The 59,964-nt window shown below is 39.3% G+C and overlaps 1 protein-coding gene and 1 non-coding gene across 3 annotated transcripts; both read right to left on the bottom strand.

Annotated features, from left to right (window-relative positions):
- Positions 1–5,319: 5,319 nt before the first annotated feature.
- On the bottom strand, positions 5,320–56,114 carry IPO7 (importin 7). Of its 2 annotated transcripts, none has more exons than XM_060767093.2 (25): positions 55,816–56,114; positions 36,818–36,899; positions 34,062–34,215; positions 33,542–33,700; positions 31,888–32,044; positions 30,831–30,920; positions 30,292–30,386; positions 30,108–30,192; positions 29,090–29,224; positions 27,972–28,071; positions 26,654–26,730; positions 25,311–25,427; positions 24,030–24,119; positions 22,880–23,045; positions 21,545–21,705; positions 19,950–20,078; positions 17,498–17,564; positions 16,941–17,066; positions 16,706–16,803; positions 14,622–14,717; positions 13,231–13,451; positions 12,825–13,030; positions 11,816–12,019; positions 9,667–9,783; positions 5,320–7,701 (listed from the first exon to the last, which is right to left on the bottom strand). In XM_060767093.2, exons 1-25 carry the CDS (start codon positions 55,897–55,899, stop codon positions 7,604–7,606), a joined length of 3,114 nt encoding a protein of 1,037 aa, XP_060623076.1. In that variant the 5' UTR covers positions 55,900–56,114; the 3' UTR covers positions 5,320–7,603. The 2 variants fall into 2 exon arrangements, with proteins under 2 accessions (XP_060623076.1, XP_060623073.1); XM_060767090.2 differs by having other exon boundaries at positions 11,816–12,022; positions 55,816–56,113.
- LOC132762256 (small nucleolar RNA SNORA23) lies at positions 15,795–15,975 on the bottom strand. Its single transcript, XR_009630142.2, has one exon. It is a non-coding gene; the product is annotated as a small nucleolar RNA SNORA23 (small nucleolar RNA).
- Positions 56,115–59,964: the final 3,850 nt, after the last annotated feature.

Below are 59,964 nucleotides of genomic sequence, written 5' to 3'. Positions count from 1 at the left end.
GAAAAGTCTATTTAAAAATATGTCTCCCTCAGTCATGTATTAATATGTGAGGGGAAGTCATAGGAGGGAGCAAACTTGTTTTCTTCTGCCCTGGAGACTAGGACACAGAACAATGACTTCAAACTACAGGAAAGGAGATTCCACCTGAACATTAGGAAGAATTTCCGGACACTGAGAGCTGTTCAGCAGTGGAACTCTCTGACCTGGAGAGTGGTGGAGGCTCCATCTTTGGAGACTTTTAAGCAGAGGCTGGTTGGCCATCTGACAGATGCCTTGAATGCGATTTTCCTACTTCTTGGCCGAATGGGGTTGGACTGGATGGCCCACACAGTCTCTTGCAACTCTATGATTCTATGAGTTGTAGAACTATTTGATGGAAGGCTAAAGAACATGTAAAACTACAACTCCCATGACTGTGTAGCATTGAGCCATGGCAGTTAAAAGTGGTGTCAAACTGCATTAATTGTATAGATGCACTCTTGACTTTAGATGCCAAGAGCAGCATCCCCATTCTACCTAGCTAGTCCTTAATTAAAAAGAAAACGTGTGCTTATGTACATAGTTTTAAGTATATTTTGTTCTTTGACTGTTCATTAGTCCTTGAGTGTATCATTTACTATATGGGTTGATTTTCCTCATCTCGTGTGCAGATTTTTTTATGGGAAGAATTTATTATATTATACCAGACATCCAATAAAGAAAGCACTTGTAGAGGACGTTGGCATTCTTTCATTTTAAATATATTATTCAAAGTGAGTTTCCAGCTAACTTACGGTACTTTTTTTTATTAAGCAAGTGCAATAATTTCTTTTTCTCCCCAAGTTATTCAAATTGTAAATAATTCTGAAGGAATGAAGTCTTCCTATTTTATAAAAATTGCAGCCAATATACAATCGCATGTTCTATGTTCTATTTTTTTAATTGCTGTGGTTAGTTTAACACCCAAGTTTTGCCAAGTTTTGTGGAGGATAAAAATAACTTGGACATATATACATAATTGCATATAACAACAACACTTTTTATTAGGAGGTAGTTAAGTAACTATTCACTACAGGCAGCAACCAGCCAGGCTTTGAAGCAGCAAGGCCATTAAATGCTAATCAAGGTGGCCAATTGCAACGTTCATACCTACCTCAACAGACGAGTTCTTTCTCCCACCCTGGACATTCCACAGATATATAAACCTCACTTGCCTAGTTTCCAACAGACCTCACAACCTCTGAGAAGGCCTGCCATAGATGTGGGCAAAATGGTTCTGGAACATGGCCATACAGCCTGGAAAACTCACCCAGTAATAAGACTTTATTTATACCCTGCCACCATCTCCCATAGGTACTTGCGGCAGCTTACAAAATAGCACACAAAGATGCCATACATAAAATACATAATAAATAAACATGAAAACAAAACATTACATAAACCAGGTATATAGATTGGACCTCTATTAAAGTAGGATCAGTTAAAAGATCCAAGTAATCAATATAGCAGCCCAACTGAACGTACAGAATGTAAATATAAAGTGCTAAGTGATGAGCAATCAGTTCTAGTTACTGTCTAAATATTATCAAATGCCTGCTGGAAAAACCCAAGTTTTTAACTGTCCTACAGTGTTATAGTGTAGGGCAGGGGTCCTCAAACTAAGGCCCGAGGGCCGGATACAACCCTCCAAGGTCATTCACCCAGCCCTCGTTCAGGCTCAACCTAAATCTGAAATGACTTGAAAGCACACAATAACAATCCCATCTCATCATTTCCACTGAAATACTAATACGTTTATATTTGTTAAAATTGTTCATTTAAATATTCTATTGTTTTTAAGGGGTTTTTTTGCACTACAAATAAGATATGTGCAGTGTGCAAAGGAATTCATTCAAGATTTTTTCCCCAAATTATCATCTGGCCCTCCAACAGTTTGAGGGACGGTGACCTGGCCCTCGGGTTAAAAAGTTTGGGGACTCCTGGTGTAGGGGCTTGTCTAAGTTCATTGGGGAGGGTGTTCCAGAGCTGGGGGGCCACCACCGAGAAGGCCCTTGAAAAGGGGTCCTGGAAACACTTATAACAAAGTGTCAAAAGTAAGTGAAAATGTTTTTCAGCAGTGAAATTGGCTTTTAGGCAAATTTTGGCAGTGGGCAGGGAGGTCCAAATATATTGTTAACATTAGTATCAAGAAGATATCTCACTTTCCTATAATGTTATAACCTATTCCTGATATAATCTACAAACTTTAGGTTTGATTACAAATTGAATGTTTCCTATTGTTTTCCTTCATTTTGGAAATGAAACCAATTATTAAAGCACATGAAATGTCTTTTAAGATTATTGCACTTCTGGAATTCCTAGGGAATATATTTTTAACATACAAATGATTATCCAGCTAAGAATAGCTACTTAACTACCTCCTAATAAGCAGAGTGATTAATATACAGTGATTCTTTGACTTACAAGTGATCCAACTTCTGGGTTTTTTGAGATATAAGCTGTCACTCTACTGCTTTTTTGCTTTGATATCTGAGCCGAGATCTAAGTTATGAACTATCATGATAGTACACCACCCACCATCTTGGGAGCAGCCCTGAGAGAGCTTGAATCTTTGTCATGAAGCATGAGGCACACAGTAGAACTTGGATCTTTGTGGTTGCAAGTAGCACTCTGAAGGCAGACATTGAGCTGTGTCTTAAGCCCCAATTACACTCATCGAGTGCAGTTTGAAACTCCAGCTTGTATTTGGCAGCGTGTTGCTTTTCACTCTTCAATTTTTGTAACCGATTTCTATTTTAGAAAGGAAGGTAATGAAAGCACAAGCCTAGAATTTCATTGTGGAATTAATGCACTTTGATACCACTTTATCAATTACTTTGGAATCATGAGTGCTGTAAGTTTTACAAGGGCTTTTTTCCTTCTCTGCTAGAGAGGTCTGGTATCTCACCAAACAACAAACTCCAGGATTCTGAAATCAATGACCTAAGTTGAGTTGCTAGTCTTAATGAAATAGACCTGTTAAATCAGTGTAAACAATGAAGCCGACATTTAATTGATCTGCTTTAGATAAGGCTCATAATTGGACTGAAGCAAAACAAATGCTTCATTTAGAGTCCCTGTACTAAATAGCTATTAATGGCAGAGAGTGTAACATCTTTCCCACATTTCCCGTTTCTGCCTCAAGAAAGGTTAAGTGGCTATATCTTCCTATTGGATTCTCGTGAGATTAAAATTCTGCAGTATTGTTTCCATAAGCAAATGGCATCACTGGAATGGCAGACTCACATCCTTGGGTGTTTGTCATTGTAAGGAGCATTTGTTTGTTCTGTATCTGATAATTCAGCCTTTACCATCACAATCTAATAATTTTATTCCCATCATTGCATTACAACATATCCGTAATGCAGTCCTGACTGGTCTGATTTGGCATTATTTCCCAGCCTGCCTTTGGGATTCTTTCAAACCCATCATCCCCTCCCCTTTTGCACATGGATGTGTCATTGTAACTTTAGGGAGCAGCACTCTGATTTATCAGTCTTTGCTACCTGTTCATTTGATATTTTAAAAATAATGATAAACATTACACCCACACAAAGGTAATTTTTAATTGTTCACGCTTTAAAATCACAACTGCATACACTAGGAATAATTTTGTTGAGAGCATTATTAGTAGTTTGAGTACTGGATTATACCTGGTCAGCCATGAGCACCCAGTGGGTGACTGGGCAAATCACTCTCAGCTTGCAAAGGCAAAACAAATCTTGCCAAGAAAACCCTGTAAAAGGTGTCTTCGGATCCTCACAAGTTAGAAACAAATTGAAGGCACACAGCAGCAATTATGTTGGTCTTAAATTTGCAAAAGCCACTTGTTTCTGAAGATACAAAACCAGGATATGTTATATATAAAATTACTGTGACAGCTGAAGGGAATACATCATGGATAGGGTATACGTAAATTTCCAGATATTGGGCAACACAGTACTGGGATGCAAAACGACCAATTGCAACTCAACATTCAAGAGGCTGAGTTTCTCTGTCCCTTAATGTGTTTTCTTTCTTATAAGGCTCAGCTTTAATCAACTAAGTAAGAAAATACCTGAATATGATTGAGTTTGGAAGAGTATATCCACTGAATCAATGCAATGTAGGTGTATTTGTATTTTCAGGTTCCTGTTGAATAGGTCTCTTCTAATTTTGATTGAAGCACTGTAGCTGTTTTGGACTTCCAGCAGTGCCAATAGATCTGGAAAGTAAAGTCCAAAATACCTGAGTGGTCTGAGACAGAAAACTACTCATTGCTATAGGTAGTAAATACACCTGTTTATGTACTGATTCAGTTCCAATTTCATATATCAGCACACAACTGCCCATCCTTTTTAAAAGGTCATTCAGAACAAAACACTGCCACACTTATTCTTAGATTATCTTTAGCCCTATAGAGGAAGTTATATTGTAAAAATGAAATCAAACCTCGCACTGAGATACTTAGAAGTAGTGCTCTAACCCAGGTATCACTCCTGAGAGATGGCCATTCAGCCTGTTTGAGGAGCTCCAGACAAAGAGTCCACCACTCTGAGGCAGTCCATTCCAGTATTAGACTTGCTTTACTACTAAGCTGCAGAATCGCCTTCTCCTGTATACTCCACCTTGGACACTTAGATCCTCTTACTCCAACCAGCCAGAACCTGACCACGTAATGACCAAATGAGCTGCCAGAATTTAAGACACAATTAAAGACTCTCTCTCTTCTGGCAGGCCTACCAAGTCAACTTTAAACTATGAATTTTAAATTTTTACATTTTATTAGTACTGGTGTTTTAATATTTTTATGGTCCTTCGTTTTTAATCTACGTAAGTATGTTGCACCCTGCCTTGAGCCAGAGAGAGAGCCATGTAACATATAATATCATCATAATCACTTTTACTACTACTACTACTACTATAGTTGTCTCCACAAAATGTGTTTCTACAATATGCTAGATAGCTATGCCAGCAGGAAAAAACAAAAATTCCCAAAAATACCTATGAAAAGAACTATTTAAAAACTATAATTTGGTTAAATGTAGATTTAGTTAATTTTAAATTTTGGTAAAAACTTCCAGTTGACCAGTACTAACGTAACATTACAGACAAAAGGATAGCAAACACTGGAGAAATAATTTGGTGCCCCTGCAATTAGTTTTTAGGATTTGTGTGATTCCTTTTGCCCTTAAAACTTGTTTTTCAACTGAAATATCTAATGGTCATATTTGAAAATCTAGTCAACAAACACGGATCACAAAATTGTTTACTAGACATGAAACGAACTTGAAAGAACAGCAACAAAGTTTACAAGACAGATTGAGGAACTCAACTTTATTGTGCTAGTTTGCCCAGAACCTGAATGCAAAATTGGATGGATGGAAGATGCCCCTCTCTTAAGCAGCTAGGTAAGGGATTACAGTAGCCTGCTTCCTATGAAATCTACATTTTGGCAAAGTCTGGAGTCAGAAAAAGCATAAATGAAAAGGGACAGCCCTTGGTCTGGCTTGAGACAAGTTGAGAGGTAGGTATTCTACTGGGAACCTTAATTCCAAGCAACCCCAAAATGTATACATAAGAAAACAAACACACATCACACAAATTGATTTTCTGAAGACTGCATTTTTGAATATCATAATATAGAAGTTCATTTCAATTTCACTTTTATAGATAAAAATTCAATTTCCAACCTGCCCTTAAAATTTTTGGAGGCTTACATTAAAATTAAGGTAGCTTGTTCAGTATTAGTTGTAACAGCAAATGACATTAAATATAAAACAGACAGGAGAAATAAACATTTTACTTAAAAGATTTGACACCAGTGATCAAGGCAAATCAAGAAATTCAGCATTTAAGATTTTATTTTCATATTTATTTTGTAGATGGGGCATTAAGCAGTCACATCATTTTGATGTTGGCTTCTTCCTATAATTATTTCAATAGTGGTCCCAGTAGGGGGTAGTTCACTGCCTTTCTAAGTTAAAATGCTAGCTACTATACCTGTAGGCAAGAATATAACAAGGGAGAAAGAATGGTTGCTTGAAAAATGGGACTTGGAAACCCTGAAGCCATTTCAGATAATCACATTTGTTTAATAAGCCACAAAACAGTCAGCCTTTATCTGAACACAGCGCCCCTTTTGTACAAGCAACAATACTACCAGATGTATCTATAGATTCCTGTTTCATACAAGCTGGGAGACTGCAGTTAACAACTTTGAAAAAGCCAGGAATTTAAATCACAAAACTGATTTCAGGATTCTGGCTCGTCCCAAGCATGGTACACCAAAGTTCCCAACACCCACAAAATAGGGCTCTAGGTAATGAACAGATTTCCTGGGTAAATGTGGCTTGTTCAAAGGTGCTACACGAGTGTGCCAGGCTTTTTATCTAGGCTTTCTAAACCAGAATGATTGTCTGAACTGGACCACTGTCCTAGCTGGATCAGGCAAATGAAAGAATGTCAATTTTTAGGTGTCTTACAGATGGGTTGAGGAGATGATGTTAAAACCTCCATCCGGGTGCTGGAAAAGGAGTAAGGTTGAGAATAAACATTCCCAAATACGGGAATAAAACCTCAAATCAGGTCCAACCCAAGTTAGCCAAATTATTTTTAATAGTTTGCCTATGTAGATGTTTCACCACCACACTTCAAAATACACTCCTGTAAAAGCAGAACTTCATGTCAGATTTCACATGCTGCTGAGAAAATGAACTCCCATCTCAAACATGAAGGTTTCTGTATTCAAATGTCCACGTGTACATTGACAGCTTTAAGAAAAAAACAAAGGACACAAAAGGTGTTGCTATTTTTTTCTTTTTTAGCAGCAATGAAATACCACTAACCCCTTTTTACATAACCAAATTCAAGTCACAACCAGTGGTGACTGCACCACAAAGTCACCAGGTACAAAACTGCTAGTTTTAAATTAATAACTTGAAATTTTCCCCAGAACATCCCTTTTTTTAATAAAACAAACAATTTGCTATTTTTGTACATAGGCTAGCAGGCTTGTTTCAATATGAAAGTGCTAAATCATTTACAGATTTAATCAGTTATGTAGTGCTACAATAAGTGTCCAATATTCTACATATGAACAATCCTGATAAATGGAAATGATGGAAGTGTTAAGTAAGGCTATCCAATTACTTTATGTACATTAGAAGAATAGATACCCAGCGGGGGGGAGGTAATGGGGAAAAGATTGGGCAAATACTCAGTCCCACAGGTGTAAAAATTAAATTGGCCTTCTAGCTTTTGTACTGTAAATGAGACCTTTCCAACAGTCCTGCAGCCAATGCCTTTTTTTCTTCATAGAAAGGAAGCTGCCTTCATGACATTCCCTCTTGATTTCTGATTTCCACAGCGTGTCATTTGAAGCTCAAGTGTCAGGTTCTTCCTATCTTCATAAACCCTTCTTTCCAGTATTAGGTTGCATGATCAAGTCCCACTTCCTGGGTTGGCTTTTCTTTTTTAAACGTTCAATCTACCAATTCATTTAGAGTGAGCTGTAGATAACATGAACCAGTTCTGGAACCACTATATTGGGAGGAACACAAGCTCTTCACTACAATCACACAGTAGGAGGAAAAGTAGTGATAATTCAATTCATTCCTGGGGCTGGACCACCGAAATTGAATGAACTTGGCACAACTGGAGCATTGAACTTGTACCCACCATGCTTTTCAATCATTTTGGATTCTGAAAGAGTAAAGAAAATCAAGTCAATCAAGTTTCACAAACTTTATCTATACAGACTGCATCATTCTTGACTCGTGATTTTTACTACAAATGAGTCTGTTTTATTAAAGCTTAAGACACCCACAACAAATATACAAGAGAAATGTACTTCTTGTTTAAAAACGTATTAAAAAGAGTACTGCAAAATCTGAGGAAGGGGAATAACAGGGCAGACGTGTTGGGGGGGGGGGGTTGGAATGAATGGCCCACGAGGTCTCTTCCAACTCTATCCATTCTATGATATACCTGCTGTTGCCTGGGAATGGAGTTCAACATAAAACTACACCTTGAGAGGGGGGAGGTCTACTGAGTCTTACCGTTGAAGATGCTAGGAAATACATTTTTACTTTCTCAGGTTACAGACCCCCAAGATAGTTGACATAAAGTATTTGTTCTCAGGTAAAACAATTTACACCTACAGTATCTCTAATGCCCCTCCAGTCATTCCTTGAAAGCTTGAATAAGAACGGGAGATCCTCACCATCTTTCTGGAAAATGCATTCATTACTGAATTTCAATAACTGGGTTTTACAAATTATCTATTGAATAGTAATATTTACAACTTATTCAATAGATCTGTTAGAGATCACAAGGAGCATTCCAGCCCAACTCTCTGCCATGCAGGAAAACACAACCAAAGTACCCCCGACAAATGGCAATCCAGCGGATGAAGTTCCACCATGCTCCAAGGCATCCATATATTCTACTGCGGAACAGCTCTTACTCACAGGAAGTTCTTCCTAATGTTTAGGTGGAATCTCTTTCTCTGCTATTTGAATCCATTGCTCCCTGTCCTAGTCTCTAGAGAAGGAGTCCTCAAAACTTTTTAAACAGAGGGCCAGGTCACAGTCCCTCAAACTTTTGGAGGGCCGGCTTATAATTTGAAAAAAAAAGAAAAAAAAGAAAGAATTCTTATGCACGCTGCACATATCTTATTTGTAGTGCAAAAAACCCCGCTTAAAACAGTACAGAAATTAAAATGAAGAACAATTTTAACAAATAGCCATCTGTCAGGGGTGCTTTGAATGCAATATTCCTGCTTCTTGGCAGGGGGTTGGACTGGATGGCCTGTGAGGTCTTTTCCAACTCTATGATTCTATGAAATATAAACTTATTAGTATTTCAATGGGAAGTGTGGGCCTGCTTTTGGCTGATGAAATAGGATTGTTTTTGTTGTTGTGCGCTTTCGTTTCAGACTTAGGTTGACCCTGAGCGAGGGCCAGGTTAATGACCTTGGAGGGCCATACTCGGCCCTCGGGCCTTAGTTTGAGGACCCCTGCTCTAGAGCAGCAGAAAACAAGCTTGTCAGCTCCTCAATGTGATATCCTTTCAAATGTATGATATATTACCATTGCCTGTCCTAGCTTTAATAGCTGCTACCATTTCTTTTGTAAAATGCTTCCAATCAAGATTATGTACTAGACTTGGCAGCACTTTTAGCTTCAAATACCAAATGAGAGCTCAGTGGTCAATTCTAGATGTCTCTAGTAAAATGTCAATGATATGTGTAACAGAGTTGCAATTAGGGAGGGAACCACCCAAGCAGAGGATCCTGAATGGAGCTTGGAAAAACAAATTGGGATGGAAAGAGTTAATAGAGAACAATGTAGAGGCTCAGAGGGATCAGATGAAGGAAAACTGGGAAGAAGATGAGAGAACATAGAAGCAAGGCTGGAAGGGCATACAAAAGGAATTATTGAGAGAAAAACTGTGGTGGAGGACGGAAGGATTTGCGTTAAACTTCTTTGATCTCGGAGAGACAGATAAGGAAAAGCAGTATTGTAAATAACAGCTGTCCTAAACCAGAAGGCCTCAGATAAGCAGTTCCTGAGTATGTAGTCCTGTGGTTTCAACGCTTCATTTACTATAGAGGAGGGCCAAACTGCAACACACCATCAACCTCAACTGTTTTTTAAAAAAACTCACCATGGGCTGCTCTTCGTTGATCTGCTAACGTTGCTATATCCTGTAACTGTTTTCTTTGTTCTTCATTAAGACCGCGTGTCAAAGCTTGGTACCACACAGGGTTACGGTTCTGAATTGCTACAGAACAAAGAAAAATGTTGGTCAGGTGAAAAACAGAAATTGTTAACTACTTATTAATTATTGGAAGCTGCCCTAATCATTAATTCCAACTAAAACTATCAATGGTTAACTTCTATAGCTTTAAATAAAAGTTATGCAGAATTTTGACTCATTGGGGTTTTGTTCAGTTCTTGTATGTGGCTTTAAGTGTCTTATAAAATGACATGGAAACAAAGTGAAAGTTTTGGAGGACTTGGGAATCAAAAGACTTGTGTGAGGAAAATAGAATTTGTGGCAGTGGCAAAGTAGGAAGCTACTCTGAAGAGCTTCCTATTCTGCGACTACTTCTACTTTTCTTTTAGCAACTTCTTTCAAACCTAGACATTAAAGTGTCTGTATCTATTAAAATGAAAATAACTACCAAAATGGCATGCATGCTAACATGAGGAAATGAAAAAATAATGCTCTATGCAATGGAGAAGCAAAGGGAGAAGAAAAATGAAAACAGTTCCTCACAAACTGATTTTCCAATTGTCTGCGACTAGTAGACATGGTAGAATTTTGTGAAAGTAGTATGGATCCCATCAAATGGCTGGCATATGTTCTCTCTCCAAAAACGAGTCACCCATAGGACACCATAATTTATTATTTATTTATTTACTTACTTACTGTATTTTTTACCCAAGGCAGTTTACAGAGGCAATATTTCAATGCCCAACAACACCATAAAATACATTTAAAAACATTAACATATAATATAAAACCATAACAAGATCAATAAAAATACAAATCATTAGCGTCTCCTAGTTAAAACATTGTCCAGTCTCATCATTCAGTTGTTCCATTTTCCGATGTCTGTTACACGGCATTTGCAAACACTTGCTTCAAAAGGCCAAGTCTTGACTTTTTTCCGGGATGTTAAAAGGGAGGGAGCCCAATCTAATGTCCCTGGGAAGGGTGTTCCATAGCCACCACTGAGAAGGCCCTACCTGTAACCTGTTCTAATTATTTTTCCATAGTTCTTGACAGGTAAACCTGCTTTCTCACTGAAAAACTTTTTTCCTCACAGCCAACTCACAGTTTCCTTCTTTACCAAGCAGCAGCAAACTTCCTTTCTCTATTTGTCTGGCACCTGGAGCAACACGAAGCCAAGTGCTGATCTCCACCCAAAAATAGTCTTTGTTACCCCTAGACTATCTTGATTCATGTAAAGTCTGCAGGCATCTATGGGAATTTATTTATTTGAGATAGCAAACAACTAGAGGCCATCACTTTGCTTTAAAGTGCTCTTACCCACTTAAGCCAAATGTTTAATTACATCAAAACAACAAGCAATCACACGTATCAAAAGGACATTCTGTGGGATTAGGGGAAGATGCCCATGGGCACCCATTTGTTCAGCCCTGCAGTAGCGAACACAGAGACATGCTTAAGGATACTATTTAATTATATTGTCTTCTTTTCTTTTACTCATACTAACACGCATTTGCATATTATTAGTATCTAATATCTTATATTGATATTATCAGATTTGTTTCCAGGCAGTACAGTACCATCAAGTCAACATCTTGTGACATGACAAGAGCAGGCATAAAGGTACATCAATAGAATTCTAACCTTTACACTCCTTTTTGTATTTCAGGATTCCTAACTAAATAGAGGTAGTAGTTTGAGTGTTGGACAGAGATTTGAATCCCTGCTCAGACATGGAAACCCACCAAGTCACATTCTCAGCATTCAGAGAACATCTCTTACCAAGAAAGCCCTGTGAAAGGTTCACCTTAAAGTCACCTTAAGTTAGAAACAACTTTGTTGTTTGTTTTTAAAAAAAACAGACACAACTGTGATCTTGCTAAATAAAAAGTAGTATTTCTATCAAGAAACAGACAAAAGCTTTATCTCTTTCAACCTGGTCCATATCTCCTGCAATTCCTCGGTATCCTAATGCCAACTAATTTCCCATTAAATCTTCAATTGTATTGACTCATTTTCAACACACACAAAAGAAATAAATATGAGCTTTATGTACACATTATATAATTGTTCTTACTCTGAAAAATTGCTTTAAATATCTGGTACTCATCAATAGGGTTGTCTTCATCATCAATAATGGTTGAATATCCCTCCAAGGCTGTTTCTTCCGCATCATCTTCCTCCCAGTCTTCATCATCCCCATCTTCTCCAGCTTGCTTTGCCAAAATCTCTAAATATTCTTGTCCATCTTCATCAATATCATCTTCATCACTCCCAAGCTCTTCTGTGTGAAAATGCAGAATAAGAAGAATGGCCAAAGCATAGCACTATCATTATAATTCTCGTATGCTGTAATAATTCACTACCTTTTGTCCCTCTGATGGGACAACTATCATGTTCTTACAATGCAGTGAAAACAAATATACTTCATTTACATTAAGGAGCTACAACTATGTAATGAAAACTGAAGACAGATATGTAACTGTAGCTCAAAACAGAGAAACTGGTGAAACAGCCAGAATCATAAGAGGCAGACTCACAGGCTTCTGTGGTTCCAACATCATTTTTGGTTCCCTTTCATGGTTTTTGAATTATCTTTGTCTGATGAATAAGCCAGTGAAGCTTTGAAATCAAACATTATACCTTTGATGCTTTTTTATTGCCCTAATAAGGGTATCACTAATGTGGATTTTGGAAAAAATGATGACATGACAATACAAACAAAAAAAGATACCCTCTTTTTTTTAGAAAGCAAAAGCTGGAAGGCTGAGGAATAGAAATAAGTAAACACTTGGCACGAATAAGTTATTTCCCCTCCAAGAAGTGCTAATAAAAATAGGTGACTGAAAGCAAAGCAAACCAAATTGTAAAAAACACTGGTTTATTGCAGAAAGTGAAAGCATTATGTGAAAAAAAAGCGGCTGCATGTGCAAACATTGGAGTAAACAGAAAACATAGCATTAACTTTTGCTTATAAATGCATTCATGATAAGACATACGAGCCCTAAATATTCACTGGCAAAAATGATCAATTGCACATGGGAAATACTGGCAAATAGCTACCAAGGAGACCAACTTGGCTTTACCTGCATCCTCATCTTCTTCTGCTTCATCATCATCATCACTGTCATTTTCGTGTTCTGCATGGCAAGCATATGCTCTTTTTAAGCCATTAAATAAAAGGATGAAAGCTGGCAGGATCTGGCCTGAAACCTGATTTAGAACTTGTGGTATCTGCTCCAGATCAATAAGAGCACATAAGCCTAGAACACACATTTTTCTATCATGAAGTCTGAAATGCAAAAAGAAAATGTCATATTACGTTAAGTTTCAATTTTAGGAAAAAGAAGCCATTCACAAAAAATGATCAAGGGGGTTGACATGCATTTGTTTCTTGTAATTCCTCCAAACACATACAACTCACATGGAGAGTAGCAATTACATGGATAAGGAGAGATGGGACATGTATATTAGAGATGTCAAGAGGCTTACCCCAAGAAGCAATCAACATCATTAAGCCACTGTGTAATGAAGTGATTTGTAACAGGTTCCACATTATTGGGGAAGCGAAGGTTTTCCAAAGTGTTTAAAAGTAGATGAGGATTGTAATATAGCGCAGCTATAGCAACCTGGAGGCACATTGTTCTCAATTCACTTGTTTTAACTTCTCTGGTCAATCGCTCTAAAGCAGCTTCCACAAATAAAGGTATACACTGAGGAGAGGAAGGAAGTAATTCATAGTTGAGATCACAATACAGGGTGCACATTTTTAAAAGAAAGAACACACCTGAACTCATAACATTCAATATTTAGCCTTTTCACATAGTATGTGCAATGGCTGGTGAATTTATTGCTTGATCTGTTAAAAATAATCACATTGTAAAACTATGCCATGTTGTTAGCAACTTAATGAAATCAAAACTATATACTGAGCATTTTCACCTTAAGACCCAAGCACGCGGTACAGAACTTTCAAAATGTCTAATTTAAGAAAGAAGGAGGTGGTAGGTCCTTCAACCCATTATTTTCCTATTTCCTCATCCATTTTCCCTTCTATTTACTGTGGCAAGTAGGAATCATGAGGTGTTCTTCAGCAGGTTGAGGACATCATGCAATGAATGGATGGTGAAATGGTGTGACTTCTTTGTTGCCATGGGCTCTAAGGCTATTGAAAACGACACATCTAGTATTCAGAATATTGGGACTTGAGAGCACACATAATACATAGTCAAAATGCATAGGCCAATAAGCCATTCAATTGAATGGCTTATTGGCCTATGCATTTTGACTAACCCTGTATGTGTTATTTGAAAAATATAAATGTTCAGTTCCTTAAAACATACACACTTTAAAAACTTAGATGTTTGAAAGTTTGAGCTGATGCATTACTTTTAGTTAATAAACAAACAACTGAAGTATAAAGCAGAGACAAGAAAATATTGAGGTGTGGGGTTACTTTATCAACAAAATGTAATTAGCAGAGAGCAAGTAGAAACTTCAGAAAGTCTCTAGTAAAATTATAGTCCTCCTAAAGGAATTCAAAGACATAGCCATGTTAGTCTGAGATATTACTATACAAAGGGATCTTGCATTTATTTATTTATTTGTTTGTTTGTTTGGGACATTTATATCCCGTCCTATCTCAACCTCCGCAGAGGGACTCAGGGCAGCTATCTGTGGAAGCAGACTTAGTCTATGAAAGCTTATGTTACCAATTGTGTTTTCTCAGTTAGGTTTCAAAGGGTGCTACAAGATCCCATTGTATACTGATAGTCCTACTAACTCCGTGAGACATGCTTGTCTTACTCGTCTGACGACTACATATGTGACTATCATATCTCTTATGTACTTAACTTACAATGACAAAAGTATATTTTTCTTACCTGGTCAATACCACGTCCTTTACATTGTAGAATGATCACTTCTAACAGCTTTGCTGCATGACATTCAGCGTCTTCTCCTGCCACACCTGTAAGGACCTGGGGGTGGGGGTGGAGTAATAGATATATTTTGTTAACGTCAGTAGTGAATGTTCAGCATGATTTACTCTTAACCTTTCTAAGGACATTAAAATGTATATGGCTTCATTAGACTTAGCCATATGAAAAATAGAACCTGCACAACCATAAAGCTGAACTATTGTTTATAGAGGGAGGCCTAAATGCTGCAGGTTTAGAGTTACGCAACACTAAAAGTACACAGGATCTTGTGTGCATCTGTAACTTAATTTACTACTTGTAGGCAATGATCAGGTCACAACATTTTGTCTCAGGCAAATTATGAGTACCAATAGAAAATATCTAACAAGTTTAAGGGCCACAAAGCTACAAAAGACACAAATCTCATCCAGAGGAAATGATCTCCATGAAGAGATTTTGAATTTAGGAAGTAAATCCTTCATGCAGTACACAGACATTTGGCTCCAGTCCATGTAAATATAATAGGGATTTGTGCTTCTTCCTACAAAATTAGATTATCCTAAAAATGGCTAGCACTGTCAGGGTTTGACAGTATTGAAAGACAAAAGAAATAATTAAATAAACACTGAAATATATTTAAGTTCATGTTTATAATATATACTACAATATGAATAGCCTGACTTTCACCCCCCAAAATATTATATTTTATTTTATGCCCCATCTTCCTCCCTATTTGGGTTCAAGATGGCGAACAACCACACAATCTTGTCACAGTTTAAAACAAAGAAAATATTTGGGGGGGGGGGGATTACATAGTACTGTGTGGATATAGATTTAGATATTGTTAAAATATAATAAATACAATTAAAATTAAATTTTAAACTCGCAATCCCACCTTCAACCTCCCCAGCAGTGTGTCCCTCATCCTACCCCAAGGAAATGTCTTTACCTGCTTACAGAAGGCAAGCAGGGATGGGGCCATCCTGATCCCTTTTGGGAGTGAGATTTGTTATCTCCTAAAATTATTACTTGCAGGAATATATTGAAACTTGTTATCATTCAAAAAAACTACACAGAAATCAGCACAGAGATGCATACAAACAGGAGTGATTAAACTGTAGTCTAAACAATTATTCTTTATGTTTGAGAATTTGGAGGCTGATCAGTGGTAAGCATGTCTTTCGACATCACTACATCAGTACTATGAACTCAAGTTGCTCTTTGGCCACAGGAAGTGTGTGAGCGATATAGTCTAAATGCAAAACGCAAATGGACCATACCACTAGACACAGATGAGAAACTATGCACACATGACTGCAGCCAGTTGAACCCTTTGTGGAGGCAAAATGAAAACATACATGACAGGTTGTAATATGGATAAACTAATTACTTACCCCACCATTCTTCATATATGTGAATGGGCAGGGAAAGCTACTCAAAGAGTTATGGTGTAATGGCCCTCAACTTGGTTAAGATTCACTGCTTTTTAAACAACTGTCATGCAGTAAATGAACAGGAGATAACAATTAATGATTAAATTTAAAATCTCAGGTCTTTCAAGAATATAGCTCAATTAAATGTCCACTGAATTGCTGGGTCTTCCAGTGTACCAAATATGAAATAATAATAATAATAATAATAATAATAATAATAATAATACATGCCTCTCCTAACGGCTCAGGGCGGTACAACAAATTAAAAACAACTGAACATATAAATATGTTACTAAATTACATAAGAGCGCACGCGCGCACACACACACACACACGAAAACTTACACCAAACACAGCTACAGAATTGACATACAGTAGTGACAAATCAAAACTCATGATTCAAAGTTCACTGGGTAGGCCTGCCAAAAGGGATGGGTCTTCAATTGCATTTAAAATTCTGACATCTTGTTTACTAGTGGGAACTTTTCCAGCAGGTCATTCCACAGACTTAGGATGGGATACCAAAAAACCGCACACACCTTTTTTATACTAATGAGTTATTTCTATAGGATTTAGCATTTTCACATAGTAAAATACAAATAAAATTAGCCTTACCTTTTTGCACATACTGTAGATCATTTCTAGATACTTTGTGTCAGACAGTAGTGTATCTGTATCGACAGTTACATAGTTATGTAACAGTGGCATCATATCTGTATTTTCAAAGAATAATATGCAGAAGTTATTTAAGACTTCACCTCTTGGTAAGCTATGAAAAGTAAATGATGTTCTGGTAAAAGCACTATCATATCAGTTCTGCAATGAAACAACAAACAGTAAGAAATTTCACCTGTAAAGTAATCGAAACCATCCTGTTGAAAAACTTCAAAGACTAAAGGCAACAGCTGCCACATTTGTGCTGAAACTTGTTGACAGGTCAAACTGTGAGCCAAAGAGAAGATTTCCTCATAAAATTCTGAAAGGGAACAACATACCATTAAACTTGGTTTGATCAAATTAGCAATCTGCATGCAGATTTGCAACATCTGGGAGGAAAATAATAATAATAATAATACTTTATTTATACCCCGCTACCATCTCCCCAAGGGACTCGTTGCGGCTTACATGAGGCCGAGCCCACAAAACATCAGTAATAAAAGCAATAACAACAGTAATACAAAACAATAAAATAAAACTTATAACAGAAGATAAGCAATAAACATTAACAGTAACACAACAATGTTTAAAAACCTATGGCTGGGCCAAATGTGCTGAGCATGAACAGGTGAGATATGACTAGGATAGAGTTTTCGGAGAGGGATGGGGCGTGCAAACAATCCTAGATTACTAATAAAGTGCATTTAGGGACATATTGCTGGGAGTTTCCTTATTCTGGGAAGGCATTACCTAAAACGTGCTGTTGCAAAACTGTTCCAATGACTTGCAAACAGATACCTTCCAACTGTTGGGTAATCTGAAAAAGAAAGTGCGAATAAAATACATAATATGCTTATCAACTATGCTTTAATGCTTGTTTTAAAATAAGCTTTTTTAAAAACTACAAATTTATAGGGCATGATCTAAACTTGCAGCGGTTCTTAAAGTGTGCTCCGTGGAGTCTTCGGGGCTCCATGAGGCATACTGAGGGGCTCCACACTGTCCTCCTTCTGCTCTAAGAGAACGTGGCGGCAGCGCCACTATGCTGCTTTTGTCCTCCTTCCTCTTTCCTCCTCCTGATCCTTCCTTGAGGTCCAGGCACTCCCTGAGACTCAGTGTGTGGCGGTGGCCCAGGGAGCGGCCCTGCTCCTACCAGTACTAAGCAGGAGGGCCCTGCACCATGATCGCTATGGGGGCAATGGGGCACATCCCGGGCCCTGGGCCTACCCACCTGCCTGTCTTCCATTGCCTCCCTCCCTCCGCTCTCTCACCCAACCAGACATTGCAGCCACCACTGAGGAGGAGAAGGAGGAAGCCAAGACCAGGCCACTAGGAGCACCTTGCAACTCCCGGCCTGGATCGCAAAGCCTCGCTGCTGCTCCTTCTCCTCCTGGGAGTGGAAGCACTTTACTTGCTTTTCCTGCACGGTAGAATGGGGTAGGACCAGGTGGCCCCTGGGGCTGCTCCTATTGTTATTATTACAAAGGCTAGGTGGCCATCTGTTGGGGGGTGCTTTGATAGTGCATGGCAAAAGTGGGTTGGTGTTGTGGCTCAGTCTGAGCCTGAGTCTGAATTGTCTGGGTCTTATGCTGGGCCTCTGGGCCTGACTTTCTGCAGGATGACGAGGAGGCTGATGGGTTACAGATTTCTGTACATGTTCCAGACGGGGCGGATAGTGTGACTTCTGAGGAAGAAACAGCAAGTCTGTTTCCCGGAGAAAGGAATGTGCCTTTAGATAAAGATAGTGAAACTCCACAACTGCAGGTGGAGACTCCTTTTGATTCCCAGGGTGATCAGGCCCAGCTGGGCCAAGATAATGAGTTGTCTAGCCTTGAAGATAATAGTGAATTAATGAGTAGAAAGGATCGTTTATACAGTTAAGAGTTCGCAGAAGCACACGCCTTGCCAGCAAACATGAAGCCAAAGGTCAATGCAATGCGTTCATGTCAGGCAAACTTATTTAATGATGAAGCCGACAGGCATTTTCTGTTAGTCCAATGTTGCTCCTTCCTTGTTAACTTCTGTGGAATTACCTTGGCCTTTGTGGAATGCTTCTGGCTTCTTTGAGACTTGGATTTTGATCCTGATGTTAGCTGTCTACCATGGCCTCTTTGACCATTGCTAAGGGATTATGCTTCATGTTATTTGCCTTTGGATCTTGGGAACTTTGCCTTTGCATTTAAGACTCTGTTTTGCCTATTGAACTTTTGCGTCTTTATTTCTCTGTTTTGATTTTGCTTTTTCTCAATAATTTAGACTAGTTATGCATGCTACTGGCTTCAGAGGGCCCTCTTGTTGTGTTCCTTCAAGTAATTTCTGACTTATGGAGACCCTAAGTCATGTGTTTTCTTGGCAAGATTGTTCAGAGAGCTTGCCATTGTCTTCCTCTGGGGTTGAGAGACTGTGACTTGCCCCAGGTCACCCAGTAGGCTCACATGGCCAAGTGGGGAGTCCAAGTCTCATCTCCCAGTGTCCTGGTCCAGTACTGAAAACACTATACCATGCCAGGTCCCTAAGACCTCATCCCTCAAAACGATTTCTCTCAGGTGCCCCTCAACAACCTCTAAAAGGCATGATAAGCAACTCCACCATATTTTTTAGAGTTTCTACTAGCCCAGGACAGGCATTTCCCTCTAGGAATTTATTTATTCTGTATCTAGAACTTTGTATAGTGGATTGTCAGTCATGGTAACTTTCCTTTGGGACTGGAACAGCATGATAGAAATTATGAAATCCTTGCCAATTTTGTTCCTTCAAGTTGCTTATGACTTATGGCAACCCAAAGGTGAATCTACCACAACATTTTCTTGGAAAGTTTTGTTCAGAAGGGATTTGCCATTGCCTTCCTCTGAAACTGAGAAGGTGTGACTTCTCCAAGACCCCCACCCAGTTGGTTTCCATGCCCCATGGTTATGTGGACCCTGGTCTCCGCAATATTAATCCAATGCTCAAACCACTATACCATGCTGGCTCTTTTTGTATCACTATCCAATGTAGTCACATTCATACCAGGTGAATCATCCACTTTATAGCTGTATTATCTTGTTGGGTTTATGAGCCTTGGAATGGCAAGCTAATTACATACTCCTTTCTGAACCAAGATGCTAACTGGGTATAAGAGTTAAAAAAAACTCCACGTAATTACTCCTGTTGGATTTCTACTATTTTAACTGCTGAAGCACTACTACAAACCCATTCTTACCTCTTTGTGATCTTCAACTACACTAAGGAGTGTATCAATTGTATTCAAGATGCCCATAGCTGTTACTGCTTTGTCATCACTGCCTTCTTCATCTGGTCCTGTTTGAATCACTTGGTTGAAAGTCATTGCCTTCAAAAAGGAAAAACCATGTAAAGAATAAGTTCAGGTCTTTGCTTTTTGGGCTTTACTATTAACTTCAATAGGTATGTAATTCTTTATGCCCCTGAGAACAAAAAGAGGTAAATGAAACTGTAGGACTAATGGAAGACAACTGGACAACAAAATATTTAAGTATTAGAAAGTGCGTAACCAGAATTTATACTACCACGCTGTGTTTCACACCCAGGAACTCTTTAGTTCATCATTCTATTTCCACAGTAGTCAACAAGTTGCCCACAACATACTGCAGTCCATATTCTCCAGCAACTAGTACTGAAACTCAAACTGCCTCGCTGATATCATCAAGACCAGTTGCTATTGATAGCCTTATCCTCCGCGAACGTATTAATTCCCTTTTAAAACGCCCAAGTTTATTTATTTATTTTATTTATTATTTGAACTTATATGCTGCCACTTCCCTGGGGCTCGGAGCGGCTTACAAGCATAGCTAAAATCTAACAAAATTTAAAAGCAATTTTAAAACAATTTAAAAACAGCAATATTAAACATTAAAAGCCTGTCGAAACAGGTATGTCTTACATGCCCTGCGGAAAGCTGTTAAGTCCCGCAGGGCACGGACTTCAGGTGGCAGAGTATTCCAGAGTGATGGTGCCACTGCTGTGAAGGCTCTGCGTCTGGTTGCTGTTAGACGCAAGGTCTTGACATTGGGGACTTCCAATAGATCTTGGTCCTCAGAACGGAAGGATCTCTGCGGTTGGTAGGGGGTGAGGCGGTCCCTCAGGTACATCGGCCCCAGACCATGCAAGGCCTTAAAGGTGAGTACCATCACTCTGAAAGTGATCCGGTGCTCAATTAGTAACCAATGCAGCTGTAGTAAGATTGGTGTTATATGGCATCTTATCGGAATTCCCGCAAGAAGCCGAGCAGCTGCATTTTGTACCAACTTGAGCTGCATTTTGTACCAAGTTGGTGACCAGCCACACATCTGGTGCAATTTAATGCTACACCACCTATATGAAATATTTCCTTTTATTTGTCTTAAAAATTCTACCATAATTCAAATGGTCTGTGGTTTACAAATATACTAAAAGTAGCTGCAGGGATCCAAATAAACCACATTGTTTAAATCATATTTCTATCAACAAGAAAAAATATATATGTGGAAGAAGATGGAAGACTTCAAATTTCTACTGTAAAAGCACTCATAACAATCACAACTTTTTGAGCACAGAGCCAATACAATCACTGCTCCTTTCATCATTAATGTTGCAGCAGATTTTTTTAATGTGGGGTGTTGTACTTTTATTCTGTGTTATCTCTTAAATGCTTTTAAAATGTTAAAAATTAATGTTTTAAATAAGATAGTTTGACTCTTTCTAATCTCTCTGTGAATATAAATAAGAACTTACAAGAAAATGTCATCTGAATGTTACAACATGTGTTGTAATGCAATATAGGCAATAGACCAGACTTACCAAATGCTGGGTCATCTCTACTGCAATAGGAGTAACCTCTTCACTGTATTCACAGATCATTTTCTGAATTACGTTGGTAAGATCATCATTCTCGGTCTCTCTAATAATATGAAGAAGAGCCTGCATCACAGGCCTAATGAATGGAGTAATATATTCCTTAGCTGCAAAGCAAGCAAGAAGAGAGAAATACTCTCAGTGCATTAAGTTATTATTGTGTTTATTCATATCCTGCTTTTTTTCTCCATATGGAGGCTCAAAGAGACCCACAAGTAAAGAACTGCAATACAACTTAAAATATACAAATATTTAAGCATTAAAACAGTATTTAACATCATTAGAAACATAAAATCACAGCACCCTCTGGCAATCTTAACAACCTTCTTCTTTAAATTCCTGTTTGAATAAAACGTTTTTAACCTGCCGCCTGAAGGACAGCAGAGAGGTGGCCATTCTGGCTTTCATGGGCAGGGAGTTCCAGAGTCCAGGAGCAGTCACTGAGAAGGCCCGCTCTCTTGTTCCCATCAATTGAGCTTGAGATGGCAGTGGGACCAAGAGAAGGACCTCTCCTGAAGATCTCAGGGCCAGGGCAGGTTCGTATAAAGGGATGCAGTCAGCCAAATAGCCTGGACCTGAACCTGGATTACTGTAACACATCCTACATGGGTCTTCCTATAGAAGCCAGACTCTTGTAGCCAAACTGTTGACTGGACCTGGTTACAGAGGACATATAACTTTCTTTGTTGAAAAAGTGCCACTGGCTACTGGTTCATTTTTAGGTTCAAATCAAGATGCTGGTTGTGAACTATAAACGCACTATGGTTCCAATAGTTGACTTGCATCCAAACTATTGGAAAAATTGCCCTTATATGAACCTGCCAAAGTCCTAAGATTCTCGAGGAAGGCTTTTCTCACAGCCCCACTGGCAGGTGCAATGGAGACAGCTTTCTTGAAGGCTGCTTCCAAGCTGCAAAACTCCCTGCCGTGAGAAATTATCCTGTCCTATCTTGCCAAGAAAATACTGTGATATGATTGCCATAAGTCAGAAATGACTTAAAGGCATACAACAACAACAACAACAACCCTAGAAACAAATAAAGATTTATTTCAGGTGAACTCATTTCAATATCCTTGTTTTACAGTACAGCAATTACTGTAATGACTGTTAGATTAATGTGCAAAGCTCTCTTAAGTCCCAATTTTGAGAGAAAGGCAGGGTGCCAAAAACAGAAAAAGGAGGAGGAAGGAGGAGGAAGAAGGAAAGCAAGAGGAGGAGACTTTCAGTTGTCTATACATGCTATATGTAAACTTCAGTGAGGTTAATATAAGAAACAGTACCTCTCTCTTGATTACTAATCAAAACCTGCAGAGCGATGGCAGCTTCCACCTTGACAGGCATTTCTCTGTCATCAATGAGGCATCTTCTTGTGAGCTCAAGTGCTGTCTGCAGATTTTGGTCACTTTTAAACTTAACTTCACAGAAATAGTGAAGAACCCAGCAAGCCTAGAGAATGTGGAAAGCAAGGAGTAAAGACATAAACACAGATCTGTTTTGAGCTGTCAAAACTATGAATAAAAATGAAAAAAGCATAAATTTCACTGTAATTTTTTATTTTCTTTCTTCTTTTACACAGACTTGTTGGAGAAATGTGAGGCTTGACAGTGCCATTAGAAATCATAAGGCAATTTACTATGGTCACAATTTGCTCTTAGGCTACAGGAAGGATGTGAGCAACATTGTCTAAATGCAGATTACCTATGAACCATGCTACTAGGCACAGCTATGCAGACATAACTATTGCTGTCAATCTCCTTCATTTGATGAAAGAGAAAAGTTAAAGGGCCATCTACAGCTTAAAAAGATGAAATAATTCCATAGCTCTAATGGGAAGAAATAACTAGATCAATCGACTGTGACACTGCTTTTATGGATAGAAAGAAAACACTTAAAACTATACGGATTGTCTAAACTTGAGAAGAGAAACGTTCCTCCTAGATGATTACATTTAAAGATAATTTACGCTACTTATTCCAGAAAATGATCACTGATATCATGGAAATTAACTGTAGTGTGGACACTGTCAGGAAGAGCAATGCCTTAAATCTAATTGTTAGTCCCAGCCAAATGAATGAGAACCCCACAAATCAATACCTGTGTAAATTTCAACTGATTCAATCTAGTCTGGACTAATACCTGGTTTTAGGTTTGAATTATACTATGCCCAGATCATTGTCACTACTGCCCTAGCAAAAGTCATTTGGGACTTGGAAAACAAAAAAATTACACCATGTTACTCCCCTAAGCTTTGGTTCCATCCAACATTTGATTAATATCAGTTACCCAACCAATATAATCCACCCTCCATTATGTCACATTGCATATTTCTCAAAACAGCTATGTAAGGTTACTCCTTTTGACTGGATATCTTCATAAAGAAGATCGTATTGGGAAAAGAACAGAGGAGGTTGTATGCGGCATTGCACTTACCCGTGCTCTCATATAACCTAGTTCACTGCTGAAGAGAGGAAAGACATGATTCTGCAGCATGTACTCCATTTGATCTTTGTATATCTTTTTCTGTTGGGAGTATTAAGACAATAGTAGATCATGTTTTTGTTTTACAGATAGAAGTACGTGTCTTATGAGAATTACTTCCAGTTGAACATCTTATTCATTTTGTGAACCTTAATGTATAGGCAATTTTAAAATAAGAATATACTAAGCTATAGATAATGAAACATACATCTGATGAAATTTAGTGGCAGTTTTTAAGATTTTAGAAAGTTAACAGTAAATGTCCAACTTCTGGATCAAGAGCTGGTTAATCCACACCAGTGCCAGTTATACAAAATGTATGAATTCAAAACAGATAACTTGTGGCATTTAACACACTAGGCATACATCTATTGAAACCATTCTTTATTCTCCCCTTTCAAGTGAAGTAGATGTGCATTAACCTCCAAACTAGCAGTAAATCTAATTTCACTATCTGTGTTTCAGAGGGCTACTTATTCAAGTGCTACACTACTCCCCCCCCCCGAGGGGGTGGGGCTTAAAGGCTTTGCTATCAAGGTTTGATAAATGCTGGCTTCGGTTAGCAATCAGAAGATAATTATGGTAGCCACTAATCCTCCCTCCATCTAAAGGGGAATATAGTATTTTATTTCCTTTTGTGCTGAAGTGTGGATAATGCACCAGCATCTTGCTATTTCCAAGATGTGCAAAATTAAGAAAATGACCCCTCTTCCAAATTCTCTGGATGTATCAGAGATCTGGTGAAAAATATGAGGTCATCCCTCAATTCATGATTAGCTCTGAAGAAGAGAAAGTACAAGATTTCTGTCACAACTTCTTGCTCAATCCTTAATTGCCATATTCCAGTCTTCATCCAAGGTTATCTATGCATGTTGGAAGTCTATCAAAAAAGCTTTCATACATTGGATGACTGGACCTAACATATGAGGACACATCTAGCTCAACAATAAGGAAATTCTTCTAAACACAACCTATAAAATCTCAAGCCTTTACCATCTGGAAGAGATGGAAAAGCAGCCCAAAAGTGACACCCACCCCCCAGCAACAGCACAATACTAATTCATACTTCAATAAATAAAGAGGTTGCCATGGGATTAGGTTTGGCTATAATTATTCTAGCAAACAAGATGTGGTTAACATATTTCTTCCCAGTGTCATCTTTATGTAATTGAAATATGTCACTCCGAGGGTAAGCAGAAAAAAATTCAAAAGAGAAACTCTACAGGCACTTACTTTCAGGAGTATTTCAGCTAAAGAACCAATCATGTGCAAAGCTCCATCTTTTTTGCGAGGATCAGCATTTGGTTCTGTGAGAATCTGGTAACAAAAGCCCATAGTCTTTTGCAGAACCTAGTGTAAGATTTTAAAAAAACAACAATGGATCATGAATGAAAACATTTATAACTAATATTGTAACTTGAACATTTCCTAATCTAGGGTATTCTCACTTACTTTCTCATCCTCCCTTCCAATTTATAAACATTGCTCAGCTACTATATAGGTAAAACCCTTACACCAATGGTTTCCAACCTTTTTTTGACCAGGGACCACTCTCCAACATTAGTGCCATAAAGGTTGCGAATCAGTTTTTGGTCAACTTTAGATTCATTTGGTTATTTGGGGTGCTGATTCAGAATATTGCATTGGATAGACCACATCAGCTCTAGTTTCTGATACAGAACATATGCCACCCAGTAGTCGCTATTTGCTTGCTCATAGAAAACCATATTAAATAAGTCTTGGCACTATAAGAGAGTTTTGCAAGACCAGTTGCTCTCGCTGAAACAGTGTAGTAACGGTGAGGCCGCGGACAATATTTTAGTTCTTGTGGACCACTGGTGGTCCACGGTCCACAGGTTGGGAACCACTGTCTTATACTAAATAAACAGCATTAAAATTGCCTGCTTGCATTATATTTAAAGGAGATAATGAAATGTACATTACAGGGAGTCCTAACTTCCTCAGAAACACTTTCATATTACAAATGCTATACAAGCATCAAACATAGATATGAATATCACTTATCTATATAAGTGATATAGATAATGCAGCCCATATGTTTCAGTTGTGTATTGACAAGGACTAGGTCAAGGGATAGGGAGGTGGCCTGACAGCACTGTGTAGAGTTCAAAGACTGCCGCCTGAATCACACCAGACCCATCTCCAATGTATGGGGCAGAGTATTCAGATGGTAGTACAATGAGAGCTGCCGTCGTGTATTTGAACAATGGTGACCCATGGGCTATGAGGAAAGCAAAGGCAACCCTCTCCTCTCACCAAGAAAACCCCATGCCAGCTTTATTTCAGTGTCACCTTGTGTCAGAAATAAGTTGAAGGCATACCATACAGAAAGGATGCACTAGTGCAAACAGTGTTTTATGCTACTGCCAGGGAAACACCAAAAGCAACTTTGTCAATGCAACCCCAAACCCTGAAATCTGAGCTAGAACATTTCTTTTAATCGTTCATTCATTCCCAGTAACAACAATTTTCCAGCTCACACACGATGGTCTGCACAACACACCAGAGGGAAGGACTATAGCCTTTGGAATGAAAGCAATCATTAAAAAACATACCTCTTTCCTTTTGCCACATGCTATAAACAATAATGTTTGTGCAGCAGTTGTTGGGGAAATGAAGTCTTCAAAGACATCTGTTAAAAACAAAATCATCTAAATGTTGTCTTTTGAAACATAAACAAAAAGCAAATTCAAACATCAATGCTGCTACAATCCCCATCCATCAGAAATGTCTAGTTTGAACTTGCATTAAGTATTTAGAGCACACTATAGCTTTACACAAATCTAGAAATGCAGACATTTCAAGCTACCTTCTCCTTCTTTGCAGATACCAGGGATTAAACCTGGGACCTTCTGCTTGCAGAACATGTTCTTTATCTCTGAGGTTTAGTTCCTCCCTACTGCTATTATGCTGAAGGAGCAGTGCTGATCTCTTACATTCGAATCCTCTAGAAAGCATTAGATACATCTGCATATTCCTCAGTGGTATGCATATTTATTTAAACGAATCCCATTGGGCTGAGTGGGCTACACTGCACGGAAATATGTATAACATGAGAACCTGGATTTATCAATTGCCTTGCGGTAAAATATCTTTTTCTCAGGCAAATTTCCTAAAATAATATTGAGTCCACAAGGAATGCAACATCCGTGTGGCTTTTTCAGCATAGAAGAGAGAATTTTTAATGGGCTGAAAGATCCGTGAGATTTCAAGCAGTATGTATTTGCCCTGATCAGTTTTTATGCACAGCCTGGATGATGAGCAGATTTTAGAATACATTATTGTGGGAGTTGGAAGTCCAAAACACTTGGAGGGCCGAAGTTTGCCCATGACTTTTCTATACTAAATGTATCCTTATATAAGGAGAAAGGAGAAAACCTACCCAGTAGGCAAGGCAGGATAATAAACAAGTGTCAGGAGAAGGAAATGAGTCAACTGGAATAATTGAAAAGAATGTGGACACCTACCTAGGCGAATGGCACAAAGGGATTAACCCTGTGTTCATTAATAAGGTGGATTGCTCTTCCGTGCCATCCCAAAAATGACTATTACCACCCACACAGGATTTGCAAGCTGCTATCAGACATTTCGGTTCCAAAAAACAAAAATCCTTAGTCTCCATTTTGAGAGAAGATGAGAATATGACAATCGGGGGTGGAGGCGGGTCTTGGCTCTGCATGTAACCCACATTTCTCTGGTTTTGTTTCATAAGCACAAAGAACAACCTTATGTTCTTCTTGCTTTGTAAAGGATGCCACAGTAAATGCTTATGAGACAACACTTTCAGGACCAACAGGATTCAATGCATTGAGCAGGTTGAAAATTTTCTCATATTTCCTTGTTAAGATTTCTATGCAAATTTATAATACTTACCAAACTTCATACGTATATATTCATAAGGATCTTCCTGCCAAAGCTCTTCATCGGCATCTGTGTAGCACATCAATGGGAAGATAACATCTTGGATAATTCCCTGCAAGTAATAAGGAAATGTATTTATTCCTTCACAGTTTACAACTTTTATAAGGCTGCTCTACAAAAGGCTGAGTGTTCTCTACCACAGAAAACTTCTCCACCATAAAACAAATATTTTTAAAAGTTAAAAACAAAAAAGTTTATATATTTCAAACATATAATGGAAAGTGGCAAAAATAAAATGGAAAGCAGCCCAAGTTTAAAGCTTGAATTTTGTTGTATATCTTTCAGAAAGTTTCAGAACATCATAAAAGGAGCAAACTGTGTATACTTGGTGAGAACTCATGGTTTACATGACACCAAAGTACACAGTTAATTTATTTTGAACTCTAAGGAAAAAAATATATAAAAATCGAAGGTTTGGTAGGAAAGAAAACATGCAAGGTGCCCCAAATTTTCAAAAATGCATATGTATCTCTAGAACTAAAAAAACCCAACAAAAACCTTGAGGTAAAATACTTTTTTGGTGGGCAACTTCAGGGGGCCGAGGGGCCACATTCAGAACTTGAAAGGCCACACCTCACACTGTGGGCTTTTGCCTCATGAAGAAGCATGGCTCTCCATTTTAAACCTAAAATACTGTTGTATGCCATTTGCCCCTTGTTGTCTTCGGCTCTTCCAGGACACTTAAGTCCAAGAAAGGCCTTTACTCTAATTGTTTGGAAAATGATTGATCCTAGGCCTGATACAGCCCTGGGGACAGAAAATCTTGTGCACTCTCCCAACACAAGTACTTTTGTAATGAAAAATAGGAAATTTTGGAGGAGTTGCTGAATAATCTTAGGGTTCTCAATAATGGCCTTAGTACTTGCATGTGTCAATTCTGTTCTGCAGCTAATTTTTTTTTTGCTCAGTTGTTTTCTTAAAATGCAAATTTAAGCAGGCTATCTATTAAAAGCTGTGGTTATATCTCACTGAAATATGCTATAACAGGGCTAGAAAATGTTTCTTAAGAACAGTAAGTCACAATTTAGTTATGCAAGAATCCTTTATCAAAAGAAGAAATAGGAACTCACTTGGATATGGGGTTTCAAATTCTTCCAAGTGACTGCATGAGACACACCCTGATTGATGTAGTTCAGTGTCTGCTGTAACACTCGAGGCGCCATGTACTGCTTTTCTTTATACTGATATAATACCTTCAATAAAACCTAAGAAAAGAAATTTTGATTAATTTTCCTAAGGATTCAAATTTTTCTAAGCATTTCTAGTGATTCATTCCCACCCCCCACCCCCCAGTGATTCAAGTACACAGCCCATAAGAATCTAAAATGAGGTGGCGGTTTTCTACATTGTACACTTAAAATCATAACAATAAAGTCCAAATGGGGAATACTTTCTGCTAGATGGGAAGATGTTTGGAAAGGTCGGTGCACTAGATTCCCTTTTCAGAGTGTGGCACCTGCACCAATCCAGGTATTCTTATGTAAGACAGCAGTAATCAACGTATTTTCAATGTACGGTACATTTACGTACTATGTATGCTATGGCTCTTCCTTTTGAAGACCCCTAGACTATGTTCACACAAACTATGTTGTTCCCAAAGGAAAGACTGCAGATCAATAGTTCTTCAAGACAGAAATCACATGACATTGGGAAAAAGACCTTTCCCAAACACTTGAGAGATGCTACCAGTCAGTGTTAACTAATGAGTTAAACAGATGAATGTTCTAATTTAATTAAGGCAGTTATATAGCTTAAGGTTACCCACAGCAGATTAAGGAAACCAAATGGCGGACGAGTACACACAGGGTTGAACTACCTGGAATGCAATGACCCAGAAGCCATCTGACTTGGATTCAACTTCTACATCATTATTAAAAGATCTCCTCATAACCCTGAAACAAACTCTGCTAAATATGAAGCCACAAGTAGTGCTTCTATCTTAGTGGCAAACAAGAAGAGGCTCTGACTAGCACATCATTTCAAATGGTGTCTAGCTGACTCAGTAATTTTCAGTCTAGTGGGGGAAGGAGAGGATTTCTTAACCCAAATGACTTCTCCATCGACCTTGTGATATGAAGAACTTCTTACCTGCTGAACACCAACAGCAAATGCCTTTAGGAAAACTTCAGCAAATTCGTTGTATTCCTTAGAAACATTTCCAGGGCTTCCATATCTATTATTGTTAGTGAAAAGTTGAAGATAATGCTATTTTATGCATGTAATAATGAAGGCTATATTTAATTTTTAAAATAATATTGGGAGAAGTCATTACCTTTCAAAAAGTCTAGCCAAGATATGCAATGCCCACTTCTTGCATTTCCACCATGGTAATTCAGGCCTATCATCTTCATCAACTTGCAGGGTTTCCTTTAAAGTCAACAGCAAATTATCAGCATAAGAATTCAACTTAATATTTTAGTTTCTGTGTCTTTCTCCTCAGAAAGTACTGTGCTCAGAAGAATGAGGATTATCACTTACATCATACAAGGATTTCGTAAGGAAACATAATTATACACCAAAGAAAAACATAACATAGGACTAAAACAAAAAGGTCTCTCTACAACTGAATTATTTATTTTATGTGTGGTCTCTGATTCAAAGACACTGTAATAAGAAAGAAATCCCAAGTGCTTTTTTTCTAGTCTCAGCACTGCAAGATTCATTGATAACAAGATACAATTACATATCAAGAAAACTTATCAGCCACATATAGTATAAGAAAATATATTAACCTCAAACATAATTTATGTGCATGTTTATGTTCCAGGTATAACCATGGAACAAATGAAAAGATATGGAACAAGTACTTACAGCTGGTACATCTCGGTCCACAACTGTCTTTAATATTTCTATCCATTCTGCTAGGTTTTGCTGATTGATCAACTCCAAGGGTAAGGTGTACTATTTTTATATAAAAGGAAAACAAATGAACAAAAAGCAAAGAATAAATATTATCTTAAATAGAAATCTTGCATATCTACAGTGTAAATCCAATTCTAGTTTCAACTAGAGCAAACCACTACATAGATATGGATTTATTTCAGCAACTGAGTCATTGTGTCTAACCCAGCTGAAATTAGAAATGGGATGTAAGTCAAAGTACATTCTCAAACTTTCCTTAAGAGTGCTCTTGACCTTTTTTTGCCATTATCAATCTTACAACTTTCTGCAGACATCATGGCAACATCTAGTTACAACATCTTGTATCTAGAATTATCCACAGTTGTATCTATAGTTACAGCATCAGTTCTGGGCATCTTGATCACTCCTATGTTGAAAGTACCTCAAAGAAATGTAAACCTATAAGTACAGTTTTAGGCCGAAAAACGCTGAATTTTTATTTCTATGAACTACCAAATCAATTTATTTTTGGACACTGTATTGCCTAGCCATGATCCTATCTTTACAGGCTACTGCCTCTTTTCCCCCTCTCCCCCCCCCCCTTGCCACAGTTCTTGATTATATTTTTAAAATTCAATATAATTATGAATAAATCACTTTCTTGAGTACTTATTATTAACATAACTGGTCCTTTGCATGCAATTTTGTGATGCAATCCATAATAATAAGTAAAGTGCATGGGCAAAAAAAGATCATACTTCGCTGGGGCCAAAAATATGAACATCTTTTAATTCAGGCCAACAACTCTAATTGCAAGTGAGAACTGCAAGAGCCTGCAGGGGGAAGGCATTATGGATAATTCAAAGCACTATTTCCTTGTAGGAATCAACTGAACATCCCACATGGTACAAAATACATTGAACACAAATAAATTCAAAAGGAGTCTGTCCAAACAATTCATTCTGTATCCAAACATCACACAATGATTTTACACAGCATTGTTCTAAAGAGGATAAATTGCTCTCACCTGAACAAGAGCATAGAAGATTTTGAAGATCTGTTTCTGGATAAGGACAGACTGATCCGATGAATCAGGGAGCAGCTGGATAAAGCGATCTTTCAGAACAGGCAAGAAATGTTGCATTGCTGCTATCAAAGGAGTGCGCTCCTCTGGTTTCTTATATCTTCAAAAGAAGATAAGACCCAATTTTAGAAAGAACTTAGGCATGACACTGATTTAAAATAAACAGACCGAAGCAGATAGTGTGACTTCAAAGGAAAAACAGCATGGAAAAAAGTACTAAAGTATCCACCATGCTTCTCTGGAGAAATACAGAAAAGATTTTAGTATCTAATTTGTATCTTAAAAAGAGCTCTACTGCTCACAATGTAGATCAAGCCATGATACAAGCAATCCTAGTGACCAGAAGAAGAGAGACAAGGGAGGAGAAAATCACTTAGTCTATGGACAGGATAGACGGGTGGGCAACTGCCTACCCCACCAGTTCTATCTGTGCCTCTGTCTTCATCTCAGTTCTTCCTGAAATTTCAACTAAAAGTGATATTGCATCACTTCCTGTTGCCATTTTAAGGAACTCAGATGAAAAGAGAGATGTTATGGCATTCTAGTGGATTTCTGTGTACTTTGGAGGCTTTCCACGTATTTTTCAAGGAACCCAGGAATCATAGTGATTTCAAAACCCACAAAAAGTGAGGTTCAGAAGTCACACACGAAACATAAGCTGCTCTTTGTTCACTTCTAGCATCAGAGCACTAGGATTCATGGGGGAAATGGGAGGAGATTCTATTGGTTTCTATTTAATATGATAACCAAGAAATCCAGGGAAAAAGATAACTGGAGGAGCACATCTGGAAGGCAAGCAGGATCCTAAAATGTTCAGAAGGCCTCTTTCAGAATAGACTTAAGCATAATTTAAAAAGAGAAGGCAACTTATCAGTCATGTAACCTTTTTAAAAATTAATTTACATCTAATCCTTCCTTCAAGGAGCTCACTGAATCCAGTGTTACATATTACAGGCCACTTTCTGTGCCTCCGACAAACTAAATTATTAAGTTATCCTTACACAGCACCCAACAAAACTTTTAAGGAAAATGTAAAAGACTGTGCACTGATGAGGGTGGTCTTAGATCTAGGAACTAGTATAGTTTTAATTCCAAGGCACTTTTTGAAAGGATGCTAGGATGATAAAACGGATCTTGATAGGAATATTCTTTGTACTGAAACGATTTTTAAAGAGAGAAAAATAAAGATAATTTCAAAAGCAGAAATGGAAAAGATGTATAAATAAAAACAATTAGCATCAATAAAATACAAATTGAATAAATATCAAAATTCAACAATAGGTTAAAAACCATAAATTATGGATCCACATCGATTAAAAGTGATCTGGAGCATCAATGTCTTTCACAGCAGTAAGGGACAGAATCTGGAATATATTTTGAGGATCTGAATTGCATAAGGTTCATGAAAAGAAGCATTTCTTGTTTGCCAATTTGATTTATTTTATCTGGGGACCCATAAGCAATCTGTGTCAGATCTTAGGGTATATTACATAAACACTTTTAAAACTATAGTTGTGTAATCCCCAAGTAAATCAACTGTCATACCTTCCTGCTGTCTCTCTTCAAGAAAATTAGTAAAAGATATACAGGAACTTACTCATAGTTCTTCACAAGTTGATAAAGACAGAGAAGGATCCCAAGCCAACACGCGCTATTATCAGATTGAAGATAAAATCCAATTTTCTCTACAACTGCAGTCCAACGATTGGGATAATCATGCTTGATAATGTGATGGATGCAAGTAGTAAGCTGTACTCTGAAACACAAGATACAGATAAACCAAGGTTGTTACACTATTTGAAGAGTTTTGGCAAGGGTGTTCTTCTCCCGAATAGCTAAGACTCATTAAAATGGGCTAGTGATGTAGAACTAAATACAGTGGGAAATTTTGCAAATACAAAGCAGTTGGTTCAGATAAGTTTGCTTGTTCAGCATGACAGAGAAACCATCTTTAATTTTACCTCCTAAGACATTATAAGTATGTAATGACCATGCCTTTACCCTTACTTATATACAGTAAATGTTTAAAATACCATAACAGAATCAGTGTTACCAGTTCTCAGCTTAGTGTAAAAAGGAATGGACTTAGAACAAATGAGATTGAACTTGGACTGTACCTAATCAACTCGGGAGAATGAATAATGGCTTCTACAATATTTTCACGAATACAGTGTCTATCTTCTTCTGGTATTGAGTAAGGTGGGATGTCCCCTGGAGTAGTTTCCCGGTCTGGCCAATACTGGGTTATCATATTCTTCAAGTAGATAACACCTGTCAAGGAAGAACTCAATATTAATATAGTTCAAACCGCTATATGCAACTCAGTGATACAGGCACAACTTTTTCTATGATAGTTCTTCCAAATTTAAACAGGAAGAACAATATCCAATAAAAAAATCCTGTTTTTTCTGCATTCTCTCTTTATAAAGCTTTAATTAACTAAGTTTTAAAGACTTTACAACACAAAAATACTGCATCAAAAAACAAAATGAGACATCTAATGATTGAAGACTAGCTTGAAGCAATAATATATCTCAGAAATCACGATTACACTATGACAGAGTCCATGTTATATTGTAGGTTGAGGTATTTATTCACATATGAAGCTCACTGGGAGTTTCTTATTTTTAAACCCATGCCACCCCACATAATTGTTTCAAGGCAAAATCTGGAAAGGTACTATGTACACATGAGCTCCTGGGAAGGGCAACATGTTTTAATTCATTAAGATTCAAACACAGAGCTTTATTTTATGCTATAGCTGTCACTGTGTTATAACTGGACACATAGAGAATCCCTTATGAAGGAACTACGCCAGTGTTTCTCAATCTTCCTAATGCTGCAACCCCTTAATACAGTTCCTCATGTTGTTGTGACCCCCAACCATAACATTATTTTCGTTGCTACTTCATAATTGTGATTTTGCTACTGTTATGAATCATAGTGTAAATATCCGATATGCATGATGTGTTTTCATTTACTGGACCAAATTTGGCACAAATACCCAACGTGACCAAATTTGAATACTGGTGGGGTTGGGGGAGGATTGATTTTGTCATTTGGGAGTTGTAGTTGCTGGGATTTATAGTTAACCTACATTCAAAGGGCATTCTGAGCTCCACCAATAATGGAATTGGGCCAGATTTGGCACACAGTGCTCCCATGACCAACAGAAATACTACAAGGGTTTGGTGGGCATTGACTTTGAGTTTTGGAGTTGTAGTTCACCTACATCCAGAGAATACTTTGGACTCAAACAATGATGAATCTGGGCCAAACTTGGCACAAATACTCAATATGTCTAAATGTGAATAGTAGTGGAGTTTGGGGAAAACAGACATTGACCTTTGGGAGTTGTAGTTGCTGGGATTTATAGTTCACCTACAATCAGAGAGCATTCTGAACACCACCAATGATACAATTGGGTCAAACTTCCCACACAGAACCCCCATGACTAACAGAAAATACTGTGTTTTCTGATGGTCTGTGGCAACCCCTGACACCCCCTCACGAACCCCCCCCCCAAGGTCCCGACCACTAGGCTGAGAAACAGTAGACTACTCAGAAGGAGAAAAAACACCTATGATTTTGTTCAGAACTTTCATCTAATTCTTTCTTCTGAATCAAGCTTGTATTGAACAAAAACTTATTGCAGCACATTTCAAGACTGAACTGTTCCAATATATACAGCAATGTTGAGTGGAGGCTAGTTCACTAAGCCTTCACATTTTTATGGAAATTATTTTAGCTCAGCTTATATCACAGAGGAACTACAGATCAGTATATCCCCTGTACACCTCAGCTGGCAAAGTCTAAGGCCTAAATCTAATTGCAGGTTGCAGTAGAGTAGAGCTTAGCAGCTAAAAATTAACTCTTAAATGGGAAATAATTGGTTGCTTACATGTAACTGTGGTTCTTTGTGTAGCTGGCTGTTAATTCTACAAACGGTTTATGTACAGTGTATCATACAGAACCTTTTAGTACTATTACATAAAAGTTTTGACAGTAGCTCCATCCACTACCAGCATGCCAAATTAAGCAAATTCCTCACTTAAATTCTAAATTGTATAGATGGAAAAAGTAGCAACCAAGGAACTAAGAAAAGATAGAACATGACAATGGGATGATGGGCAGAGCTGTGTGAGTTCAAAGATGACCACTCAAATAACCACGTTTAAGGGCAAACAACTTGTTATTCTCCTTCGTGGTCTTTGTGACTCACACAAATGGGAGACTAGCAAGCTAATAAACTATGAGGTAGTATCATGCCACACAAAATAAAAGCAATACCCACCCAAATGCTATCTTTGTAGGTGCACAGGGAAGGCAGGGCTATATTACACTTCAATTCTTAGCATTCCTCTAATGCACTGGTTCTCAATCTGTGGGTCCTCAGGTGTTTTGGCCTACAACTCCCAGAAATCCCAGCCAGTTTACCAGCTTTTGGGGTTTCTGGGAGTTGAAGCCAAAACATCTGGAGATCCACAGGTTGAGAACCACTGCTCTAATGGGTGTGCTGCAGAGAGCTGCAAACCAATGTTATCTGAAAGACTGAAATTTGCCGACCTCAGCCTAAATGTAATTGATAGTCACTACTATATCAGATTCACTGAATCAATCACTGAATGCCAAATTAACGGTTCAATGGATCTCTGGTTCAATGGATCTGCTAGAGCTGGGTTTAGCCATTCCTTGTAGGCTTGAAGTTTTCTTTTTCCATCACCCCAAAATTCTGAGGCTACAGTTTTTATTGAAAAGCATGCTCTTAAAAAGTTGATCATTTAGGTTTCACTCCTTCTGATTGTCTATCTACACATATTTAACACACTGCTGTTATATGCTATGATTACATATAATATAGAAGAACACTTGCCTGCTTGCCTCACTGGTAAATCCAGTTGCTCTGACATAGTGATTTGAAGAAGAGTTGAAACAAAGTTCACTGACTTGTGAGCCTGTAAAGAAAAGTAAACAAATGTCAGATGGAAAAATACTTAGAAACCACTGTAGATACAGCCTTGTAAAAATTCTAAGTGGTCTATGTTTTTGAGCTAAAGCCATACTTGAAATGTTGGAAGGCCTGATCTAAGAACTTGCAGTCCCCATGCATCTGGTTGTTCTTTTTACTCTATTTCTTTCACTTTTCCCACCTCTTTAATACCCCACCATGTAAGATTTTTCTTTGTCATCAGTTGAGATGCTTACCAGTTGACATTTGCAATGTTTGTATTTTTAAAAAGACAAGTGTCATCAGTAGTAAAATATATATATATATATTTACTCTTTCCTGGGTAATGGAACAAAGAAATAGAATCAAACCCAGAGTAAGTTACCCCTTCACCATTTACCTGTAATCATCAGGATGGATAGTGAACACACAAGTTTTTTTTTTCAAATTTTCAATGTAAGCTTCTGAAAAATCTTAATCAATATTATTCACTTTAAGAAGGAGATTGTGAGTAGTAATGCTGGTAGATCACTTAAGAGACATTATAAATATGTATAGGAGACATTATAAATATGAATAGGAGAAGGTGAGTCCAAAACATCATCACACCAAGATGTGTGTTGTTGTTCAATACGGGTTTCTCTGCTTTTCCCCAGAAAATTGAATAGCCACATGGTCTGCCTCCATGAGCCCTTCTGCCTGAACTCACAATGCTTTTCAATACATACTTAAGAACGTAGAATTATGCTGGATCAGACCAGTCACTCTAGTCCGACACACCATTCACGCAGAGACCTGTCAATTGCCCATGGTAAGCCAACAAGTAGGACACATCTTGCATTCCTCAACAATAGAAGAACAAGGGTATACCACCTCTGACTAGGAAGGTGATTGACAGAAGGAATTTCTATAATTTAACTGAGAATTCTGAACTGAGAGCCTCTGGACCCTGTTCCCCAAAGTCCTTCCACACAGCCCTATATCCCAAAATATCAAGGCAGAAACCCACTTCTGAGCAGATGTTGTAGGATTTTCTCCCTTGATATTCTGGGATATAGGGATGTGTGGAAGGGCCTATAGTTCAGAAAGATGGCACCATAGGTCTTCTTCTCCATAGCATGTTAGGAGATGGAACAGATGAGCCTGTCACTTTCCCTTTCCATTTCACAAACACAGATATTTTATTTCCCCTTTTCTACCTCTGATTAGAAACTTATGTTTGAGGAGAGTACCTCCAGCACTTTAATGAGTAGCACCTCTATAAGCTTTCTCAGATGACAGTCCACTTCAGATACAGGGATGTGAATTTTAAAAGTTGAAATAAAAAATAACAAGAGAAAGCAGACTTAATAAATATGGCTTCAACAATGGCCATCTGCAAATTAAATATTGGCAATAACACAAGCAACCTGAAATATTTTGATTAACTAGTGTAGTGTAAAAAAGCTTTATTACGATTCAAGCCAACTTGTGTATAATTACCCATGATTTGTGCAAAAGAATTCTTATCCAATGAAATTGTATTTCACATTATACAAAAGAAAATACGCTGTAACAATATTTCTTTCACCCAAGGGGGCAAAAAAACGATTTCCCCTGAAGATGCCAGCCACAGATGCACACAAAACGACAGGAGAAAATGCTGCTAGAACATGGCCATACAGCCCGGAAACCACAAAGCACTCCAAAACTATTTCTATTTTATAATAAGCATGGTTTAAGATTAACTACCATGAGTCATTCAGAAAAAAAAACATATTTTAGGGAGTTCAGAAATTCGTTTTCAGAAATCTGGGCTGACTATAAAATTAAAGGGTTACAGACTGTCAGTCCATAGTTTCACTGTAACCCAAAATATAGCTGCTGCCAAAAATATTGGTGTATTAGGCATCTTGAAATAAAGGTAGCAATCTAGTGGAGAAATGGGCAGCTCTCGGACTATGTTATAGCCCCAATACCCTAGAGTTCCTATGTCCCACAACACCTCTGATTTAAATTTTTATTTATTTACAGGCACCCAGAGCAGATTACAAATTGTTAATTACCAAAAATGGTTAAGAGCTTGAAATTTCCAGTAAGTATGCTTGCCCATTTTATTCTCCTCCCTTCTGTTCCTTGTTTGAGCACTAAATGGCCATAAATCAGAGGGAAGGAGTCTGAAAATGGGATGAAACTGAGCCAATTGTGCCATCCAGAGACTTTCTACTGTTATTGGCCATTTTTGGTTCTTTGACTTAAATGATTTGGTGGCGGGGAATCAGCAGCATGTGGGATAACATTTGAGGTGTGGTCTTCTGCAGCTTTTCTGTCACATAATGGTGAAAAGAACTTTGCTTATGGAGGAAACAGGTGTTTTACATACTCCGTTCATCACCTAAAATTCACCCCTCTCTTGGCTAAAGCAAAGACAAGAACATTTCTCTGTCCTTGTGTTCCTACTTTATGAGGGAGCAACTGCTTTCAATTAGTGCTATAAATAGATACAAATAATGGTTGAATTTGTTGTCAAAGGCTTTCATGGCTGGAATCACTGGGTTGCTGTGAGTTTTCCATGCTGTATGACCATGTTCCAGAAGCATTCTTTCCTGATGTTTTGCCCACATCTATGGTGGTATCCTCAGAGGTTGTGATGTCTTTTGGAAACTAGGCAAGTGAGGTTTGTATATCTGTAGAATGTTTAGGGTGGGAGAAAGAACTCTTGTCTCTTCGAGGCAGGTGTGAATGTTGTAATTGGCCATCTTGATTAGCATTTAATGGCCTTGCAGCTTCAAAGCTTAGCTGCTTCCTGCCTGGGAAATCCTTTGTTGGAGGTGTTAGCTAACCCTGATTTTTCCTGTCTGGAATTCAGTAAATAAAGACCAACACTAAAAAAAAAACAGGAGAACCAGAAATGTCAGGAGAGAATGCTTCTGGAACATGGCCATACAGTCCAGAAACCTCACAGCAACCTAACGGTTGAAATTATTTAATTTTTCAAAGTGAGAGCAATTATTGGTCTGCTATGACTTCTAGAGGTATGGGAATTCATTTTGAGTTTTGGGCCACTGCCTGCAGAGAAAAGGTCTCTCCTGGAGCCAAAATGGCCCATGGTGAGCAAAACAAATGGCCAAAATTGCAGTCTTGGGGGGGGGGGTCAATTGTGAGGTGCCACTCTCCAAGACCTTAGAGCCAATGTAACCCTCTAACACTGAGAGCATCTTAATTATTAAAAGCTGCTCTCCAAATTTTTGGTTTAGCAGATAAACATAGTTATGTACAGCTTTGCATGATCTACTGTGACATCAAACACATTTTTCTAAAATGAAATGATTGTCCCATTATAACTCATAGTATTTTTCCTTTATCCAAAGACAAAGCAGAATCATCTTAGAAGGTTACAACACATTCAAGTTGTTTGCACATAACACACTACTCAGTGCTGATAAAAAGGAGGAAGGGGGAAGGAAGTACAGTAACTGTGGCAACACCTTCAAGGCTTTAATTTTCACATAACTTTTTGGATATAAACTCACTGCTTCAGATGCAGTACAATGTGAAAATAAATGCTCAGGTATAAAACATTAACACAGTTGATAGAGCACAATGGAATACAATAGAATAGTGTCTCAATGGTGATTCACTTTTAATTCTCTGCCAGTAAAAGTGGCCTCGAGGCAGCAAGCATGGCGTAAAAGGAAAGCTATTCAAAAGAACCATATGACAGCGGAACAATCTAATCTTGGTTCAGATATGCTACCCAAAAAGATATGATGTCATTGATATATTTGACGGTTAGTCTTAAGAAAATATAGTTAAGGCACGGGACCCTCTGGCAGAGGTTGACCATAGAGTTGCACTGGAAGACTTAGAGATTCCTAGAGGGAACATTTTAATCAAATCAACAAAAGCCAAATGTGGAGGGCCAAACTATAGTTAGCATCAGGCTTTGTTTCCTTTTCTTAATCTAACCAAACACATTCAATCTAATCTAACCAAAAAACCTTTTGTCTAAATTTAAGAGCTGTTTAAAATTATTTTTTAATTACAGTAAATGAGATAAAAAGATTGGATTTTTAAAATTAAAATCCATTTCAATAATTTCTTAGTAACAAAGGACCTAGATCAAAGATGTCATCATGAATATGCATGTATTCAACTTCTATATATACTCTGTGAAAGTCTGCAGTGGTTTATATGCAAATACAGAGAAGGTGAAAGAACAGAATTTGTGGAGAAGGTATATATCTGAACTAAGGAGAGGAGTATGGGTATATTATCACCATCTATTTATTTATATATATAGTGTTATTGCTTTATAAGCAAAAAAGAACAAAACAGTTCCCTGCCCTCAGGCTTACAATCAAATCAAGACACGACATACAAGGAAAAGGGCATGGTAGTGTGGGAAGAAATTAACATCTGCAGATATTGCCTCACTCTCTTCTCCTTTCAAGGCCAGGGCCCCTCCTTTGTTTCTGGGCCAAAGTATGGTGGAACTGTGCCTCCTTCTCTCCCTGCCACCTGAGGCCGATTTGGAGAGAAGTAAACTACAGCAAAGCACTTGATGAACTAACATGGACACAGAATATTATTTGAAAACATAGACCACTATAACATCTCTCGTGTCAGACTACACAGAGAAACCATTTATATCCACAAGCATGTAGACAATTTCAACAAAAAGGAGGAAAATATGGAAATAAACAAAATCTGATTACTAGTATTAAATAAACACCAAAATCAAGACAGTAAATAAAGAATACCACTCAGAAAAAGGAGAACTCCAGACAGCAAACAATCAAGTGCCAGTTAACACCACCTAAACAGAGGATGCCTCCAGGCAACAAAGGTCAGCTTACCCTCACTGATTGACTTTGCAGTGTCATGGTTACTCAGTGCTATTTCAGCTTGCTAATTGAAACATGCATGCTTTAATAGACAAGGGTTCTTTCTCCCACCCTGGGCATTCCACACACACTCCACTTTATAGGAAAAAAAGGGAAATGCTAAAAAATGCTCAAATTTCCGTACAGTGGCCCTTATTTCACATGCCAGTAAGATAATGCTCAAGATCCTGCAAGGTAGACTCCAGCAATACATGGAGAGAGAGTTGCCAGAGGTACAAGCTGGATTTAGAAAAGGCAGAGGAACAAGAGGCCAAAGTGCCAATATCTGCCGAATAGAGGAAGGCAGGGAGTTTCAAAAAAACATCTATTTCTGTTTTATTGACTATTCTAAAGTCTTTGACCGTATGGATCATAATAAACTGTGGCAACTTCTTGGTGGTATGGGGATACCAAGTCACCTTGTTTGTCTCCTGAGGAATCTGCATAACGACCAAGTAGCAATAGTAAGAACAGACAATGGAACAACAGGCTGGTTCAAGATTGGGAAAGGAGAACGGCAGGGCTGTATACTCTCACCCGGCCTATTCAACATGTATGCAGAACACATCATGCGACGTGTGGGGCTTGATGAATCCAAAGTTGGGGTTAAAATTGCTGGATGAAACGTTTTAACAACCTTAGATATGCAGAAGATACCACTTCAATGGCTGAAAGCATCAAAGCAAGGAGGTGCTGAGGAGCTTTATAACCAAGATGAAAGAAGAAAGTGCAAAAAGTGGGTTGCAGTTAAACATAAAAAACAACAGGATTATGGCAACCAGACGGAGTGATAACTAGCAAATGGAGGGAGAAAACATGGAGGCAGTGACAGACTTTGTATTTCTAGGCGCAAAGATTACTTCAGATGCAGACTGCATAAGGGAAATCAGAAGACGTTTATTTCTTGGGAGGAGAGCCATAGTGATAAAATAGTGAAGAGTAGAGACATCACATTGGCAACAAAGATCCGCATAGTTAAAGCAATTGTATTCCCCGTAGTAACCTCTAGATGTGAGAGCTGGACCATAAGGAAGGCTGAGCGAAAGAAGATGGACACTTTTAACTGGGTGTTGGAGGAAAATGCTGAGTGCCATTGAACCACAAGAAGATCAAACCAGTCCATACTCCAGGCAATAATGCCTAGCTCCTCACTGGAGGGAAGGATATTAGAGGCAACAATGAAGTACTTTGGCCACATAATGAGAAGACAGGAAAGCTTGGAGACGATTATGATGCTGGGGAAAAAGGAAGGAAAAAGGAAGAAGGGCCGACCAAGGGCAAGATAGATAGATGTTATCCTTGAAGTGACTGGCTTGACCTTGAAGATGCTGGGGGTGTCAACAGTCGACAGGGAGCTCTAGCGTGAGCTGGTCCATGAGGTCACAAAGAGTCGAAAGCGAATGAACGAATAAACAACACACTCCACTTGCTTCATTGCCAACAGACCCTGCTGCCAGCCACAGATGCAAGCAAAATGTCAGGGGAGAATGCTACTGAATCATGGCCATACAGCTTGAAAAAACTCACAGCAAACCAGTGATTCCAGCCATGAAAGCCTTCAACAATACAATGCTATAATTGTGCTTGTGAAAACTTCAAGGTCCATTCTAAAAGAAAAACATCAGGAACAGAGAGGAATGAATGTCGACCCATTCTTTTTAATCTCCCTCCAAATATTCAATTGAATAAATTTTCAATATATTCTACTTATCATTAACTTAAACACCCTAAACCAGTGTTTCTCAACATGGGGGTTGATACCCCTGGGGGCCCGCAAGGCGGTGTCAGAGGGGTCGCCAAAGACCATAAGAAAACACAGTATTTTCTGTTGGTCATGGAGGTTCTGTGGTGGGGTACAGAATGATTTTTGATTGTAGATGAATTTCCTATTTTATATAATGAGGCACCACTGTATTCCTCAGTTAAGCTTTTCCTATCTCATCTGCCTGGCTTACTTCTCTCTTTTTGGGGGTGGGGAAGTAGTAGTTGAGTGTCCCTTGCATACAGATGACAATGCATTCAAAATCCACAAATGACCTCATTTAGCACTTTCAGGTAAATAGCACTGGAGGATTAGATTAAATCCTGCCACAGAGTAAAATAGCCTTTCCACACTACAAAGCACTCCAGGCCACACCTAACGTCCCAAAAGGATACCACAGCTGCAGGTTGCATGCACAGGGGTTGCTAAATGTTTTACATCACCTGTATATATGTGTGTGTGTATATACGTATACATATGGGGGGGGGGGGCTGTTGTTCTTATTCAACTAGCTTTTTTTCTATGACTTATCGGCAGTACACAAATAAAAGGAAACAGATATTTTTCAAGAGCTATGCAAACGTATTAACACAGTTGCTTTCACCTTTATACCAGAAAAGATACATAATTTTGTGAGCAACTAAAAGTATTTTACAGCAACATATTTATGGTACTTCATCTCAGGATGAACTATTGCCAGACATAAACATAAAATACATTAATGCATGACAAAATGTCATCAAGAGTTTAATTTTAGAGCCAACATTTTCAATTCTTAAAGTAATGCTGAAGTTATATGTTGACCTGTTTTCCTCAAGTTGTACGAAACAGCTACTTCACCTTTGGCTGTGACAGTTTTAGGCTAAATGCAATAAATACATATTATAACTTTCAGGGGGAAAATTAAACCTATGAATTTCAGTAATAGAGTATTTCAAAACATGTAACATCATTTGGTAGAATGTACCAACAGGTGCCCCAGTGGTGCAATGGGTTAAACCATGCGTTAATACAAACAAAAATGAAATGTTTTACTTACTAATAATTGGAACACTCAACAGGAAACAGATTGTCTACTGTGGTGCATAGCATGTGTCAAAACAACGCTTCTGAACAAAGATATCCTTGTAGTATTATACTTATACATCTTTGCAAATAATAACTAGAATTCAACTCGAAGGACAACAAGAAAAAAGCCAATCTAACTATACTAGTGAGAAAATTCCAAAGCATGGAAACAGTCACCAAGAATGTCTTCTCCTATCTGCCTATCATACGTATCTATGAAGTTGTTGGGATTCTAAGAGGGGCTTCCCCAAATGTCTCAAAATCCCAGGGAGGTTCAGGGGGAAAAGATGGTCCTTCAAATAAATGTATGTCTTTATAGGACATAATCGGCATTTTTAATTGTGGCTGGAAACAAACTGGTAGACAGCAGGGCTGTTGTCTCTAGGAGTGGTGTGCATCCTGTAAGTAGCCCTGGGCAATAGCCTTACAGCAGGTATTTCGAACACTCTAAACACCTGCGTGATTTTAATAAATGTCTTAATAATTAAGGTTTTAATTAATTACTTTAATTGTAAGTATTATTTATCATTTGTCTGTTGGCAGCGAATGGATGGCTGTTGTGAAGCTTCCCTGAGCACCCCCCCCCCCGCCCCACCCCGTGGGGGTGAGGACAGGGCACAAATATGCGAAATAAATAATTAATAATATAAATTAAAGGGAAGGTCCACACTGAATGTATTGTGATAGTCCAAACTGGCCATACTAAAAAATGTATCATCATGATCTGAAAAGAAACTCCCATAAACTGGCACAGCTAACACACAAGTTTTAACTATGCAAAAATACGTCAGAAACCTGAATTTTTGAGCTGAATCCAGGAGTACATCCAGTGTGGGAACCTTGGAATGTAGCTCCAGCCAACACAGGTGAAATCTCTACTCCCCATCTCCCATTTGATCGACCAGGTGTATGGATTAAGCTTCAATTTGTCTTCACCCACTCCATTACTAATGACACACATTGGTTGAGAATCAAAACAGCTTCTTTGAAATGAACCAGAAAGAAATAGCAGTCAGATGCCATCGTCATACAAAAAGGACCAGACCACAAAGCTCTGGACAACATCTTCTAGCGATTTCAGGTATACAGTGAGTCCCTGTTATCTGCTGGGGCTTGATTTCAAGATGCTTCCAATTTTACTAAGTCTTCCTATTTAAACAGACAAAATTTGTTAGCATTATCAGTGTGCGGCCTATGACTTTTAACAAAGTAGAGCAAAACAAACATTATATGCCTAAATGTTTAAGTGGAATGGCTTACGGCTATATGAAATACTTCACACTAATCAACTCTTCTTTAAAGTGAAAGTTTTGTGTAGTCTGGAGATTCTCAGTTATGGAGAACACAGTCTCCAAATAACCATTTATAGCAGGGGTGAGACTCAAACAGACTTTCAGATGTTATCTTGAAGCTACTCCTAGAAATCCTAGCAAGCACAGCTAAGTGTGAATTATAGTGAAAGTTGCCATCCAGCAACAAGGCAGCTGTTCATATTACAAGGGTTCCCTGAACAATTTTAGGGTTTGAGATTTATCAGCTGTATATTTAAGTATGTATCCACTGCATCTACATCCAACACTTCAGCTGAGGAGCAGAAAACTGCACACATTATTCACAGGACACTATGACACAGAGGTCAAGCAGAGATGGGTGACCTTAAGTTGGGTACTAATGAGAATGCCCTCAACATGTACGCTGCTAAGAAATATATGCTTAACTGAAACATGACCAGTGCTGCACTGAATCCTGATTACAACAATCATCTTCTGTAAGCAGATGTTGGACAGTTGTTAAATGGATTGTAATTTTGCTTTGCCCAAGCTGCACATTATGGCCGATGTGCTTAAGACACAAAGAGGCAAGTGCTGGTCCAAAAGCCAGAACCACCCTGCAAAGGCTAATGTTCTGCTCTTCCTCAACATAACCCCACAAGCTTCTTTGAAGGCACTCTATTATAACTGGTGACTACCTTATAACCTCTTGAAGTCAGATCCCAGCACATCCTTGTTCCAATCAATTTAACCTTTCTGAAGAGTTGATATTTGGGTAATTCTGAAAGTATTCAGAAAGCATTAGAGGCACTGAGATTTTGGAGGAACATGGAAGCATCAGAACTGCTCATTAAGCAAAGAAGATCAGAGGCATCCGATCTCTATCAACTGCAATCCTTCATCCTCCTGCGCCAATAGCTATGTGGTGTCCTGGTTACTCAGAAAGTTAAGCAAAAAGAAAATCAACATAGGAAAAATATTGTAATCAAAATAATTGTGCGGATCAGTAGGATTCTAGTGGTGGAAAGGAAGGATGGGTGCATCTACACTGTAGTATTAATGCAGTTTGACTCCACTTTAACTACAATGGCTCAGTGCTATGGAATCATGGGAGTTGGACAAGGTCTTTAGCTCTCTCTACCAAAGAGTGTTTAGTTATATCAAACAACTTGCATTCAGTAATGAAAAAAACCTGGCTTAGGAAGAACCATTTTCTATGCTGATATAATTCTGATTTTAAAAAGATTTTTGACATTTAAATACATATTTTCAAGAGATAGGAAGACCTGACAAGTTTTAGTGTGGAGGAGATAAAAAGCCATCATTATTATGGCAGAAGGACAAAGGATCAGGTGTTTCTGAGAATTGCTACTGCCTCTTCTTCACAAGATGTCTGCAGACTAAAACATCTCCAGATATTAAGACCACTTTCAGAATATCTCGCCACTGGCCATACTGACTAAATGACATATGGTGTTTTTCTGCATGTGAAAGAAACACATGTATTTGCCTCCTTTATGGAGAAGCGGCTGCAATAACAAAAAATAAAGCAAGGAAAACATCACAATAAAAAGTATAAAGAAACCGTTTTGTGACAGCAAGGTTAATGAAAAGATAGGGAAGCACAACAAATCAAAAAGGACAATAGCTGTGTTCTACAATGCATTTATAACAAAAAACAGTCCTACAAGTGGACATAAAAAGAGACCCTCAAAACATGTGTAATTTATATGGATTAAACCTCTACTTGAGATTCAGGTCTATATAAAAAAGAAGAAAAGGGCCACTTTGGCTACTCTGGGAAGAAAGTTTCCAAGTCCTGTCTTGTTTCCAAACCAGCTGTTACTGCGAAAATGGCAGGAATTAGATATGGGCCTCTCTTGAAGATCCCAGGGGCCTGGCCAGACTCATAGCAATGAGGCCCATCAGATAGCTTGGGTGTAAGCCACAAAGGGCTTTATAGGTCATGACCAGTAGTCTGAATTGGTCTGCAATGAAAAGAGCAGCCTATGGAATTCCCCTGTAGAATAGGTCCTGTAAGCATTCCTAATAAACACTCTGGCTATAGTTCTATGCACTAACTCAAAGTTGCAGAACAGTCCTCAAAGGCAGACTTACATAGAACATGTTAGTAAAACATGTATCACTATGGTCAAATCAGTGTCTCCGGGAATGGATGCAACTGATGCACTAGTTTTAGCGAAGCAAAATCACCCCTGGCTACCAGATAACAGAGTTCCTAGATTCAAGGCAGAGTACAGAGATACACCTAAACTGGAAACCTTCAAGTGCCTTTTGACCAACCACCATCTTATCTGAATAAATCATCACCATGCTTGCCTTCATTCAATCTCTTATTGATTCAAGACACTGGTTTGGAGTCAATAGTTTTCTTGCAATTCAGTAGAAAGGACAAAGCTGGATGTCATTAGCAAACTGGTGGCACCAAACACCAGTTCCCTGGACTTCTCATTATGGTTTCAGTCAAGAAATTCATTAAGAAGGTATTTAAGGAGGACTTTTTCAACAGAAGCTTTACAACTGCTGGAACTCTGCTTTATTGTACGGAGACACTGATTATATCTTAACTCAATCAGCCAGTTTCTCCAACCCACCAGTTTAATGAGCCAAGAACATAAAGGATCTAGTATACATGTGGTTGTTCTAACTTTTACAAGGAACTTGTCCACCTCTCTACAAACAGAAAATATTCATTATTATTGGCCAAAACTGGGAGAATTTTTCATCCATTGGAACTGTATTAGTTACACCATTCAGGCTAGAGTAGTTCTGAATGATCTAATATGCAAAGTGCCAGGCAGATCATTCACAGTGAGATTTTGAATAGTCTCTACTTGAGAATCATTCAAATTGGTTGTTGGATGGTTCCCTGCAGATGTAATTGTGGCAGATAGATATCACAATTTGCTGCCCATGCTGGCATGAAATTTGCCATTTAAACAGACCCTACCCTGAGGATCAGCAAAGTGTAACCATGGGGCTGCATACAACATCTCAAGGATGTTTTTGTGTCTCTTGGTATCTTCAGAACCCCAACCTTTTTCTGGCCAAAAATGTGCGACTTACTTCTGGAAGCTGTCACATATAACAACTAAGCTTTTTAAAAAGTGGCTAGATCTCTCCGTACCATTCAATGTTCAATATAAATACACAGTATTTATTGTTGAAAACCAGTCATAAAGTTCCAGTCACTTTGGGCTTTTGGTATTTTATTGTTCAACAGTCCATACAAGACCTAAAAGGTCCCCACTGGCACCCTGCTGCCGTTGCTTATGAATCAGATTTGTTCTAAGACATCTGCCAATAATGTTCTAGCCTCTGCCTTGCTCATTTCATCGCCATCAAGTACCCTAGAATATAAGGGGTTGGTTTAGCTCTACTCCATGAAAGAGAAGCTCAAGAGCTGTCCCCTCCATTGTCCAGCTATCCCTGAGGTTCAGCAGAGCTTCAAACGAATCACCTGCCAATGTAAGTAATGTTGAACTTTCAGAATATAATATAGTACACTGTCACTCTGTAATATTCCATCCTTGCTCATAGATACGACAAGAACAAAATAAGATCAGTTAAAACTGCTAACACTTTCTATGCTTAACTTTAATAGTGCTATTGTGGAGCTCAGGGTGGAGGGAGGCAGTCAATGCACTAGGATTTCACAACTTCATCACAAAATGTCTGAGGAAACAAAGGACTGAATAAAAGTTTAAGCTCTACTGTACCACTTTCCAGTTTCAGACATCATTACTTCATCACATTAATCAAGTTGTATTTAGATCTGGAATTCCTGTCCCTCCTCAATCTCAGGTCACTTTCTGCTTCATTGCATGTGCCATAGCACTTTCTTTTAGTAATGCTTTACCTTAAATGTCTTCTGCCCCACTTTATCTCTGGCTGCCTGCACAGGCCCAGTTAGCTTCTACCTTGCAGTTCTGCTTCTTTCCTTCATCCACCTCTACCACAAATAATTTTCTACCCTGTGTGCTGTGTCCTTCTAACTCTTTAGTCCACAACTCATTCCTGTCTTAGCATTTTATTTGACTTTAACCAGTCTGGCTCTCTTTCTTTACTGGTTTCCTAGACCGCTACAGTCCTGGGTTCTCTTCATATATCCTCTTCCTCTTGCCATGATCTTTTCCAGATCTCACAGATACCAAGAATTAATCATTTGCAAGCACATGGGGAGCGGGGGAGAGCTAAAAGCATGTAAAAAGGGTAACAAATTTCAAATCTAATTACCTTGTAAGTTGTATCATGGACCACAATATCTTCTGGATATTTAAACAAGATGCCATACAGAGCATAGTTTACTTATGTGATTAGGAATACTGAGGATTGCCAACTGGCTCTAAAACTTAATCATAAACTGGGGGCGGGGGGGGGGGGGGGCTGGAGAAAAATCCAACCATGATTCCTTCCTTTCTGCCTCTCTACACAATTATAAGGTGTTCTAAACTCCAACTATATTTGCACAGAAGGGAAACCATTTCTGATCATACCATCATTTAGCGCAGACTGAATGAAAAGTGAGTTCTGAGTCTTTATTTTTCACAGATCTGACTCACTTCAACTACCAATTTAGTGCTTAAACTGTTAAACCAATTTGAGGTTAATGTCAAGTGGATATTATTCCTTTGTGCAACATTATCAACTCATCTATAGTTTTCCTTACTGCTTGAAATTAGATCAGTCACTACCTAGTTCCATTAGTTAGTGTATATTGTATCTTGTATAAATAGCCTGAAAACACTCAAATAAAGCACTGGGAGATGTATACAATAATATCTGCAAAGGTTAGTGTGCTATAATACAACATTACCATAGCAGATAAACTGCAGATTCTTTAAAAATACAAGGACAAGTACCACAGACCACCTATGACTGACTAATGTATCATAACTTTAAAAGCAAACTATAATCATAACTATACCAAAAAGAGAAGAGGTTTAACACAATCGGGGTCATACAGACCTATTTGTCTATGCCATCAGGATTACAAAATATTTACAAAAATGGCAAAAAGATTGGAAACAATAATGCCAAAATAATTAAAGAACTTTAAAAGAAAACTAATTTACATTACAATACAGCTTTCAATATTTTAAAATCTTTATTTCAAAAGCATTATTAAAAGTCTTCAATTACCAGACTGCAACATATATTCAGTATACAAACAGCTCTGAGAAATCTAATATTTTCATATTACTGAAGAGCTTAGTTCACGAGATACATTTTTACTGTATAGACCTATTCCTTTCTAAATGAACAGGATACAGGCTAATAAGTATACATGAGATCATGTTTCATTGCATAAAAGGAAGTAGACCACATTACGGTTGCAACCCCTCCGCCTATTTAATGAACTTAGTGGGACCTTACCTATGAACAGACATGTATATGAATGTCTGTATTCAACTAGTATTGCTTCTGATGTAGCAATATCACTACACAATGTACTAAATTATAATATAATAAAACTTTATACCCCACCACCATCTCCACAAGGGGACTCAGGGCAGCTAACATGAGGCCAACCCCAACAATTATAACAAAGCAAAAATAATACATACAACAAATAATAACATCAAATAAAATGTAAAAAAAGCAAACTAATACAAAATAAACACAGGGTATGAAATAAAATAACAAAAAAATAAGCACAGTGGGCTGGGCCAATTGCAAAGGATAAAATTGTAAAATCCCTGGGTGAGGTGGATGAGTAGGGTAGTCTATCTGGTGGGAGATTCAGGTGGGACAAGCAATGGGTTTTGGCTACTTCATATGGCAAAAGAAACAAGCTATACCCTTACCTTTCAATGGACATATAATATCAAATTTATGCCATTATATGTATTGGCAGTCACACATAGCTCCTTTTTATATGACAAAATGACACTCTCACACACACGTGCGTCCTTTTATTTAAAAGTTAATAATTGCAGAATAAAAAATCACAAAGTACTGTGCATCACCGTTACATTCTTAAATTAGAAATCAAAATTATTGAACTTGCAACATGGGCTTTTACAAATTAAGCATACTGTATCACAACAAAGTATAGCTTTTTAAAACCTGCATACAAATTGGAAGCATTTTAAACATTTCAAAATATGAACAGGACCAGAAAAACTTTATCCAATTGACCTCCTCTGGGAGCCACAACACAATCACTATATTTTTCAGCACTGAGGCTGCATGAAAGCAGTTAGTAAATCCAAAGTCCTGTACAGATTTGCGAATTGGCATGTTCCTTTCATATCTCTACAGTGATGTCACTTCTCACACTTCCTGGGTTGCATTTTCACTTAGCCCAGTTCTTACTAAGCCATGTTGACTCACTTGGTGTCATCACTTTATCTTTCATCTCTAGAAACAGCAAACCTATAGATAACTTGTTTTACATACAAAGCATCACCATTTCTTCTCAACCATGTGTGCAGGCTGGGCCAAATTGTGGTACATCAAATTATCCAAAAAGCACAGAAGCCCTATATAGGGCAAGCTGTCAGAAGAGTAATGACACCCATCAGCCCACAGTTTGCAAACTCCATCTGTCCAATACTGCTGGTGTCACACCAGTCCACGTTTATTACGAGGCATAATTTAGCCATTCATATAAAAACATAAGGAGAAATGACCCAGTTACGGAATATTCTAAGCCCAATATGACCCTTGGTTTATGCAAATTTAGCACAGTTATGTATAAATGAACAGATCTTACAAGTCTATAACACTCCACAAAGCTTTTTTTTTTCACAATCTGGCCCACTCTTCAAAAAGTAACTCTCCCAAACAGTTTATAACCATCTGGAGCAACCTATAGAAATATACAGGTTTAACAAATAACCAAGAGAGCATATGGCGACAAATATGTATTTTAAGAAAGCTGTGGACAATATAAATTGAATTCGGCCACCCCCTTCAGTTTCAGACCACTTTCCTTTGACATCACAGCATTCAGGTTATATCTGCATGGTGCCTGCTTCAAGACTGTCGTTTCCAAGTAGGTGCACATCTTTCAGCAGTCTACCAACTAAGCTCTAAAAATTGGCATCTAGCCGGATGTGTCAGGAGCTATTGGTGCTCAAGAATATATCTTTGTTTTGTGGCTAATTTGGACTTTGAGAAGTGGTGTCGTTGACAATAGGTTTGTCTACATTAGTACTTCCCAACCATTGGTCCTTCAGTTGTTTTGGACTTTATTTCCCAGAAATCGCAGCCATTTTACCAGCTGTTAGGAATTGTGGGAGCCGAAGTCCAAAAAACCTGGAGGACCAAAGTTTGGGAGCCACTGGTCTGCCTGTAGAAGAATACAGTTTGACACTACTTTACCTGCTATGGCTCAATACTACAGAATCATAAGAGTTGTCGTTTCACAATTCTTCTCTGAAGAGTGATGGTGCTCACCAAACCACCACTCCCATTTTTATTTATTTTTTTGGTGTCAGGAGCAACTTGAGAAACTGTAAGTCACTTCTGGTGTGAGAGAATTGGCTATCTGCAAGGATGTTGCCCAAGGGATGCCAGGATGTTTTACCATCCTTATGGGAGGCTTCTCTCATGCCCCAGCATGAGAATCTGGAGCCGACAGACAGGAACTCACCCTGCTCCCTAGATTTGAACTGCCGACCTTTTGGCCAGCAGTCCTGACAGCACAAGGGTTTAACCCACTGCACCACTGGGGGCTCCACCACTCCCTGTTAGGGTTTCTGGGAGTTGAAGGCCAAAACATCTGGGGACACAAAGGTTGAGAACCACTGGTGTAGACCAAAACTTTTCCAAGTGTGTGTCTTAGTGTGTTAGCTCCAGTGTGCTGCACTAACAAGAAACGGCTATGTGAAATAAGCAATAAAACTTTTTTTAAAAAAAAAACCCGTAAGTACAAGGTTTTCATGAAACATGTTGTGTCCCCATACACTTCATTATTACAATTTTTGTATGTGCCCATATCTATTTTAAGGAATTGGGTTTTTTTTTTCATGTCAGAAGTGACTTGAGAAATTGCAAGTCACTTCTGGTATGAGAGAATTTGCTGTCTGTAAGGACGTTGCCCAGGGGACGCCCGGATGTTTTTTTGATGTTTTACCATCTTTATGGAAGCCTTCTCTCATGTTCCCACATGAAAACTGGAGTTCCCAGACGGGAGCTCACCCCACTCCCTAGATTTGAACCACCAACCTTTCGGTCAGCAGTCCTGCCAGCACAAGGGTTTAACCCATTGTGCTTCCGCGGCTCCTATATGGAACAACTAAATTGACTCTATTGGGAAAATTCTGTGAGGGCTTGCTATTGCCTTGCTCTGAGGCTGAGTGAGAGAGTGACTTGTTCATGTTTATCTGTTGGGCTGTTTAAATTTTGTTAGTATGGATGTATTGGTGTTGTATTCGGGCACTGCATGTTTGTCTTTTATGTTTGGAATCCGCCGAGTCCCTCCAGGGAGATCAAGTATCTTCCCCTATGAACCACCTTGGAGGTTAAGATTGTCTGGGGAGGCCCTGCTCTCGGTCCCACCTTCTTAACAAATGCGGTTGGTGGGGACAAGAGACAGCGCCTCCTCAGGGGTGACCCCTCAGTTGTGGAACTCCCTCCCTAGCAATAACAGGACAGCTTCCTCCCTCCTGGTGTTTAGAAAAAGAGTCAAAACCTGGCTCTGGGAGCAGGCATTTGAAAGATAGAGCACTACAGGAATGTTTAAATATGGAAAAGTGTATTTGACTTCGGAATGGTATTAGACTCTCTACGATGGATGATGTGATTTACTGAATGTATTTTAAACTATGCTTTTATGCTTAATTTTAACTTATACTTTTAACTGTTGTTTGTATGTTTTAAAGCACCATGGAGGTACGATCGTAAGCCGCCTTGAGTCCCTCTCAGGATAGAGAAAGGCAGGTATAAATAAGGTAAATAAATAATACAGTGGAATATAAATAAAGTATTTATGTAGCTTTTTTATGTACCCCACAAATGTACCTTTTCATTGCTATCTCATCCAGAGTTTTATCACTTTATGTCATGCATTTGGTCCGCCCACTGTGTTTTATTTTCCATTATGTTATTTGGTTCTGTTTATTTTACTTGATTGGTTTATTTATTTTATTGTGATATTATTTTGTTGTTTATATTTTATGTTGCTGTAATGTATTGCTGGGCTTGGCCTCAAGTAAGCCGCTCCGAGTCCCCTTTGGGGAGATGGTGGCGAGGTATAAATAAAGTTTATGATTATTATGATTGTTCAAAGTCACCCACTGGGGGATCCAAGGGATTGGCTTACCCACTGGCTTGCTAGTAAAACTGGGTGACTGTGTCGTGAAAGGATGCCTGTCTAAAAAGTGTGCCACCAACACGAAACGGTTAGAAAGCTCTGGTGTGGAAGCCAATCTGGAATTGACACCAGCTCCACCGGAACCAGACGGGAAGCGCTGCGTTGGGGAGTTTCTCTGGCGTGGCGGCGCTCCCAGTTTAAAGGGCAACGTGGGGCGGGCGGGCGGGCGCCCTCTTCTCCGGCGACGTGGTTCCAGAGGGGCATGCCCACCGGGTTCCAAAGTTCGTTAGCCGGGGCCCACCCCGGTCCCCCTGGGCCTGGCCTCCCTCCCTCCCTGGGGGGCCTTGGAAACCCCGCGCGCGGCCGCCCCTTTTGGCCCGTCGGGTCTTTCCCCCTCCCGGCGGCCCTCGTGCCCTTATAAGGGTTGATGCCTCTCACCCCGAAAGCCGTTTCGGAGAAGGGTCCGTGGGAGACTCCCCCCGGCCTGCGAGAGGCCTGGGGAACGGCGGGAAGGACGCCATGTGGCCCCGGAGGACAATGCTAAGGGAAGGAGGCCCGGCCGGCGCGGAGAGGCCTTGCCTTCCGCCTCCGCGCGCTGCCTGCTTGCCTGCTTTCTTTTCCGGGCCCCGCTCTCTGCCTCCCTGCCTCCCTCCCTCCGTGCTAGGCCTCTTTACCTCGTTGAGCTGCCTCTCGGCCGTCTCCCTCAGCGTGGAGTCCATGGTGCCCCGCAGGGCCTCGATGATGGTGTTGGGATCCATGGCGGCGGCGGCGGCGGGTGGGGGGCTAGACGGGGCGGCGGCGGGAGAGGAGAGCAGCGCGGGCGGGCCGGCCACTCGATGCGCACATGGAGCCCGCCGCTCTCCACAGCGCGAAAAGGAGGAGGAAGAGGGAGGAGGGGGAGGAGGAAGAGCAGAGCGCCAAGGCCCCGGATACAGACAGGGAGGCCCAGAGCGCGCGCGCGCCAGATCACCCGCCTCGCCTGCGCGCCAGGCACCACTTCCGCTCCACGCTTGAAGGAGGAGAGGAAGAAGGGCATCACGGGAAGTGTAGTCCGGCGCGGGAGGCGGCTGCTGCTGCCACCTCAGAGGACCCCTCGCCGCCAATCCACCCGGGGATCCTTCCGCTGCCATGGCCGCAAAACCATCGATAGGCCGCTGATTATCACTTTGTTAAGCGCTGAATCAAACGACATTTTCCGTCGTCCTTTTCTTTTTGGGTAATTTTTGACAGATTTTGTATTTCTAAGTGCAAAGACTACTGCAGATGCAGACTGCAGCCAGGAAATCACCTGTATTTTCAGGAAGGGAGAACTATATTTCCCCCTTCAGGTCAACATATTCCCCCCCCCCTTCTGAAGGGGTCAGAAGTAAAGCTATGGGAGATTGCAAAGGAGGGCACTGTCCTCCCAAATAAGAATTCTATCCCCAATGACCTTTTTTCAGCACTGCAGACAGTATGACATTGAAAACTGAGCCCAAGCGCAGCCGGGAGCCCCGCCTTCATATTGGTGTGAACCGCAGCGGAGAGTTCCGCAGTTCCTGGGAGCCAAGTTTATTTGTTTATTATTTATTAATGCGCTTGTATACCGCTAATATCTCAGCCTAAATCGGCGACTCATTGCGGTTTACAACAATTAAAAAACAGTATTCAGTTAAAAGCATAATACACATATACAGTACAAATTATTGGGCCACCAATAACAATCCTATGCACCTCATAACTGGAATCGTAATCCAAAATTCATCGTCCGTGTATAACCAATCCTTTAGTCATCAAAATTCATTGTAACGGATTAACCGAATGCTTGTTTGAACATCCATGTCTTCAATCTTTTCCGAAAAACCATCAGCGAGGGGGCTGATCATACCTCTATGGGGAGGGTGTTCCAAAGTTTGGGACCTACAGATGAAATTGGCCCCAACAGCCAGCTCAAAACCAGGAATGCCTGCAGCTTTCTTTTGCTTTCCCCTTCTCCTTACATTGTATCATTCCCCTAATAAAAGTACTTGAAACTTGCAACATTTTATCTTTCCGTTTGATACTTTTGTATCTTTCCTTGCCTCAGACTAACCCAACTTAGAAATAAACCTTTTTCCAGGCTCCGGAGAGCCGTGAGCCTGTGGGGAGGCGCCTCCGGCCGGACCCCAGATCTGCATTCGCCCAAACCGCGGATACGGAAACCGCCATTTTGGACCCCCGTATCCGCTAAAACAACAAAATGGCGGATTGACGTCGTTCCAATTTTGTATTTTTCTACTATTAATTCTAAAACTAACTGCCATCTCGCTTTCCTCATTTTGGACTCCTCCGCCCGGGAAATAATTGGGTTTGTTTAAAGTATTATATTTGACAGGAATCAGCTGTTTGTCAGATTTGCTGGTTTCTCCCAAGGCAGCCTGTTTCTCCTCAGCACCGCTCGCTCTCGCCTGGCCCCAGCAACCGGGGACCCACTGTGGTCACCCATGGGAGACCCCGGGAGGGCGGCCAGATGTGAGTCCCGGTCTCTGGCGGGAGAGACATAGTTCTCCAAAGGACGGACAATGGACACTATCACCATTTCACCCAGCGGTCATCCTTGGACCTTCTTTGCCTTCTCTTATTGACTTTCTGCCCTATGCTTCGGATTGTTTTGGCATATCCCTGGACACGAACTCTCTGGCAAGGCTTGCCCTGCAGTGCAAGCAGCCCCCGTTTCCGCGTACCTTCACGGAGGGACCATGAAATCCCCGATCATTTCATAATAAAGATCAGATGTTTTAATAAATTTGCCTGAGATAGGGTTTTGCTCTATGAAATATATGTAATGAAATGTCGTATGGAGTATGCTGTGTCCCCTTTTCCCGCCTTTCCTACTGACCCTTGCCCCATAAAAGATGTGACCTGAAGATTACTGTATTGCCTTGGGGAGAGGCTCCTTTGTTCTCCCCAAGCCCTCCTTGATTGACTCACTTGCATGGAACAATACTGTTGATCCCCAACCTTAGCCCTCGGAGCATGACCAGTGAGGGGAGGGGGTCAACAGAAACCCGGAAGAAAAGGACTGATTAAATCACACAAAGACCACGTTGATCCACCCTGTTGAGGTCCGTTGTCTTGCCAAATATTCTCTTCCTCAAAGCCATCAAAACCAGGAGAACCTTTTGTTTACAATCCCAGCTGGCCGGCCATAATCCCATCACTCCTCCATTGTGAGGACTCAGCCCGCCCCCTCGCTCCTGATTTGTCCATCTTCAGGAGCGAGAGAAACGTTCCAATTGGCTCTCCTGAGGCAGCGGGGCTTGCTGATTGGCCCAGAGGGGAGGCGGGCCGCCAAGCCCCCTCCCAGCTGTTTCACCGCCAGCCAATCAGCGCGAAGCCAGCTGGCAGAGGGCGGGCGGGAGTTTTGAAACTGTTTTCCTTTGTCTGTGTACTATAAAAATGCTTGGAAATTCTGTAAAATCATGCTTGTAGTGGAAAGATCCCTACACTTGCATCCGATTGGAGATTCCATCTGAACATTAGGAAGAACTTCCTGACTGTGAGAGCCGTTCAGCAGTGAAACTCTCTGCCCCGGAGTGTGGTGGAGGCTCCTTCTTTGGAAGATTTTAAGCAGAGGCTGGATGGCCATTTGTCAGGGGTGATTTGAATGCAATATTCCTGTTTCTTGGCAGGGGGTTGGACTGGATGGCCCATGAGGTCTCTTCCAACTCTATGATTCTATGATTGCAGCTGAATCGCAAAATAAACACTTCGGTCGCTGAACTTCTTCCGCCTTCGGTGAGATTATTTTATTTTAAATATTTTTAAATATTTTCAATTGGCTTCGACTGGCCTCACCAAGGTTCAAGGGCCCTTTTGAGCGGTCCTCGGGGGTCACCTTAGCTGGGGAAACCCCCCTCCAAAAGAGCTCGATATCAAAACCATTCACACCTAGAGCTCATGACTTCTGCATTCTCATTCCCTTGATAACTTTGCTCACCCCCAATCACACATTTAAGCACAAGCAACATCTCATAATTAAGGTGTACAGCAGACCCAAGTCGTTTCTCCATACAATGGCAGGTCCTCTGTGAGGATCCCGACATAAACGACATACGGATTTCAGGAGAAAGCATGGTTCATATACAAACAAACTTTTTGTATTTATGGAATCTATAACCTGTGAGTGTAAAGGTGTATATACAGGGCATTCCAAAATATGTATACATCCTTCAACAGCTATTATTATGTTTATGTTTTCTCTCCACAAAGGAGACTCAAAGCAGCTTACAGCAAAACCAAATGAAATACAATTTAAAACATTTAAATATACAAACATTAACATAGAATTAAATATTGTTGACGACTTTCATGGCCAGAATCACTGTGTTTCTGTGAGTTTTTCCGGCTGTATGGCCATGTTTCACCCACATCTATGGCAGACATCCTCATTGGTTGTGAGGTCTGTTGGAAACTAGGACAGTGAGGTTTATACCGTATATCTGTGGAATATAAGAGTTCTTCCTCACACCCTGGACATTCCACAAAATATAAACCTCACTTGCCTAGTTTCCAACAAGTGTGTATACGTTTTGGGACACTCTGTGTGTGTATCTATAGGGGAAAACACAAACGTTATAGATTTCATATATAAAAAATGTTTATGTGAATAAACAGTTTTTTCTCCTGATATTTTGCAACAGACAATTCTTAAGTATTTTCAAAAAATAATAAGCTACTATTTTACTGGGTTTCAGTCCTCACAAGAAAATGGGCTGGAGTTCATGATGTTTACATACATACAATAGATGTTGATCTATGACTGATGGAGATTATAGGACACCACTCATGGCATGGGATATCTT

The sequence above is a fragment of the Anolis sagrei genome, chromosome 1 (assembly GCF_037176765.1).
Source record: "Anolis sagrei isolate rAnoSag1 chromosome 1, rAnoSag1.mat, whole genome shotgun sequence".
NCBI lineage: Eukaryota > Metazoa > Chordata > Lepidosauria > Squamata > Dactyloidae > Anolis > Anolis sagrei.
Note: the sequence above shows the minus strand (reverse complement) of the source record. Positions and strands in the feature narration are given on the sequence as shown.

What these genes read in the sequence shown, in the direction of transcription:
- IPO7 (XM_060767090.2), bottom strand. Translation starts at nt 55,899, where the DNA reads ATGGATCCCAACACCATCATCGAGGCCCTGCGGGGCACCATGGACTCC. An exon ending in TTGGCTAGACTTTTTGAAAG is followed by an intron (nt 30,193 to 30,291) that starts GTAATGACTTCT and finishes TAACAATAATAG; the next exon opens with ATATGGAAGCCCTGGAAATG. An exon ending in AAGGACGTGGTATTGACCAG is followed by an intron (nt 13,452 to 14,621) that starts GTAAGAAAAATA and finishes TCCTCTCCTCAG; the next exon opens with TGTATACCTTTATTTGTGGA.